Below are 72,089 nucleotides of genomic sequence, written 5' to 3'. Positions count from 1 at the left end.
GTACAGTAAATTAAACATTTTTACTGCACATATATGTATGTCTCAACCTGTTATTCAGTGCTCTGCATCACTAGGTGAGAAGAGCTCTCATTACAAAGATAAATTAATTTGAATAGAAAATATATATATTAAATTACCTTTATTCAAAATTGTCCATATGTGGTAATTTATTATGAGTCTTTCCACCACTGGAAGTAGAAAGAAAGAACAGGTCAAGAAATGTATTCCGATTACTCTAAAAAGATCAGTGGAAGATTTGTGGAAGCAGTATCTTATTAATGGTGATAAATTAGCAGAGCTGCCAGACTTTTATTGAAAACAGTATTTTACGCTGATAACCATAATGTTGAATTCAATGAGCTAATGTATTTTGACCAAAACTGATCATTTATACATATAGGAGGGTGAGATTCACCAATATAAATGAGAGTAATGGGTCTAGTAAGGCGGGGGGGGGGGGGCTTTAGCTGGTGCCTGCTCTGTGGTGGGTCTGGGGTTCGAGCCCTGCTTGGCTGCTTGGGGTACCCTGTGATAGACTGGCGTCCCGTCCTGGGTGTGGCCCCGCACCCTGCGCTGCCGGGCAGGCCGCAGCTCACCATGACCCCACTCGGGATAAGTGGTTGCTGACATTGGTTGGTTGCTTCCAGTAATGCTACAAAAGTGATATATGCTACTCATAATTTTTGATGTTTTATATTTGTCTGGAAGGGGTGCGGTGGCGCAATGGGTTGGACCGCAGTCCTGCTCTCAAGCAGGACTCGAACCCCAGACCCACCGGAGAGCAGGACCCGGTCTAACCCACCGCACCCCTATTTGTCTCATATTTTTCTCCAAAGCAACTTACAATCTTAAAGTTATTACAAGCTTACAATTATTCACCCATTTATGTAACTGGGTAATTTTACTGGAGGAATTTAGGGCAAGTACCTTACTCAAGGGCACCACAACCAGAGGTGGTGATCAAACCTGCAACCTTTGGATCCAACAGCAATAGCTCAAATCACTACTCTACCAGCTGTCCTGGCTTTTGTTGGAAAGCATCTAAAGATAATTCATATGTACAACAATGCTATCCTGTTTTGTTGTTTTCTCTGTGTTATTTGGTATATTAGCAGGTAGGCCTCCAGTCACCCACATTTTGCACACATAATAATAGACAGGTAATTTTGGACGATAAACAGAGGAGCTATCTCTGATGACTGGGACCCCCTTCTCATTCTCAGTGTATCCCCATGTCGGTTCCTGGAGAAATCTTTATCGTGCAGCGCATGGACATTACTTGCTGAATCCTCAATATCTCAGGTTCAAGTCCCAGGTGGTGAAAAGCAATCAAATTAAGTTTAAATCTACCTCATGTCCCACATCCTTGGTGACCGTTGCAGAAAAAATTCTTTTTGCAAAGTCTCTCTTCTTTCATTTTTATCCCTTCCTTTTTATTATTTTACACAATGTCATTAACTTATTGTGTATTCAGTGTTGGCTAATAATTACTGCAGTTGTAGTTAGATATATGTCCTATAGCAATTATATTCCTACCAAAAATACTATTTTTTTAACATAATTTACTGTATTTACCACTTTACCAAAGCAATACTGCAGTCTGTATTGGTTAAGAGCCTTTAGAGGATCATTCCTAGGATGTAAAACTAATTTCAGTTGATCACAGTTGGATTACCCACCTTTGCTGAGCTTGAGGATATGAATGAAAAATTTATTTTATCAGGAACTACAACAACATATCTGGAACAAAGCATGATTTTATGCAAAATTAAAATGCACAGTTGAATATTGATTAACATTGTTGGACACTAAAAGAAATTCAGCTAATTTCAGAGTGGAAACACACTTGAAACGGATATCAGAGGTTTTGAGCTGTCCAGTAACTGCTTAGGGCAATTCTACTACCATGATGATCATAATAATGCATCAGTCAAGGAAAAAAAAAAAAAGAAAAAAACAATGAGCATATGAAATTTAAAATCATTAGCATATCTGTATCATCTGAACAGCAGAACAATATATGTCATAAATCATAAAGTGTGCTTTAATATTGCCTTCAGCTTTATTCCTTGCCTGAAGAAAGTTGTCTGCCTGTTCTCTGTGGGCAATCTTACACTTGCTGCCCTGAGTCAGAAGGCTCCTTGCCAAGAAAAAGATGAGCAATGCAACAAGAGCTGCTGCATATCCTTCTTACTCTTGCAGGTTGGAAATGTGCAATGTCACACACCATGAAAATGTGATGGTCATCATATCCCTGTAATCCCTAATAATGCAGGTGGCAGCCATGTCGCTGCAATTCATGTGCGTTGTATCCTGTGCCGTCCGCAAAAAATGTTGATTGAAATATGTGAACATAAGTATAAATATACATTCTGAAGCTAGGAGCTGTTGCAAAGGTATGGGGTCAACAAACAATTATAACAGTATGTTAATTAATGTGTATACAGCATGTTAATTCACTTTTTACAAAATCTTGCCAGTATTCTCAACCTGAATGTTTGAATATAAGTCTTTGTTATACTATTCAGCTGTGTGCTCGTTATATGTCATCAGATGTTAGGGAAATATTTACTATATGATTATTATTGTGGGGGCACGGTGGCACAGTGGATTGGGCTGGCTCCTGCTCTCTGGTGGGTCTGGGGTTCAAGTCCTGCATGGGGTGCCTTGCAATGGACTGGTGTCCTGTCCTGGGTGTGTCCCCTCCCCCTCCAGCCCTGTGCCCTGAGTTGCTGGGTTAGGCTCTGGTTCCCTGCGACCCTGTGTGGGACAAGCGGTTCAGAAGGTGTGTGTGTGTGTGTGTGTGTGTGTGATTATTATTGTTCTTATTATCATTAGTAGTAGTAATATTTTGTGCAAAATTGCTTCTTCAATAATGATCACTGGTGGGATCTATATGTTCAAATCTGTGGTTCCTTACAAAAACTTTTGGGGTTAAATTATGTACATTAGCAGTAACAACTTAAAAATTTTATTAATGATTGCAAATGCACCCCACAGTTATAGCATAATAAAGTGTTCCATTGTGAAGTTCTCGAAAAAGTGTTTAGTAAGCACCACATGCTGTGTGGCAGTACACATTGTGCCCAATGCAGTTGTGAAATGCAGTGTGAAACCTGAGAATCTCAACAACAGTAGGTGCACGGAAAAATACGGAAATAAACATGGGACCTGCGAGGCGTCAATACATGCTGAGATGTGTTTCTGTCTGAAAGCACAGGGTGTAAAGTGGATATCTGTGATGGACACTGTGGGGAGCATATGATCTAGGTAAGTCTGGGTCACTAATGGTGTAGAGCGAGAGTTGTTCTCAACCTTTTGTGGTGAGCTTTGCTCCCAGCACCCCCCAGCTTCTCCTGCAATGGCGATGTGGTTTTTACCCATAATTGGGCTAACCGAGATCTGAACAAGGATGTGATTTCTCGTGTAGCTGCACACCACACAAATTGGGGCCGCTAACCCCCCTCCTGCAGGGCTGCGGGGACCTGCTGCTGTTGGCTCAGCCTCGACTTTTAATTATGCCGTTTAAGTAATCATTTGTGCAGTAAGTGAACTCACCTGATGTTTCAAGTGTAAATTAAATGCTAATTAAAATGTAACGTAAACCTGGAGGGACTTTGGCCCTTGAGGACTTCAAGTGGGCACATTAAACAATAAAAAATAAAGAAAAAAAAATAGATAGATAGATAGATAGATAGATAGGAGGTAAGTTGTGATATCCATTCAGGGTCATGCGGGCCTGAGGCATATCCCAGAAGCAGAGGTTGTATAGGATACACCCGGCATGGGGCACCAGCCTATCACAAGGCCCTCATAGACCATTTATCAGAGTTACCAATTTCCCATCAATGCATGTCTGGATGAAACCAGAGCACTCGGACAACAACCTGAGTCACATTCAGATCCATACCAAAAAACACTGTAAGGCACCGGTGCTAAAACTTCAGAACCGCTTGTCCCATACGGGGTCACGGGGAACCGGAGCCTAACCCAGCAACTCAGGGCGTAAGGGACACACCCAGGACGGGACGCCAGTCCGCCGCAAGGCACCCCAAGCGGGACTCGAACCGCAGAGCAGGACTGCGGTCCAACCCACTGCGCCACCGCACCCCCTTGCTAAAACTACACCATAATACAAAATTTTCCACAGAAAATTTACAAACTCACAGACCTCACAAGACAAGGTGAGATGCCTGCTCTTTTGGACCTTTGCTCAAGGCTGCTTTTAAATATGTCGCATAACTTTTCGCTCAGCCCTTCTATTTTTTGCAGTGAGTCCCCGTACTGACATCTCTATTACAGATCTTAACACAGGCAGTGGCTGCGTTAAGTCAATTATCATTTGTGCAAAGCCTTTCTGAGAGATTTGTTAAAGGGACTCAATGAAGCCCTATCTAGCTGGGAAATTTGAAATGCTGGTCCTGTCTCACATGGATACTAGGGAACCTGCTCTTGGAGAAGAGATCACTTTCTTGTATGTTATTATTTATTCAGTTAGCTGAGATTTTTCAGCAAAAGTGACTGAGAGTGGGAGTTTGGTTGAGATGATGATAAAATATGGTTCACACACACACACACACACACACACACACAGAGTCCTATCCAAAAGCAAATTCACTTGCTTTCACACCGAAATCCCCTACACCGTGATTCTTTGTCCCCTTAAATCCCTTATCTAACCCTTAACCCTCTCATGAAATTACATGACTGTCATTTTGTTGAATCCTGTTCAACAAACTGTTCAGTTTTCCATGTGTTCATGAAAAATTCAGGCCTTGGAGAACCTACCTTTATGCATTACATTTCGGAGCAGTCCATCATTATTATTTAACAAGCGCTAAGGTAGGATTAGATTTCAGAAAGGGCGTTCAGGGCCGAGTTAGAGCTCCCAGAAGCCCCTGGCCAAGACCCCCTTCCATCATGGGCCCATAAGGGATTCTCTTCTGTGGTGTCAACAAGGTTCCTAGCTCATTCTCCTGCTGGAGCTCAGAATGCCCCGACCCTCGTTTTTCTTGGGTCGGCTTCAGATTTCAGTTTATACATTAGCTTTCCCCTCCATGCTTGCTCACTGGAGGCAGTGGCCACGGAATCTAGATGAATGTGATCCTTCCCGGTCACAGTGCAAGCAGATGCAATTTTCAGGAATTTTGCAACACCTCACAAGTACCCCTTTACTTGTCATAGGTCCTGAATAGTAGGAATATTTCTTACTCTCTTTTAGTGTTCCTCATCTTTGAATTAATTTCCCTCACACTTCATGTGTGATTTCTCTGCATTCTTTGTCTCGACAGAATGTGATGTAACACTTTGAATACCTTAATCCTTATTTGCTGAGCAAACTTGTTACTGACATGCATGTGAATCCAAATGTGTGTTCACTGCTAGGGGCTCAGTCATTCTTTAGGCACATATCCATAAACTTTAATCTCTGCTAAACTCTTGTTTTCCCCTCATGTTGAACAGGTGCGGGCGGTAGTTTGTAACTCTTAGTGATACATTATTTATTATGGCTGGTTCCTCATGCTGCATAGATGTCCCCTGAAGCCACCATGTAGCCATGTTACAGACTCATATTTTTTACACAGGTTCTTCATTACAATGGACATAATTGATATATACACACCTTAACAAAAGAGCACATAAAACAAAAAGCTAAGCTTTATCTAAGTTTATTTAGCAAAAAAAATCTTCGGGTGTTTTAAGAAAACCTGAGTAGGCGATGCAGCAGTTGTCCGAACGACTGCAGAAACATTTACACAACCTGCAATAGTCTCTTGGGTACATACAAAGAGGTCTTAGTCTGGGATTAAAATCAAGACCCGTAACAGCATCAGACAGACCTGCTAAATAAATCTGCTCACTTCTAAGTGTCAGTGGACATCAGTAGTGTCACATCACCTCTTTAGTGAGGTATTGCTCTTCAGTGGTCCTTGAAAAGGATCCCTGTACTAGAGTTTAGCCTGAACAATAAGGTCAGACTTGGATTAATAGACATGCTATGGAGCCTGTATGTCGGCCTTGACATGTGTTGAACTCTCTGAAATACAACATATTGGCTTGCAGGCCCCAGTAGTGTACACATGTCTGAAGTCACTTCTGTACAACGGTGCGGGGTCCTCATTATCCACTTCACTGTTCAGTCTGTACCAGATGTCATGTGCTTGAGGTGCATGTGGTTGAGTGGTTCAGTCACAACTGAGGACTTGATGTATAAATGATCCACTGATATATGGATGAGTGACCCATTGTAAGTAGTGTATCTAGTAGTGTAAGTCACCTTGGTGAATAAGGTGTGTGGGCTGATAACACTACATAGCCTTCACTGGAAGTCGCTTTGGAGAAAAGCGTATGTTAAATGAATACTGTAAATGTAAATGTATAAATGAACATGGTATGAAAAGCTGAATAAATCCAGTAAAACAGTTATGTAGCTATTACATTAAAAAAAAAAAAAAACAGCTAAAACACATTTCTCTACACCTGATATTATAGTACCAGAATGTGTACAGATGTGACTCGTGGTTTGAACTGAACACAATCAGCACAGCCTGCTGATGTTATAGAAACCCTGTTGGTTCCTGTTACAGTAGTTGTTCATGTGCTGCAGATCCAGAGGGCCTCTCTGTGTGTGTGTGTGTGTGTGTGTGTGTGTGTGTGTGTGTGTGTGTGTGTGTGTGTGTGTGTGTGTGTGTGTGTGTGTGTGTGTGTGTGTGAATGAAAGCAGATGAAAGTCCTGCTTTCTTGTGTGCCACAGGGACTGAGAGCCTGACTGAACAGAGATCTCAAAGGCCTCCGTTGCGCCAGGTGCCGCAGGGGGTCTCTGCTGGGGAGCAGCAAACTGGGTGTTGGGGGGTGGGAAATCCCATAATCCTGAAGGATTCATTGCCAGCCTCGGTCCTCTGATCAGGCCATGGCCCTTGCCTGGCGGTATCGTGTTTCTGAGCTGTGATGTTCTCAGTCATGTTCGGACAGTTGCAGGCGGTCACAGCCAGTCGATCCATATGGTGAGGGGATGGTGGGTACCACTCCCATGGGTGTTCTTGCTGCTTAAGCAGATATACCCACACAACTTACCTGGCTTTAATCAAATTGTTCTCATGTGGTTAGAGCAAAGACTTGCACGCTAAGACCTTGGGAACAGACTCTCTCTTTTAATCTAACCAAATACATCGCATACATACGTATTCTAAATATTTCCCTCACATCAGAGCTTTTCCCTTTGACATTTTAGAATTATTTACTAAAGGAACTTTAATGTAGCCGTATTTTAATTTTACTTGAAGCTTCGAGGGGGGCTAGAATCATTATTTGACAAATGCCCATCATGAGGAGGGTGTGGAAGACAGTTTTCTTGAAGGCAGTTTAATGAGTTCATTGCAAGCATTTTTATTGCTTTTAAACCAGGAAATAATTGCCAGTCTACATAAGGAGTAAGTGAATGTTTTGAAATATTAATGATATCTCCCGGGAAACTTATGGTGGGATTTCCTGCAATTTACATGATGTGATGCAGTACAGGAAGCTAAGATGTGGAACTGGATCAGTTATTCTATACTCCAGGGATTGTGTCCTTCTCTGAGGCTCTTCCCTGTTCAACTTCCAGCTAAAAGGCACACTGTTTATGTGTAATCTGGGATATGGTATGCTTGTTGCCTGATTTGTTGCGGATTTTTTACCACAGCAAAGTCAAAAGCAGTAGTACATGGACACCACAGAGGTTGTGCAGACATTCTCCAAGAAGCTATGGTCCTCTTCTTGGTCAGACAAAAGATATTCAGGTGTGTCAATTCCCTCAGCAGCCATCTGAATTAGCAAAATAAAATCCTTATGATTGTTCCCAATATGTAAACTGATTTTGCCTCCAAATATTTAAAGCAAAATAAAGAACAGGGAAAAAAAAGAAAGCCATATAAATTTGCCTAGTTTGGTTAAAAATATGAAATTCCACAAATAATAGGTGCAAAATGCATCTATTCACAAAATGTACTTCACCTATGGAGTACTGTTCTTTGGACAAAAGACAAACAATGAATGTATTTGCCATGAATATGACAAATATGTAGGTCTCAAGTGACCTCAGTGAAAATTAAAAATGAATGAATGAGCAAATGAAGGACCTAATCAGGGAAAGAAGGAATGGACAAACATACAGATGTATGTATCTATGTATGAATTAATTAAATATTATATTATATTATATTATATTATATTATATTATATTATATTATATTATCCATCAATCCATTTTCTTTCCCGCTTGTCCTACTAGGGTCACGGTAGCAACAGGGAGAGCAGAGAGGCCCAGCCGCCCCAGCCCCCTGCAACTTCCTCCAGCTCAGCCCGGGGGATCCCCAGCTGTTCCCTGGCTAACTGTGAGATATAATCCCTCTAGTGGGTCCTGGGCTGACCTCGGGGCCTCATCCCAGTTGGCCGTGCCTGGTATACCTCCAAAGGGAGGCGCCAGGGGGCATCCTTATCAGATCCCCAAACCACCTCAACTGGCTCGTCTCAATGTGGAGGAGTGAGCTCCTCCCGGATGTCCGAACTCCTCACCCTGTCATGGAGAGTGAGTCCCAACACCCTGCGGAAAAACCTCATTTCATCTGCTTGTATCTGCGATCTTATTCTTTCAGTCATTACCCAGAGATCATGACCATAGGTGAGGGTAGGGATGTAGATCGACCTGTAAATGGAGAGCTTTGCCTTATAGCTCAGCTCCCCCTTTGCCACTACAGTCTGGTACAGCGACCGCATTACTGCTGTCTCTGCTCCCAGTCTGCAGTCGATCTCACTCTCCCTTCTCCCCTCGCTCGTGAAAAAGACCCCAAGATACTTAAACGTCTCCAACTGGGGAAAATTCTCTTCCCTTACCTGGAGGGGGCATGCCATCTTTTTCCTTGAGAGAACAATGGACTCAGACTTTGAGGTGCTGATCCTCATCCCAACTGCTTCACACTCAGCTGCAAACCATTCCAGTGTGTGCTGGAGGCAACTATGTGACAGTGCCAAAAGGACAACATCATCCGCAAAAAGCAGACATCACCTTCTGACTCCAACATAGAATGCCAACCTGACCTTGACTGCCCCTTGATATCCTGTCCATGAAAACCACAAACAGGAGTGGAGACACAGCACAGTCTTGGCGGGGTCTAACACCTACATTGAATGGGCTTGACTTAATGCCGAGTATGCGGACACAGCTCTCGCTCCATGTGTACATAGACTGAGTGGCCCGCAGTAGAAGCCTTGGCACCCCATACTCCTGAAGTACCTCCCACAAAATATCTTAGGGAATACAGTCATCGGCCTTCTCCAAGTCCACAAATCTCATGTAGACTGGATTAGCGAACTCCCATACCCCCTCAAATATCTGTGAGGGAGTAAAAAGCGGGTCTACTGCTCCACGGCCAGGACAAAATCCAAATTGTTCCTCTTCAATGTGAGGCTCAACTATTGGCCGGAGCCTCCTTTTCAGCACCCTGGCATAGACTTTCCCAGGGAGGCTGAGAAGTGTGATACAACAATAGTTGGCACACACTCTCCAGTCCTCTTTCTTAAATATATGGACCACCACCCCAGTTTGCAAATCCAAAGGAATTGTCTCCAAGGTCCATGCAACATTGCAGAGGCGTGTCAGCCATGACAGCCCTACAGCACTCAGGTCCTTAAGCAGTTCCGGGCAAATCTCACCCACCCCTGGTGCTTTGCCACCGTGGAGCTTACCAACTGCCTCAGTGACTTCCACCAGTGAAATGGACTCTGACAGCCTGGAAGCCTCTGGCCCTGACTCCCGTAAGGAAGGCATATCTCTTGGGTTTAAGAGGTCCTCAAAGTGCTCCTTCCACCTCCCGACAATGTCCTCATTAGAGGTCAGAGTTTCTCCATTCCTGCTGAGCACAGCTTGAGCGAGGCTCCTCTTACCCCTCCTGAGCTGCTGGATGGTTCTCCAGAACCTCTTTGAAGCCGACCGATAGTCATTTTCCATAACCTCTCCAAACTCCTCCCATGCTGTGAATTTTGCTTCTGCAACTGCAGCCACTGCTGCCTTTTTTGCCTGCTGGTACCTGTCTGCTGAGTCAGGAGTCCCCAGAGCCAGCCAGGCCCTAAAGGCCTCCTTCTTCATCTTGACGGCTTCCCTCACCACCACTGTCCACCAGCGGGTTCCTGGGTTGCAGCCATGACTGGCACCAACAAGCTTTTGGCCACAACTCTGCCTAGCTGCTTCCACAATGGAGGTTTTGAACAGGGTCCATTCAGACTTCATGTCCCCTACCTCCTCCAGGACATGGGAGAAGCTCTCATGGAGGTGTGAGTTAAAATCATTCCGGAGAGGGTCCTCCAACAGTCATTCGCAGCACACCATCACTAAACACGTTGATCTACTGGATTGTCCATCAGTTTTCCCTGCTATCTGATCCAGCTCAGCACCTCTCTTCATCCGAATGTCCAGAACATGTTGCCTCAAGTCAGATGAAACGACTACGAAGTCGATCATTGACATTTAGCCCAAGGAACTCTGGTACCAAGTACACTTATGAGCATCCTTGTGTTCGAACATGGTGTTTGTCATGGACAAACCATGACTAGCACAGAAGTCCAATAACAGTTCACCATTCAGGTTCAGATCGGGCAAGCCATTCTTCCCAATAACCCCCAGCCAGATTACCCAGTCATTACCAACATAAGTGTTGAAGACCCCCAGCAGGACTATGGAGGCAGTAGATGGGGCCCTGTCCAGCACCCCACCCACCCTCTCCAAGAAGGTCGAATACTCTGAGCTGCTGTTTAGTGCATAAGCACACACAACAAAGTTTTCCTCTCTGCAATCTTAAGTCACATTGAGGCAACCCTCTCGTCCACTGGGATAAACTCCAACTGTATGGCAGCAAGCTGGGGACTTGTGAGTATATCCACACCCGCCTGGTGCCTCTCACCTCGTGCAACTCCTGAGTAGGAAAAAGACCACCCCCTCTCGAGGAGTTTTGTTCCACAGCCAACACTGTGAGTGAAGGTGACCCCAACTATATCTAGTTGGTATCTCTCAACCTCCCACACCAGTTCCGGCTCCTTCCCCCCAGTGAGTTTACTTTCCATATGCCAAGATCCAGCTTCTGTTGCGAGGGGCCGTGACGCCACGGGCCACCCCGCCCGCTCCTGCCGCCTGATAAACATAGCACCCAACCCCCATGTTGGAGCTTGCAGGTGGTGGGCCCACATGGCCCCCTGACGTTGCCTTTTCAGGCTGGGCCTGGCCGGGTTACGTGGGTTGCCTGGCCACCAGACGCTCGCCTAGGAACACTACCCCCAGGCCTGGCTCCACGAGTAGGTCCTGGTGACCCTATTCTGGGCAGGGTAAACATTCTCATGTTTACTTTTTTTCATGGAGGCCTTTGTATTATATTATATTACATTATATTATATTATATTATACTCAGCAGATCTGGGGTTCAAGTCCTGCTTGGGGTGCCTTGCCGCAGACTGGCGTCCTGTCCGGAGTGTGTCCCCTCCCCCTCCAGCTTTGCACCCTGTGTTGCCGGGTTAGGCTCTGGCTCGCCACGACCTCGCTCTGGATAAGCGGTTGTAGACATTGTGTGTGTATACATTATAAATGGCTTGTGCTGTGTCAGACCACTGAAGGATCTGTTCCACTGGAGGGAATGAGCAGCTGTCATGTGGAATGTCTGCAGTGTAGTCAGTTTGCTGCTGTTTCTACTCTCACCTAAATAATGGACCATTATACCTTTTATCACTTGATCATGACTCAGTTATTGATCCATTTCTAATTCATATATTGAGCTGAGCATTTTTGTCTTCATCCTTTTAATTAACTTCATCTCACTATAATTATTTCACTATAGTAATTTAAACATGGCAGATAATGTATGATCACACCAGTTAATTATGCATCCCTCTGCCATGCAGGATATATTTTACTTGTCTGAATGTGTTTTACATACAGGGAAATTACATTTCTGAGGCCTGCAAGTACTTGGCTGCTATTTTACCCCTAATATCTTTTTCTTTTCTCCCGCCAGCTCATTTTTCACTTATGGTTATGTAAAATTCCTATGTTTATGGTAACTGAAGAGCACTTGAAGAACACTTCTTTATAAACTTTGCAGGAAGAATGTATTTTCCTATATTATGAATTCAGTGAAAATAACTATTTCCTGTTACAAATCATGGTTTCCCGAAGTTATCATTCCAAAATATTCCTTCAGCGCATGACAGTTGACAAGATTTAACTGAATGCCAAAACATTATGGGTTATGTCAGACATTGATAGATCATGATAAATATTTTCCAGCTTGGCCCATTTTTCTGTGTATGGTTTTCCATACAAATGTTCTGGTTCACTTCGTGAAGGTTTATATTATATTCATACAAGATGTTTATATTTATATTTATATGAAATATTGGCATTGTTTCAAAATTCATTCAGAATTAATGATAATACTGTACAGGATATATTAAAACTAAACTGTGTTATATCTAACAAAGAACAAGAAGTAAATAACTAATGTAATGTAATGTAATGCCTTATTTGATCCAAAAGACACATTTCCAGAAAGTTTATTATTTGCGTGGTTTTCAAACTTTTGAAAACAGACTCCAGCATATTTTTAGGATTCTGTTTTATATCATAAATGCTTTAATTTCACTTTAGAAACAGTATAAAAGAAATATTGCACATATTAAATCAATTGCACTTCCTTATGTTTACAGATACACATCTATGTCTCTCTTTTTGCTACAGTAGAAGTATGTCAGATTAAGAACCCTTCATGTACAATTGTATCGTGAAAAAAGCCATGAATATTGGAGGTTTGTGTGACAGGATCTATTCCGATCCATTCCGCTTGGTCGATGTTTTTGGGGAATTACAAAGCAGTGTGTTAGTGTGTTTGTTGGAACACAATAACTGGGATACCTTTAAAACACTTTGGCACAGACACGTCTGTAGGGCAGTTTTCTGGCATTGATGGTTCCTTGAACAGCAGGATCTACAAGCAAAGTTTTGATTTACAACACAAGGTATCTTTGAAAAAAAATATGTATAGCCCTGTAAGGTTTTCCATAACACTATGAATGCCTTATTGGAAGCACTCGTCAGAATATACATAATTTGTATTGGGTGGGTGTTCAACTTAACTGTTTAACTGTCTTTATATTATCAACCATACCCTAAAAACTAGGTTTCAGATTATATCAACAACACTCATTCATTTGAAGCCTAGAATAGTGATTGAACCACATGTTACCAAATGTCAAATTAAAACTAAAATGATCCCTACCTCTTCACATGTCAAAGCAAGACTAAATTATGCAGTTTTTTCACATAATCCTGCTGAGATCTTCCAGGACTGACGTGCTTCGGTGACACAACCGCAGTCGACTCCCTGTTGAGTGGTTATTTTGAGGTGTCCGAAGAGTGAGAGCGCACAAAACATAAGCTCCCAGAGGGGGCTCGTCCTCCACTTCCGAAACGAGACTGTGACAAGGTGACCAAAGCCGTGGGCTTTTTTTCCCTGTTCTCCCACAGTGCATTTTCTTCTTAGAGGTAAGTGGGTCAGCTCTTCATTAACCTGCCTGTGAGTGAGAGGCTCATAAATCACTTTAAAAACTAACCTTTTCAATAAGTATAATAACAAAGCTTAATTATTTGTTTTCAACTCTGCAGATTTCAGGCTGATTTAAAAGGTCTGGACCTTAATAAAATACAGTTCACAAACAACAAACCATTGTTTTAAACAGCAGCCTAATAAACCAGTAAACAGAACTGAAAATTTTGTTACGTGTATACATATTCATACTTTTCGGAAAATATGCACTGAGGTGCTCAGCAAGGTATTGTATAAAAATAGTTGCAATCTGATATTCTTTCAGTTATGTTACACTGCAGACTCAAGAGTACTTGAGGCTGCTTTCAGGCAACAGATTCGAATTTTGGTCTGCATCTCCTTCTTCCTTTTTGTTCTTCATGAAACCATCGAAAACAAGTTTATTTTCAGACATAGGCGGAGAAGTTTCCCGTTTAGCATCTTTTCATGGGATTCAAAATGTTATGATAATATGTGCTGTCCTTACATCTTTCTCTTCTTGCACTAGCAGATAAATATTTGTGTTCTTGCTTGTCTGTGTTTGAGTGTGTGTATGTTTCAGTGCGAATACATGCACTTCTTTCCTCTTCTTATTTTTAGAAAAAAGTATCTTGTGCTTTACTTTGATGCTGATGTTCTATTATGTTATTAAGGTGGTTTGGGGAGGGGAAAAAAAGCAGATATTATACCAGCAAGTCTCCCAACTATAAAAAGGCCTAAAGTGTCAGCGGGCACAAAAATAAATGCAAAAAACTGTGAACTTGCAAATAAAACATGACACTTTGCTAAGACAGACAGATAGATAGATAGATAGATAGATAGATAGATAGATAGATAGATAGATAGATAATTTTGAGTCCCGAGGTTTCATGTTTAAAAAAAAAATAAATAGAATAAATCCAATTTGCTTCTCACCTTGCTGATCTGCAAATAAGTTGGCACAGCGCAATTTCACACCGTGCTTCTGGAAATTAGTCATAAATGTGAATCCCTTTTTTGGCAAACGTGACAAAAATAGAATGATCTGCAGGTTTTTAACTTGTCTTCAAGTGAAGATTGCTGACTTTTTTATACTGAACTTCAGCATGGTTTTCGGTGTCATTATCCAGGAGAGATGATGACTGGTATCCATCCTCTGGAGCAGAAAACTGCTGATTGGATTCAAAATCCCTTTGAAGGAAGCAAGAAATCAAAAACTAAGGAAAGTGGGGTTTCAGAGGAACCACAGTTTCCAGCGGGCGTGCTTCTTAGTCTCTGATTTGGACTTGCGTTTGGGAGTGGAGGTGAAGGCTTCCTGGGGGTAAGGCAGAGATGGGAGGGGAGGGTCCTCCTGGGGGCACAACTTCTTCATCAGGGGTTGAAGCTTGTCCTCCTGCTGCTTGAAGTCCAGCTCCACGCTGAAACAAATGACCACATGCTCAATTGCACCTGCAGGCTGGCAGTACAACAATGAAACAGCAATGATCCATGTAGGACGGCAGTGCAATTATGATACAAGAATGATCCATGCAGAAAAGCCAGTGCAGTAATGATCCAGCAATGATCCATGTAGGACGGCAATGCAATAAAGACACAACAGTGACCTATGTAGGATGATGGTACAGCAAAGATACAATGATCAGTGCAAGAAAACCAGTACAACAGTAATACTGTAGTCATTCATATAGGTAAAAGCAGAGCAATGATGATATTACAATAATCCTTGTACAATGCACACACACACACACACACACACACACACACACACACACACACACACACACACACACACACACACACGCATTGTCTGAAACTGCTTGCCAGAGCCTAGCCCAGCAGCACAGGGTGTGAGGCTGGAGGGGGAGGGGACACAGCCAGGATGGGACGCCACTCTGTCACAAGGCACCCCAAGCGGGACTCAAACCCCAGACCCACCAAAGAGCAGGACCCGGTCAAGCCCACTGCACCACTGTGCCCCCTCCTCCCCCGTACAATGGTAAGTACAATAATGACGTAAAAATTGTGCAAGTATGATGATGATAGTAATGTTACATGTTGGACAGAAGTAGAGCTAGACCCATGACTCAAGCTGAATTACAATCTAACAGATCTAGCTGCATAGAATGAGTTATCATGGCAGAAGTATATATACAATGGCATAAGGACATGAATGCAATAGTAGAGTAATACAGCAAACACAGTAACAGCTACATAAAGTAAGGAATATACACCAATTGCTATCAATGTATGAACTGTACATCAATTATGCAGTAAAATAATAAAACGGAAATAATTTTTTTACAAAGTGAAATCAAGCCTTTTTTGATCTTTTGCAGTTCACAGATTGTGTTTTGAGCTTGTATACAGTGTTCACAGGGGAAGTAAATTTAACAGTGAATTAATGTTTACACCGAGTTATGATTTTCAAAATATGAATATGTGCTCAGGATTCAAGCAAAAAAGCTTTCCTTTTATTATATGTGGCATCTGGCATGCTTATGTAGAAAGAACATTTTCCGCAGTACAGCCTTCTCCCACCTTACAAAAGTAATGTGTTCCTGAAAAATCCTTCACAATGTGAATTCTCATTGCTTGAAGATGTCGTTGCCATTAGTTTCAAATATCATCAAATTCCATTAAAATGTACACAAGAACTTCAGCACTTATAATTACTTACAATAACACAATATATGCAACAATGCAGTTCCTTGTCATTAATTTCTCAATAATTCTGTGTGGCTGCTTACCTGTGCTTGTTTAGCTCTTTTTTACAGTCAAAATAAATCAAAATAAATCAATAAAAACAATGCAAATGAATTCAGACTCCGTGAACAAGCTGACATTTTAGAATTTTGTGTTTGTGTGTATGTACTGTATACATGAAGATGGAAGAATGGTAGTACAGTAGGTTCTTTAATGTAGTGTATCTAACACTAAATCAGCTTGAATGAAGGTGTCAGATCAATACTAGTTAATAATCATTTTAAGTTGCTTTGAAAAGTTTCTGTCTCACACTGCTCTGTTGTCAAGAGGTGAGCAAAATCCAACTGTGATTCTCATAAACACTTCCTATGCTGAGAAAGGTGAAATTTTCCTCATTAAGTGAAAATCTCATAACTTGAATATAATATATAATAACTACAATAATAAAATAGGTGTTTTCTGCTTGTTTCCACAACCATATCCACTGAAATTCTCTGCTTCGCAATTACATTTGGAAGTATTTCATAAATTATCTGCTTGGAAACGCTGTGATTTCATCAAATTTGCAGCTGCTGGCTTTGGGTGTTTTCAATCAGAAATGATTTGATTCCATCCTTGCACTAGAACATCAAATGAATGCACCTAATCCAACAATATTATTAATTCAGTGAGCCTCTAGTGTTGAACTTCTTTAAATTTGGGGACATGCCAGAGGAATGCCTGCCAAATCGCCTACATTTAATTTGGCCAGTGCTGGAAATCCTGTGGTCGTTGACTGATGACTCCAAAGAGAGCCATCCGTAGAGACAGATTAAAGAGTGAAGCACATCACTCCTTCTTCATGGTTCCCGCTGCAGTGGTTCTTTCCAAGTATTCCTATAAACTCTTACACTAAACACATTTGGGATTAATGTGTCATGACTGATAGATGTCAGTCTCTGAACATTCAAAATGAGGTTTCGGAGTGCAAGCTGTGCATCACATCAGATCACCAACATGCAGCAAAACTATTCATTCATTCATTCATTCCTGACTGCTTCAGCCGGCCTGTGCTAAGAGACAAAGAACCTGCGTTCTGACACTTCCTGACCTTGCCAGACAACATCTCATCGAGATCTGTGTGTGGGCGTTAGAGACAGCCCATGGAATCATCTCTCTGAGCCATCCTCTATTATCGCCAGTAATCCTTTGGCCACAGACCATGTGATTCTCCCTTCCTAGCCCAAAGTTAAACACAGAGATTAAAGCGCCCAACGCTCTCAAGTGCACACAAATTAATCTTAACATCAGTCGTTTCTCTTCCCTTTGAGACAAGGGAGTCAAGGAACATAGTTGAAAAACAGTAATTTAAACAGAAAACAGGTGTATGAAAATTTGCCATTAAAGCCTTAAGTTCGATTCTGGCTTCTCCATAGCTTTACAATTGAAAACAGAAGAAAAAAAAATCTCTGGTTATAAATGGATCAGTCTTTCTTGCCTCTAGGGGAGTGCGGTGGTGCAGTGGGTTGGACCAGGTCCTGCTCTCCGGTGGGTCTGGGATTCGAGTCCTGCTTGGGGTGCCTTGCGATGGACTGGCATCCCGTCCTGGGTGTGTCCCCTCCACCTCCAGCCTTACGCTCTGTGTTGCCGGGTTAGGCTCCGGCTCCCTGCGACCCACGACCCCATATTGGGACAAGCGGTTCAGACAGTGTGTGTGTGCGCGCGTGTGTGTGTGTGTGTGTGTGTGTGTGTGTGTGTGTGTGTTTCTTGCCTCTTCCTTACAAATATATTTGTGACTTACAACATTACTATGGCCTTTGTAAAGTCAATTAACTTCACCTTGGAACTAACATCCCAAACAAATGCAATGAAATTGGACAGGTATTATTTTGATATGCAGAGCCAGTAGTGAGGCTATTACTCAGACGTGAACAATAAACTGCATAACTGTCTTATTCCACACTTGAAATGCCACGTGATGTGTGACCTGTCTGGAAATAAGGAATATAAAACTGTGTTCAAAAAGAGTGTACCTGCTGCATACTGGCATCATACAGATGTAAATACCTTATTTTAATTATAAACTATTCCATCAAGGGAATTAATTAAAGATGAGTTTATGTTATTTGAGGGGAGAGTGTGAGGAAAAAAAAAAAAAAAACTGCTTTGTTAGGTGGACAAAACAGCATCTGTTTAACATTCACCATCTGCATCTGCTTTCTTTCCTTTAGGAAGTATGCCAGAATCATGAAACTATTTATATTTTGACATCTCACATATTTTATCATGGTGGTTTAAGAGTGGAAATAGATATTGCAAGTAAGCATTGTGCACCTTTGCTTTGAGATGCACTGTGGGAGTGTGAGTTGAGTCGAGTATGGGGGGTGATACTGACTAATAATATAATTTCAAGTTTTAAGAAAAATATATCTAAGTGAATTAATTTAGCTGGTGGCTTTATCCAAGCTGACCTGCAATATTATGTGTAAATGTAAATGTAAATATAGGTTTATACATTAAGCTACTTACAATAATTTACCCTTTCAAACACCAAGATAATTTTTAAGGGAATGCTTCAAGGTACTCGATAATGATTCAAGGTATATCGACAAGATCTCATCACTAGCTACTCTTCAGCCAGACTGCTATCCTCAAGAGGTCCAGTGGTCAAAAGCACAAAGTTTTTTGGTTCTGGCTTCAGTGTGGTGGAATGACCTCCTCCACTTACTCTGAACTCCTGAAACTTGTACTACATTTAAGAAAAGTCTCAAGAATCACCTCTTTCAGACTCACACACACACACACACACACACATCATCTCCCCTTATCTCATAAGAGCTCAATAAAGGCGTGTTTATCTTTAATAATTTTCAATAACAATTTGTTTAATGATGTTAGCGCCTTTATTAGGCTACTAGTGTAATTTACGTATACTAGTTTATACTGTGGTATGGGATAAATTGACTGTACTCAACAATCGTATGTCTGCATCAAAATCTCACCTTCTGTTGATGTAATGCACTCTTTCTATTGTTATGTAAGATGTACATCACTCTGGAGAAAAATATCAGCTAAATTAATAAATGCGATGTAAGTGTAGGTAGTACCTTGATCGAGGGAACTGCAGCAAGAGTAGAGATTTGTACCAAGGTGTTCTGACTTAAAGGTAACAGACCTGCTTCACCACCTGCTTCCAAACCAGCCTTCCTGATTTCTTTACTCAGTTTGATGGCATCCCTTGTAGAAATCCCTTTGCCCCAGGATACAACTGCACAGAAGACAGCACCTGCTACAGCAGACTGGTTGAAGATCTGAAACAGTGACCTGGGTTCTCCAAAAGAGCTGAACTTCCTCAGACAGTCAATGGCCTTTCTTGTACATGATCTCAGTATTGCTTGACCACTCCCTCCTTTTCTCTAAGTGAACCCCTGGTACCTGTTGTGTCCCCACCACTTCCATGTTCACTCCACCAGTGGACACTGGACACAGTGTACTTTTGTAAAATCTTTCCAATGTTGAGCTGCAGTTGGAGCTCAAAAAAGTCCTTCAACAATCCTCCTTCCCAGTGAAAAAGATTATCGCTTTCAGCTCGGCTATAATTTTTTCTTCTTATTTTTATTTTCAACTGAACGCACATTTCTGCTTTTAGAGTTGAGCTCAGCATAGCAAGCAGGTATTTATTACTGCCTTAATCATACAGGCTGCAGCATACAATTATACCATAATCAATGCAGCATTCTTGAGGAAATGTCTGTGTGCATTAACATTAATGGACAAGACTGAACAAAGGGGGTAAATTAAAATGTTCATGCACAAAATTTGCATAGGTTCTATGAGATATGAACTTTTTTCTATATATCAACAGGTCTTAAACAGCATGAATCAGCCGTCTTGATGGTTCTCAATTAGTTAGTTTAAGCAAAAAATTACTCAGAAGAATATATTTATTTTAGAAAGGTAAACGTAATGAGCTTCCTGACGTCACAATGAAATATAAACAACGGACATCTTTCACATGGTCTATTTACATACAACCATCATTCAAATGAGTTTACAATAATGTAACCCACAAATTAAAAAAAGTCAAGCAGCAAGCCTCTAGAGCTATTTTTGCCCAGACATTTCCATGCTAGGGCAGCACAGTAGTGCAGCAGGAAGTGCTGGTGCCTAAAAGCACCCAGGTGATTTGGGCTTAGGTTTAAATACAGCTCAGTCTGAGAGTAGTTTTCATATTCTACTTGTTTTTTTAAGGTGGGATTTCTTGCACAGTTCAGATGTATGTCTATGAGGTGAACTGGTGATTCTAATTGCTCGTAATCCCTGAATGTATGAGTAAATGAATGTGTGTGATTGCCCTGTGATGGACTGACATTTCATCCGGGGTATAAGCTGCCTCGCCTAGCACCCTGTTTTTCTGAGACAGGTTCCAGACCACAACTTGACCACAACAATTTCGACAAGCAATGTATGACAGTGAGTATTTTTGTGCTCTATTCACTTGGGTGTCAACTGCAAATGAAATAATGCTTATTGTTTATGTTTAAAATGCAGTTTTATGTTTGTTGTGATTTCTGGTTTGTTGGTTAGGAGAAAAATCCCAGACACCTGGGTATTTTGTCCAGCCGTCTCTCTGCACCAGCTCCTAATCTCTCACAGCCATTGCTCACTGAATGCAGATCAACTCAAACATACAAGCTCTGCAGCCTCTTCATATTCCTGCCAGCACTTTACACACTGCCAATGAACACATGGACATTTTCCATTCAAGAGCAAGTATTAAAAATGCAGTCCATTTTAAATTAATGTAATCAATACATCACAATAAAAGTATGCTTAATTCATGCTTATGTATTTATGGTCTTCATGATTGATGGTAGGAAACAGCACTATAAATTTCCACAGCATTTTCTTCCATCATTGTATCATATATAATTTGGTCCAGGTTTAACTCAATGATGTGCTTGTCTGGTTTGCTGTGTAATAATAATAATAATAATAATAATAATAATAATAATAATAAGAAGAAGAAGAAGAAGAAGAAGAAGAAGAAGAAGAAGAAGAAGGTCTTTTTATAGTGGCAGCTAATGCCACTGTAGGATATGGCATCAATGTAAGTTGAAAAACCAAAACATAAAACAAAATACTACAGTGTAAAATACACACACACACACACACACACACACACACACACACACACACACACACACACACACATTTTCTGAACCACTTGTCCCATTTGGGGTCACGGGGAGCCAGAGCCTAACCTGGCAACACAGGACAGAAGGCTGGAGGGGACACACCCAGGATGGGACGCCAGTCCATTGCAAGGCACCCCAAGCAGGACTCGAACCCCAGACCCACTGGAGAGCAGGACCTGGTCCAACCCACCACACCACTGCGCCACCACACCCCCCCCAGTGTAAAATATCTTGGTAAAATAGCAAAAATAATTTTAATGTCAGTCAGGAACACAGCTGCAAAATGTAATAGAAAGAGTCACCCAATAGTTTTCAGTCAGATTTTATTGCAAGTACTTAAATCTTACTTTTAACTGGTACAATAAGCTTTTCGGAGTAATAAAACATAATAATTATTTTTCTGTGTATAGATGCTCCTCTACTTACGATGGTTTGACTTATGATTTTTCGATGGTGAGCTGGTGATGGTAGAAACCATACTTCCAGTTTTGAATTTTGATTGTTTCCCGGGCAAGTGATATGCGGTGCAATACTCTCTCACGATGCTGGGCAGTGGCAGCAAGGCCGTAATGGCAATCACACGCATGCTAGGCTATGATGTTCAGTAGGTTAGGTGTATTAAATGCATTTTTCACTTATGATGGGTTTCACGGAACATAACCTCATTGTAAGTTGGGGACCACTTGTAAATTGAAATTTATCTGGCCCACACCCTGAATATGTATCTTTGACATGCACACAGTACATACTGGCTCCATGACTGCCCTGTACAGTATTTCTGAAGTCAACAGTGCATTTTGGCCGCTTTGCTACATATAATGTTAATTTTAAACATCGATATACAGTACTGTACAAACCCCGACTTGCATTTCTATTCCAATCGCATAAAAAACGTGGCTTAAGTAGAAAAATGGAGCAAAAGGGTACTTCTTTCATACCAAGAATGACAATAAATTTCTAACCCTTGAGTCATGTATTTAACCCGCATTACGCCAATACTTTTACGTTTCAGGGAGGAATTTTCGCCATGAGTAAGGTCAGAAGCAGGTCAGATACACTTGTGTAAATAATGAAACAACGCTGTAATGGAAACTACCCGGACTAAACAGCGTAAATTCAGGCCTCTATAATAAATATACTGTTGAAGTTAGCTGTCAGGGCAGTCCCCCTCAAGGACTGCAGCCAGCTGTCAATGTTGGTCTTTGCAGAGCTGACTGCAATCAACACCAGTGATCAGTCATCTTTTCCATCCTCACTGTTAATTAGACCACTCATTCCCAATCATCTTAACTACTGCCATAGCCCCCCTACTCAGCTGCCCCTCCCTTTAATACGCTGTACTGCTTTCAATATGTCAGATGTATTAATCTGAGAGCAATACAAACAAATCTTCAGACTGAATACAGATGGTTGGTTGCCCGCTGTATTTTTTCCTTCCAATGATGCTTTTTCGTATCAGTGATTAATAACGAGTTTGTTCTGTATATAGTGGTGAATAAGATGTTTACATTAACCGCTTGAAGGACCCAGACCACGGAAAGCCAGGGAACAATACTGGTAAACTCCACTGTAAGATAACTGCACTACTAATGCACCATATATAATCACTATTTCTTATTTATTTGGTTTCACAGGGGCTAATGTTGCAGCCTTGGAGTCAAATGACCTGAGTTTCAATCCAAGCTGCTGCTGTAGAACCTTTAAGAAGTTACCCTGAATTTGTACAATAAGAATTACTCAGCTGTGTAAATGGAAAAATCATTGTAAGGACCTGTGTAAGCAATTTGAATAATTCTCTTAAAAAAAGAAAAAAAAAAAACTTAGATGAATTTGATTACTTCATTGTTATCATGCCCTGTCAGGATTTTTATTTTCCTTAACTAATGCATATCCTATCTAACATTATCTCCTGAAGGAAAAAAAAAAAAAAACATTCAGCAATCTTAAAATTAAATTATTTTACATTTATTCACATAGCAGATGCTTTTCTCCAAAGCGACTTACAATGGATACTATGTAGTGTTACTAGCCCACACACCTTATTCACCAAGGTGACTTACACTGCTAGATACACTACTTATAATGGGTCACTCATCCATACATCAGTGGAACACACTCTCTCTGTGTCACTCATACACACTATGGGAATATAAATATATGGAACCTGAACAGCATGTCTTTGGACTGTGGGAGGAAACCAGAGCACCCAGAGAAAACCCACGCAGACATGGGGAGAACATGCAAACTCCACACAGATTGAGCGGGGATCGAACCCACGTTCCCTCGCACCACCCAGGCCCTATGAGACATTTACAGTTATTTATTTAGCAGACACTTTTCTCCAAAGCAATTTCCAATGAACTCTATGTAGTGTTATCAGCCCACACACCTTATTCACCATGGTGACCTACACTGCTAGATGCACTACTTACAATGGGTCACTCATCCATACATCAGTGGAACAGTCTCGCTGTCACTCATGCACTACAGGTGGACCTGAACAGCATGTCTGGGGTTTTAATCATTTTAAATGATTTTGCCTAAAACAATGATTTAACAAAATGTAAAAAATCTATCAACATAAAATAACTAAGGAAAAAAATGTGATTTCCAGGCACTTGACTTTTTTGTCTTCTTTTAATATTTTAATATCTTCTTTTAGGGGGGGGGGGCGCGGGGGCGCGGTGGCGCAGTGGGTTGGACCGCAGTCCTGCTCTCCAGTAGGTCTGGGGTTCGAGTCCCGCTTGGGGTGCCTTGCGATGGACTGGCGTCCCGTCCTGGGTGTGTCCCCTCCCCCTCCGGCCTTACGCCCTGTGTTGCCGGGTAGGCTCCGGTTCCCCGTGACCCCGTAAGGGACAAGTGGTTCTGAAAATGTGTGTGTGTGTATCTTCTTTTAATATTTTAATATGCACAACTTTAAGGTGTGGCATTTTTCAAGTGCCGAACAACAGCAAATAAGGAGGCTTGTGTGTTTTTTCAGCAGATCTGCTGCCCTCTCCATTTAATTTTTGCTTGGCATTTTCTATACAGTCCAGGAATGAAATGATGTAAAGAGGGAAATGGTTGATGGCCTTGGATTACTCTGTGCGTTCTTTATTCCTTGTAGCTCGTTTTAATGCCAATTTGTTTTTTTGCAAGTTGTTCTAATAAAACCTTTGCATGAAACAATAACTGGGGGCGGGGGGGATGGAAAACCCTGAAGGGCAGTGGCAAAATAATCATGGGCGACGTGAGGGAATAGTGTGATATAACCACTGCGTGAGTCAGGCCCAGGTTAAAGGAAAAAGGTTCGGATGAGGATAAGGAAAACTGGTGGAAACACAAGACCTCAAACAAAAATGCTTTTCTATTGTGGAAACGAGTAATTCCTTCATGTCTGACTTTTAGAAATGCAGTTCTTGGAGTGCGCATATCACAAAAAGGAAAATGATTTTGTTGCTGGAAATATCCAAATATTTAGCAAATATTTGTGAAAATAAGCATCACACTTTTTTTAACCAGTGCGAACAGATGTACAATGTTTTATCAGTGAATTTTTGAAGTTGTCCTTCCTTTCAACATCTAAACATGAATCTGAGGAATTGGACAAAAATATTTGCAAGGAAACCTTGAAGCAATTATAACTTTGAGATGCTGGTCAATTTTGAAAACATATAATACTTTCAGTAAGAGAGATCAGCTTTTTTAAAAAATTTTTTCTGTACCTAACCTTTAATAATTATTTTTTTAAATCTAGTTTTAGGAATTCTAACTTGGTATAATTGTATAATAATAATAATAATAATAATAATAATAATAATAATAATAATAATAATATTTTCCTTGCCCTGAATTTTTTTTTTCTAAATTCTATTCCTGAAAAAATGTCACTGTCTTCCTTTCAAAATACTACTGCATTTTGTTCAAGTGAACTGAAAACAGACATGAAAGTTTTTGACGTGCAAATACACACCTGTAATGTACACAGACAGCTTAATCGGTTTCCAGCACTGCCTCATTAGAAATCATGGACACCCTAAAAAGGTTATCATCTTCTTTTTGAAAACACTGCCAAAACATATGAATATGCCATGATGGACCACGTCTTTGTTTCTTGGTTCTGAAGTTCGCCTGTTTGACAGGCGAATATGATGCGTGCCCTAGGTTGTATGTTGTGAGTCCATGTTTTCTTGCACTGTGACCCCTTAAGCCTTGTTCTTCATTAAAACCTCTGCTTTCCTGTATGAGCTTTGTAGGGGGGGTGGGCCAATGGCACCCTCTCCAATCCGCTCCCTGCTAATCTGTAGGCAGAGAAGAGGTCTGGGTCCCTTGCCATGTCTTTCACTGTCCCTGTAAGTGCCATGTCCGTATCTATGACAACCAGGCGGCTGCACTAGAAAGAGACGCTATCTCTTGCCAAGGCAGCAGACAAAAAGGTGGCCTGTACAGTCAGAACGCAGACTCTACACATGGTGGAGCATTATAATTTTGGACAAACCTTCCCAACAGCCTCTTTGCCACTTTTGTATGAAATGGACTTGAAGCAATAGAGCACAGTGGCTCTGTGGGTGATGCTGATGCCTCGAGGATGTTGGATTGAATTCACTCAATGTTCTCCCTGCACACAGACTGTCTGTCCTTGGAATGTTTAAAATAAATAAACAGTACATAGATGCAATTGGCCAGCAGTGAATTGGTGTGTCCGGCTTCCTGCCCTAAAGTTCTCTCTATTATGTCTCTATCACAGTGGTGCTCATTGCATAAATGTTAATAGACTAGACAAAATACGAATCTACAAGATATAATTTTAACTGGCAACTGCTATACTCTGAACTGAAACGCAACATGTTTGTTCTTGCAGAATAGTCTTGTTGACATTCTCCCAAAATTGTTATTTTAGTGCAGCTAATTCACTTCCTCCCAACAACTGGCAGTGCAGAGCTTTACAAACTCAAATTTTACACCTAATTGCAGTCTTTTCAAACTCAAATTATGGAAGATGGTGAAAAAAATGGTGGGAGAAGAGTACTTTCTCAAGGTTTGACTTCATGAGTTGGTCATGCAGCACTGTGTAAGAGCATTACTAATTAAAGCTTATGGTCATCACAAGAGCCTCCACAAAAACATAATGGAAAAAGAAACGTACACAATATCACCAAGAGCTATATTCTAATGTCAAATCATTTTGATGTATCTTCAACTTTCATCAGCATATTAAGCAACATCACCATAGTGTAAGATAATTAGATTATTGGATTTCTTGACGAACAAAGAAACAATGAGCATTGTGGCTTAAAGCACTAGTCTTAAAATAAATTGAATCCATTTAAATCCTCTGTCATGCTAAGATGGTCTTTAATTAGACTGTGGCAAATGTGCTGTATCACATTAGTATTCCCAGATTATAGATCATAGTGAGAAGGAAAATGTGATTACATTAATCATTTCTGCATGCCAGTTGTTTTTGTACACGACATATTGACAGCGTTGGGTGCATCCAGTTGCCATAAGAACAATAAAATCAGAAATAACTAAAACCGATGTAAGCAACAGGTCTTGTTATGCAAAAGGATGCTGATCAGGTCAAATATATATAATGTGGTGCATCCATCCATCCATCCACCCATTTTCATTAAACAATTGTCCTGATGAGGGTTACAGAGTACTGTAGCATATGCTTCATAGTATACAATGTATTATATATGTATTATACAGCACATCTTAATACAGGACATACAGTATATATAATGACCATTCCTGTAGGGTTTAAGCAGCACTATAAATTAAACAAGTAACCATATATGTCACAGTCCTTTTTATTACAAAGACAATGATTAGAATTGTTTATGAAGAACCATCGACATCTACTGTACACTCTTTTTTGGAAGTTAAAACATCAGTTCATAAGCTGCTTTGATATTGTTTCAACCCCGTTTGCATTGGCCTTGCCCATACCTCGCTTTGTCACAGTGAAAACACCCGGTAGGCAGTGGGTAAATCCAGCTGTGTACACATAGAGGCTAAAAAAAAAGAAAATCGCCCATTCCTTTCTCCCATTTCACAGAAGTATCATTTTCTACATGAAATATCCCAAACACTTTGCTCAGTGACAGTTTTGCAGTATCTTCAGAAAACCCAATAAAACATTTGGCAAATATGGGCTTTCATTCATAAAGGTTTGTAATATAAATGATGGCTTTCTCTCTCAGTCTAATGGAATCACGAATCAAACCCGGTTTAGTCCAAGGAATACTGAAAGCTTTAGACCATTGTGATATAAAGCCTTCACTATTCTTGTGTCAATACATCAAGGCCTCACACTGGAAGTGAATTTGTTTCCCATATGGAGGACCGATATTTTGCAAAACTGAGATCCAGGGTTGCATAAGGAAGCTGAGCATCCATCGAATGGCCTTTGTCTAGTTTTCCTGATTTCTCCATTTCCATGATGTTGACAAAGTCAGCTTCTGGCAGGGAAGCTCTCAGTGATCAGTTGATTAATATTTCTTGGTCCCTTGGGGTCTACCTTGCAATCTGCATTATTTACATTGCACTCTACTGCTAAATCCAATGATAAAGCTCTGCTGCCCTGCATTTCTTACTAGAGTGAATGCGAGTTTTAGGAACATGAACCATAAATGTTTTGTTGGAGAGATGAAAACAGTAATGCAAAAAAAGACTTTTGTCACTTTTCAGCTGTATATAGCTGTAGGAAAAGCTGACTTTGCTGTGGAAAGCATGGGTAAAATCTATCAGTTAAACATAAGTATAATGTAAATATAATATAATTTATTAGTTAAATATTATATTATATAACCATAACAGTGGATTGCTGGTAGCATAGTGTTTAGGGTTTCTGCCTTTGGATCCAAAGGTTGCAGGTTTGATCCCTACCTCCAACTGTAGTAAGGTACTTCCCCTAAACTGTGCCACTAAAATTATTCAGTTAAATGGGTAAATAATTGTGACCTTAACATTGTAAGCTGCTTTAGAAAACAAAAAACTGTCAGGTAAATATAGTATATTTACAAGTATTAATTTAGCAGATGCTTTTCTCCAAGGTGATGTACACCTCAGAAAAATACAAAGAGTGCATTGGATCAACAGAAGGGGAGATTTGGATGCAGACACGTGATTCTACAGCTAATTTGTCACACTACACCACATGAGCAAGTATACATCACACAAGTAGCTGCAAAAAAACTATTGTGCTGTTACAATGAAGTTATTGGTAAATTAGTTATGATTACCTGAGTTTGAAGTCTGAGTAAATATGAAGCATGTTGAACGGTATATTGTTTTTCATGTTTGTAATAGGAAAAATGTGTGTTGGTGCCATATACTGCCCATTACTGAGACTTTTGCGTTTTCTCTCTGACAGGAAGTAGTTCTGTTGTTATAGTCAGTGCACATGGTGAACTCCTCTTCTAATCTGTCCAAATCTTTTCCCTACTCAGTCCTGCAATAGCATCGCCTGTATGTTTCCATTCAGTTTCACTTTATTAATGTTATAGTCTCTATTTTGTCATGAGACATTATAATTTGGGTAGTTATGTTACTAACTTATTGATGGTCTTACCTTCTGGAAATACTGTATAGAAATTCCTTGAGAATGTTTTCTAAATCAAAGCAAATCTTGAAGGATTAATTAAAGTTATGCATATGTACTTTGTATATTAGAACAATTGTGATGCTTTATGGTTTGTATATTTATTTGGATATGTGCTATTGATATATTGTATGTTCGTTTCTTTGTCTATAGTTTCACCACTTGCCTAAAACTATTAAACGTGTGGGTGAAAAACTAAGGTCAGTTGGAATACGTTAACATATAAGTTGAATTTCTAACAGGGGTTTCCCCTTTCAACGATGAAACCCCACAGTTAGTCTTCCAAGAGCATTCTCAACTATGACATTCCTTGGCCAGATGGTGAAGAAGCGCTATCGGCTAACTGAAGGAATGCCATTGAGATTCTTCTTACTATGGACATGACTAAGAGGGCTGGCCTTAAAGACCTGAAGCAGCACACACTCTTTAAGGGTCTGGACTGGAACAACCTCCAGAAGCAGGCCATGCTGTTCATCCCCCAGCCCGACAATGAATTGGACACTTCGTACTTTGAGGCACAGAACAACTCTCAGCACCTTGTTGTTTCTGGTTTCAGTTTGTAGAGGAATCCATACTTCTTTCAGTTTGTTTTGTTTTAATTTCATATTTTCTTTCAAAGCTCCAAGGAAGTAAGACTGGCGAGGTCCTTTGAATTACATTGGCCAGTGATATAACATGTTTGAAAACTTTTATCTGTTTGAAGCTTCAAATCTGTTTATATGAAATTACATCTTTTTCTAAGTGTATATGTTTGTAATTTACATTATATATTAACTGGACTTGTTTTATTTGGTATACTCTGCCCAGCACAGCTTTTCAGTCATATTGTTGTTGACTCCACATGTTATCTCAGTAATAATATAAGTAATAAATAATAATAAATTTGTTAGTCTTTTTCTTTGGTGGAATGAGGACCATATTTTCCATCTCTAAAACAAAAGAAAACAAAACTTTTCCTTGTTAATTTCGCACTGTATTTCCAGAGTTAAAATGTAAAGTAATGGCTTGTAGAAATAGTTAGGGCTATACCATCTTGGGGCAATAGTCTTTTCTGGATGCCTACATTCTCAGGCACTGTCACTCTAGGTCTATTGCATCATTTTTTCTTCTCTGCTTGCGAGTCACGCGTGGCTGCTGTCTCCCTTCAAATTCTGATAGGGCTCCATCCATTTACTGTCATCTAATGGCACCTGTCCATGTGCATTATATATACATTCACTTGCTGGGTAGCCTTGTCATCTTTATATATATACGCATGTGAATGCGTTTGCATATATTCCCCTTAAGCTATTACTACTCCAACACGTAAAGTGGACCTTTCCCGACCTTCTATCTGGTGCCATTCCTTGTACTGTCTTGAAACCAAGAAGAATGAAACAAAGCATACTGGAAAGAGTATAAACAATTTTGGGCAGTGGATGTACCAGCAGTTGGAAAAGCTTTTCATGTATTATTATTTTTTTCTGTGTTAATTATACACGTGTATAGAAATTAAATTACAGTTTTACCCATATCTACAGCTCAATATATAATTTACTGAAGCTATTCAGGATAGGTACTTAACTCAAGGGTACTACAGCAGGACTCCTTATGCGACTCATAAAGGCAACCTTCAGAATAGCGTGCAAGTCCGTGTACTTAACTACAGTGCCACCTGTTTCCTGAAAGGTCATGTTCAAGGAGGTACTCTGCCATAATGTTCCCATGAGAACGGCACACTATCCATATTGGCATTATTTTTTTTTTTTTTTTTTTTTTTTGAGAGAAAAAAAAAAAAAGGAAAGGAGGAAACCACAAAGGGAGCTGCAAACCCACCTGTAAATAATGCAGGCGCTGTTTCGACACGTGTCGCAGTTGGCCGTGTCCTGTCCGGTCCGATAGGAGAGGCTGTGGAGATAAGAGTGTGAGTGAGTAATTACAAGGCTTACTTGGCTCATTCTGTACCTATTTTCTCAATGTCCATCCTTCTGCATCATCCCTCATTATCTTTCAGAGTAAACATGGCCTGTATATACTGTAAGCTATAGTCTTGCCAAAATTAAAGAATACCATTGTAAAATCATGTTCTCCTCTCCAGGAGCCCTGAATTCCTAACATCTATAAGTGACTTCTGGTTAACCATGTTAGTCTGCATTTATTATTATTTAGACAGGAGAAATGTGATATTTTTATAGCATTGACAAAATTTTCACACTTTACTGTTTACCATACTACCTCACAGAAGCCAATGTACAATTAACAGTCCATATCAATATCATGTTTAAGATGTTTAACACGTACAGTTTTAGTTATAAATTTATTTATTTTACTTTTATTTGTGTTGCTCATTTAATGAAGGTGAAACTCTTTTTTTCCTTCTTTTTTCCTCAAGCTTGTCTCCCTCAATTATCCTTGAAATTTGGTTTCAGTTTAGAAACATGAAAACGAGAAGAAAATCTGAAACAAAGTTTTTCTTTTTTTTTTTTTTCTGAGTTTTGAATTCAAATATATTGGAAGAGTCCTATCATGAAGGCAGAATTTGTAATATTTGTGGTGGTAAATTGTTAAAAGGCACTAAAACTTTGATGCTGAATATTGTATGTAATTGTTATACCATCTTTTTAAGGTATGACTTAAAAGCTCACCTTGAAGCCCATTACTTATTACATGAAATTACATGGGTGACAAATACTTTACTACAGACTTCAGCTAGCTGCTTTTAAATATGACTTTTATAACCAATTCAATCAGTTAAAAAGTTTTACGGTCATAAGAAATTGCAGGGAGTAAAGAATTAAAATATTCCATGCATCATGTTTAAAGTTTGCATTTGTAGCTACTTTAACCTGAATCAAGAAAAGTACTTTCAAACATTTTGTGATGTAATGTATTAATACAACTGAAAAACATTCCTGTTTTGTTCACATTTTAGAATGAGAATACACTAAATATCACTCTTCATGCAATTTAATACATACTGTACATATTAAAAGCAGCAGTTTTGTTCATAAATAAGCACATTTAATAATATGTATTAAAAATAAGATAGACTGCATGATTATTAGTGACAAGGAGCTTGGGAGGATTGGGTTTCAACAGACAGATTCCATTACAATATTAAAAAAGGGGTGGCAGGATGGGGGATAAGGACATGCAGAAAATGAAAATGGAAAAAGGACAACGGCATTGGTGCAAATCTTTGTTCTCAGGTAGTAATACACCCTGAAATTACAAATGACTTGAGCTACCATCACATGGTGTGTATGTGTGTGTGTCTATGTGTGTGTCTGTATCTGTGTGTCTGTGTGTTTTACAGCATAAGGCTGGAATGTGAGGAGAAATTGAACCACTAATCACCCCGCAGCTGTAAGTCTGTCACGTGCGGAGGTAACGCTGACAAGGATGCATGTTGCTGTAAGTCCAAATGCAGACGAAAAGGGTGATGTTCTCAAATCCAGAGTGTTCTCATGAGGAAAACTGAATTAGTAGAGAGAAACATAATTTAGACCAGGCTGAGACATGGGACCAGGACAAAAGCACAGAGGATGGAAGCAGACAGGACAGAGTTTTGGATTAGTACACAAGCACATTGTGAATAGGACCTTGAAAGCAGGTGAGTTATCACAGAAGGAGAATCGCTGTTAGATCACCAGGAAATGCAGTGAAGAGCTGACCAAGAACCTGCACTATATGTTTCTACTTCACTCCCTTTTTAGTGCTAGAGATCTGGTGTTCATTGCATTTAGGTGTGTTGGTGCAGCTCAGTGGCTCTGGGGGCGACGCCCCCTACATTCACCCTGAGTCTGATTCTCAGGGATAATGAAATATGTATTTGAATAAATGTGAAAAATAATTAGGAAAACTCACAAGCAAATTCATGAAGTAAGAAATATTCTACATATGTATTACTGGGCGGCACGGTGGCACAGCGAAAACACCTGGGTGGTGCAAGAGGACGTGGGGTCGATCCACACTCAGCCTGTGTGGAGTTTGCATGTTCTACCTATGCCTGGGTAGGTTTCCTCCCACAGTCTAAAGACATGCTGTTCAGGTTCACCCATAGTCACAGAGAAAGTGTGTTCCACTGATGTATGGATGAGTGTATCTAGCGGTGTGTAAATCACCTTGGTGAATAAAATGTGTGGGCTGATAACACTACATAGAGTTCATTGGAAGTTGCTTTGGATAAAAGCGTCCGCTAAATAAATAGATGTAATACTAAATAAGATATATTTCAAAGATTTGCATTTGAACATCTTGAACTACGTCTCTGCCTAAACCCTTCAAGGGTGTTAATTTGTACTATTTATGGTCTGTATTATAGTCTGACTGGCACTGTACATCCTCTGGCAAGAATGCCAGGAAGCTTGAGCAGGCTTCAATATGTCCTCATTGAAGTGAAAATTCGCAGTGTAAATCTTGCCCCAGATGTTATTGTCAGTCTCACTTAATGTTAATATCGGTGTACAAAATGTTATCTTCACCGTATGGTGCTCATGGTGTCCCTACTGTGGGGGATGCTTAGGCTCGTAAAACCCAACATGCTCAGGCATTTCTGCTTGTCCACAGTAATTACTGCCCGTTGTCACCGGCCCACTGATGGACCACCCTGCGATAGTGCTGAACCCTTATTTTGCCCGATCAGATGGAGTGACCTCCACCGAGCATATCGCAGCATATCGATCGATACCAGTGATGGGGTGTTTCAGGTCACTGCCGGCAGCAGGGTTTCATTCACCCCAAAGACACAAACTCTCCTCAAGAGGGGACAATTTAATGACTTGCACAGACTGACAGCGCGTTTTTGCCTCAAAAACGAAAAAAGCTCCACGGGATTGTGAGCCAAGCATAGACACATTTGGTACATTTTATTTTCGGCAAAATAAATGTCCTCCAATGTGACCTCTCAAAAAATTTCAGTTATGGACTGTTCACTCTCATCCAGAGGGATATATATGGACCCAAAGGCACAAAAATGTGTTCAGTGCACTAAAGTTGATCCAGGCAAAACCACATCATCGCCATTTAAATCAACGTCAAAAAGATTATGTAAGTATTTTTACACACTATATATAAAGAACCAGCAAAAGTATTGAGTGAAACATCATATTTTTGTGCGTTAAGGCTGAAAAATAAGGCTGTTCTACATGATCGACAAAAAAGCAGTCAATCAAAATGACAAAGGTGTAAATTAGGGTAACATACTGTCACTGTAGCAGCTACTTTGACAAATTTAGATTTCCTCTAGTGAAAGGGGAGCTGCTTGTTTGTTATGCACTTGGTCTTGTGGGACAGCGGGTACCATAGTGGTTTGAGCTGTTGCCTTCGAAGGTTAGATCCCCACCACCGGCTGTAGTACCCCTGAGCAAGGTACTTACCCTAAAATAGCTTCAATAAAGTTATCCAGCTGTATAAATGGGTAAATATTTGTAGGTAGACTAACACTGTAAGTTGCTCTGGAGAAAAGCATCAGCTAAATGAATAAATGTAAATGTCTAACCTAAACTGAAGTCTTGGGTTTCTAGTGTCTTGGAATTGGGGATCTCGGACTCTGTTTGGCGTTGGCTCCTTGACAGTGTACAACCATCATCCTGAAAGTCAATCCACATTCTCCATGCCTTACTACCTGGCAGGTTGCAGAAGGCTGAGATTGCATTTTCAATCTGTAAACGATGGGAAGGCACAAGCGGCTTCTCATTATATTGGGGAGTCAACAGTGAAGGTGATCTCCTCAATCTGTGTTAGAGTGTCCACAGATTCTCTTCAAGTCCTGCAGCTCCAAAGGGGACTAGAAAGAGGAAAATAATTTACAGCAGTCTAGCCTGTGGGGATGCTGCTTATGTGTGATCATAATTATATTCTTGGGTGGCTGACAGTTCTTCAGCCACAGGGAACTTGTAGCTCTGAACATCCTATTGAGACAAATAACCCACAATAAAGTCTCCGGTCAAACAGGCTTCTCCAACCCCACCCAGAAAAACTGTTACGTACGCAATATAACAATATATAAATACATAGAGTACATTTGTTCTAAAAGTTTTTTAGAATTTTTTTTTTTTTTTTAAAGCCCACATCCTGCCATCCTGCCATTGTGACCACTTTCACAACACAAAGGGCTTTAGAATCAGCAGAATCAATAATAACAGTAATGAAAATTACAGCAACAACAACAACAACAACAACGACAACAATAATAATAATAATAATAATAATAATAATAATTAGAAGAAGAAGAAGAAGAAGAAGAAGAAGAAGAAGCTAAAGACAGCAAGTAAAATATTAGGTATAATTTTACCAGAAGAGAAGAAGCAGAAATTAGGACAAAAAATCCCACAACCCAAAGCACACACAAAAAATCTTGGGATGGGAGGTGACCTCACAAAGTTTTTAGCAACAAGTGCATACTACCACATCTAACCCTTCTGCCCACCAGCATCCTCAAGTCGTCACAATATATTCTAACATACTTCACAACAGCTGCCTTATAGTCCTCTCCATCAGTGTCTTTACAACAGCAGGCAGCTATTCCTCATTCCTCAGAACAAATGTAATGGAGCAGGCTGTGAAACTTGAGCATCAGCTTCAGACATCCCTGATACTGGGATTCTACCTCCCACACACTCAGAATTATGTAGTTTTTTCCCCAAAACTACTTACAGTAGCTGACCCTTTTATACAGCTCTGAGTTTTACTAGAGATAAAATGGAACAGTACCTTGATCAAGTGCACTGGGAAGGGAGTCTGGAGTGGGGCTTGAACTAGCAATGAATCCATGTGCTTACCAATTATGTTCCACGTTGCTTAATTCAGTGTATGATTGAGTATTTAACTGTTTTGGATGTATGCACACCAAAAATGTTTTATATATACAGTATATGTGGGATTGGTGCATGAGGAGGTTAGAATATTAGTATATCTAAAATGGACTGATGATAATAGTGCTTAGAAAGAAGGAATGAGGGGTGAAAAGTATGCAAGTTGCCTAGAAAGAGGGAAAAAATACTAAGGATGTAATACTAAGTCATTTATTATTGATGCAATACTGAGTTATAAATTATTTACCAGAAATGCTGGAAAAGTAAACTTTGGACACTGAAAATCAATAATTTGTGACCAAGAACAAAACATATGCTGATATTTCTAAAATCAACCTGAAAAACATATCAACACTGGCCACCAGAAGGGACCACCACTGAAGCAATGTACACAGGTTTTAAAATGCTGAAAATTGCACTTTATTTTTCTGCTAGGAAGACCTTAATTTATATGGTATTATAATACAAATATTAATTTGTTTGTTCATTTGTTGGTTTGTTTATTTGTTTGCTCATTCGTTCGTTCTCTCACAGTTTTATTTTGGGATTTTGTGGAGGATAAAACAGGGTGTGTGATGTAGAGAGATAATACAGTATGTAACTTACTTTTAGATAAGGTAATCCTCCACCCTCCAACCTACCTGGAACATGATCAATTGATTGATGGAAGGAATGGATAGATGGATGTGTGGATGGATGGATGGATCAAACAATCAATCAAATGATAAATCAAAAAAAAAAAAAGAGTTCCATAAATTGTCCAGCTTTTTCCATTTGCAGAGGAAAAAAGAAGATAGAGAAGAGTAAAGATCACCAGTGTGTAGAGTTTCTGGTGTAGTATTTCTGAGCAGCGTACTTAACATACTTGCCAAAAAACTGGCCCAAAAAGTGTCTTTAAGCAAACCAATTATGCAAACAAGAAGCATTTACATTTATTCAGCTTTTCATTTTTTTTTCATTGCAATAAACATTTAACAGTTATATATGTTGGCTGAATAAATAGAATGAAAATGAAAGGTTTGGTCACAGAGAAAATAAAGAAATAAAAAGAATCTTATTTGTTTCACTGATGTGGAAATTAGTCCCATATAATATTTACTGTATTTGGTTACTGCAATACATTTACTTTTTTTCAGATTTAATTCATACATGATGGCACCACAGAGGAACAAATGCAGCACTAATAGAAGGAAGCAAATGTATCTTTTCACTTTTGTGGAAAACCCAGCACGGAAGAGTAACAGCGTAAAATAAACAGTGTAAAATGTACCATTTGCCAGTTATTTGCAGTTTTTTCTTATATAAAATAAAATATCTCTCTTATAATCTCAAAACACAAAAATATTTAAACAAATGTATTATTTTATTATGAAGAAGAAGAAGAAGAAGAAGAAGAAGAAGAAGAAGTATTGCCTGGGGGCACTGGAAGACATCTGTAAAGTTGGACGCTGCAAGATGTCCCTCGAGTTTTTTTGCCTTTTTTGTCCTCTTTAGAAAAGGTCTCTGTCTTCTGGCAAAGCCTTGCCAGTGGCCCCAAATTCGCCCCTTTTTTGCGGGTACTTGAATGCAATTTCCTTCCGTTTCATCTGGCCAGATTGGGAACTCTTGACTAGTGAATAGGAGCCACTTTGATATAGATCAAGGGAGTGGCTGACAAGGACAAGGACTGTCTGCTCGTTCCATACTTCCAAGTCCCCTCTGCTCTAGCATTAAGTTTGAATCAATGCGCGTTCTAAAGGTCATTTACTCATGCTTTTCAAATGTGCTATTCATGACAATGACAGTGTAGACATGATTTTTTTCACTTCTTTCTTTTTCTTGCATGTTTTTATTTTCTCTTCTTTTTTTATTACCTTGACACATAAGTGTCCACTGAAGAAACATTCAAATAAATTGCGCTGGTTCTATATCCAAGGTAGCAGTGTGTGGATTGAGAGTCAATTTTAACTGAAATAAAGTATCAGAAACTGTGATTCTCTTCGAAGCATTATTGTAAACATGCCGTCTGTCACAACTAATAGGACAGTATGATACAGAATGCATCAAAAATATACAGGGGAACTGGGATGGCTTTAATGTTAGTGGTTATGTACTGGAAACACCAGGGGTTGTCTATCTTTTATAAATTTCCACCCCATAATCCAATGCTTTTCCATCTGTCTTCACTGACATTGAATAACTCTGAGAAGTATCTCAGCATTTCCACAGATATATGAGAACTCTTTCAATTTAATTCAGAAAGCGGAGATTTATTTTTTGCAGGAAAAGTGCAAAATGACCACTGTCAACTCTTATTTACACCCAGATTCATTTAAAATGAGATAAACCGAGTGTGCAAGACCGGCATTTGTGATGATCTAAGTGCATTTGAAGAATACATTCTGTTTCTTTTTTTTTTTTTTTTCCAGGCAACCTGATGTGTCACAGTATCCTTGTACATTCAATGGTTGCCATTTTCAGTCTCATTTGCATTTCCAAATTGCTATTCATTGACTATCCAAGGCCTGACTTATTGCGGTGGCAGACAGAGTTGCAAATGCTTAAATATGACCTCGGTGACTTCAGCTTTAAAAGGAATAATGAATGTCTCGATTTGGGCACTCAGGTCAGTTGGCAGTGGCAAAGTGTAAAAGAAAAATTTCCAGTATCAAGTATGGGAAGAACAATGCAGTTAACATGAAGAGCTCTTGCACAGTGGAAATTCAGCGTGGACTGCAGTAGTTTTTAACCGCACTGTGAAAGCAACTGGAGACATTCCAGATATGTGAGACAGATATACAGTGTAACCTGGAGGTTGTACATTCAGAATTCAGACCTAGGAGGAGACCTGCTGCTCTACCATTGTGGAAACTGCTTAACCTCCAGTAAAATCGTCATCTGTATGAATTTGTGCTTCTTCTTTGTCTTCTTCTTCTTATTATTATTATTATTATTATTATTATTAGCAGCAAGTAACGCTGTGGTTATTAGCCGTATTGCTGTGGAAAGGCCACATTTTTAACATCGCATGTCGTCTTGGACAAAGTTAATTAATGGTTAACTGTATTACTGCAGGGGGGTGCGGTGGCGCAGTGGTGCAGTGGGTTAGACCGGGTCCTGCTTTCCAGTGGGTCTGGGGTTCGAGTCCCGCTTTGGGTGCCTTGCGATGGACTGGCGTCCTGTCCTGGATGTGTCCCCTCCCCTTCCGGCCTTACGCCCTGTGTTGCCAGGTAGGCTCCGGTTCCCCGCAACCCCGTATGGGACGAGCAGTTCAGAAAATGTGTGTGTATGTATTACTGTATAATTATGAGACATTTTCTTGCACTACCTGTAAACAGGTACTGGATGTTAACTATGTTAACATGACAATATTAGCTATGCTCATCTTACCAGCTGCATTTATAATATATGAGCTGAGTGAAAAACTTACAAATATTCTTTCTTCAAATATAGCATAAATTGTGAGTTCATAGTGAGCTTGTGTTGCAGTTTTACCAATTGTAACAAAGGCAAACCTTTAAGATGGAAGCCAGAGTACCGTTGGGACAAACTGGATGACCTTATGTACATAACTGTAAGAGAATCATGAACAGATTATGGACGAGGGTTTCTTACCCTTCTCTGTGTGCCTCTCCCTTCTCCAGTTCCTGGATGACTCCCAGAAGGACTTTGATGGTCTCCTGACTTGAGCTGATCAAGTTTTCCATCACCTGGAGCTGAGCCTTGAGGTCCCCATCCTGAGCCACAGGCACAATCTGCTGGCAAGGAGCAGCCATGGAAGTGCTGTCCGTAGAGCAAACCGGTGTGGGTTCAGCAAAGGAAGTCGCATGGCAGCGTGCCGGAGCAGCAGGGCAGCCAGAGTGGGACAGTGTTTGTGCCCGTGTCTCTGCCCCAACTTGGAGTCCATTGAGCTGTGCGCCTTTCTTGCGCTTGCTCCGGGCTGACGGACTCTCCAGGCATTCCACCTGCGTTAGGGAGTTCCAGGCAATTGGCCCTGTGACCCTCGGTCCTGAGTCCCGTGGGGGCCCAGCAGGTGCCTCTTCAAAGCTCGACAGCTGCCTCTTGGCAGATGGGCGGGCCTCACCTACCCCCTCCCTCGGTTGTAATCCTTTCTGTGGCGCGTCCTCAGTGCCACCGATCCGGTCCCCCAGTGAGCCCTGTGTGTCTTTAGAGCAGCTGAGCAGTGGGTCGGCACATACCGGTCCATCAGAGCAGTCAACCCCAGGAAGGGGCTCCAAGGCAGCTGTGCAGTCATTCGTATGAAGCAGCACACGTGTCCGATAAGTCCCGTTCCCCAAAGGTCGAATGGCCTCGTCATCCAGACCACCCACCTCTCTCGGCCTCCTGGTGTTGGCCTCGATCCCATTGCCTTGGCCTTTCACGCTGTCTGCTGCTGCTGCATGTTTGAGCGAGTGCCCCTTCTTGCGCTCAAAGGGAAAAGTCTGGTAGCGCTTTCGCAGGTCCGGTGAAGTTTGCACACCCGTGCTCCTGGTGACATTAGGAATGGAGCGCCTTGCTGGAACCGTCATATACTTCCGGTAGACCACCTTCGAGGGGGCAGGCCGGCCACCCTTCCCAGCTGCCTGGCGAGCCGCCTCTCGCTGCTCATTCTGGGCCTCACAGATGTCCTTGAAGCGCACCTGCAAGGCCTTATTCCTCTTCCTCACCTGGCGCCCATGGTCCAGGGAGTATTTCATCTCCAGGGCCAGAGATGGCGCCGCCTCTGAGTCCGACTCGGAGTTTGTGACTACGCATTTACTGGCCTCCCTGCTCACCATTTTTTTTTTCCTGAAAATGGAGAAAGAGAATTTTTTTTTGGTGTTCAGGTGACATGCATATACAGATATGTGTTTAAGCAGTCATGGTGTAGTTTATAAAATGACTCTTAACCGGACAACAAGAAAACTCAGGCATAATATCAAAGACACATTTCATCTCCCATAAGGTTCAGCAGCCATGCACTCTTACTTAGGGTGGATAATTTTATGTTTTATTAGATTTAACCACTTATCAATGAGATCAGGAGAACATCTAATTCCGGGAATTAGACAGAAAAACTCTAAATTTTTAAATCATTAATTTTTGAAACTCTAGCTTTTTTAATCAACTGACTAATGTATTCCCTTTTTCGTTCACTGTTAAATTATAAACAATAATTGAACTAAGGAGAGAATCTAAGGACAGCTCATTTGTTTATTTTTGCTAATGGAGTTAATGCTGCTCATTTAATGAATCATTTATTGTTATTCAGTGGCAAAATTCTACAGCAATCCATTACTGGCGTGGTATGTCATCTCACCCTGAAGAGTGCAAAAAATTAATTTCCGCATGCATTTCTCATTTAGCACAACAAACAGGTGAATTATTTAGTCAGTATCACTATGGTAATAACCTTTCTTGGAAGGTATGATCTACTGAAACACAGTGGCAATTTTGGTAATGGTGAAAAACCGGAGACCAATCAATCGAATGCTTTATATGCTGCTAAAGGAATTGCATGCCTAGCCAACCCTGGAATCCCCAGCGTGCTTTGCTGTCTAATGAATTACAAGTGTTTCATGCTACATTTAACATTAATGCTCCAGAACTCTTTCCCTCAAACAGGGCTGTCATTTTTTGCTTGGGGAAAAATGTGACTGAATTGTAAAGGAAATCAGACCAACTGTTTCATCTGAAGGATTTCTGAAGTTTTTTTTTTTAAATTCAATTTTTCAACAGGTTGTCCATGTGTTTCTGGAAAAAAAAAGATTCTACTAAATTAAATAAATGTGTCACTTGTAGTATAAAGTGGTTATACTATAGTAGAGGTCCTTCAGAAACAATTTTGGGAAATATAGGAATATAAGTGTTTCTACAAAACCTTGCCTGTGATCTCTATGAAGAAACTATTTCAGTTGTGTCTCCAGATTCAATCAGTTACCACCTTAGACAGCATTTAGGACAGAGACAGTTTACCCCCTCTGCTTCTCCCAAAGCCCTGCTTTTCATGCAGTTCCAGAAACCACGGGATTTTTTCCCCCATGCCTGTGTTTTTACAACATTCCTGGTGTACTCTTTATGTCTCATCACTCACTGATTGTGAAGCTGAACCTGCTGCCCACAGCCCAGTGCAATGCCTACGACACAGTACAGATCAGAGCAAACAGAGCAGAGGAAAGGATTAGCCAGTGTGACCGAGGACTGCAGCACCTCCGTCACTGAAATCATCAATTTTGGACCGATGTATCCTCAAATTCCTTGATCAATACAGCATTTGTTATACAAAAACAACGGGTGACATGGTGGCACAGTAAGTAGTGCTGCTGTCCTGCAACTCTGCGATGGTGTGAAAGGATGTGGGTTCAATTCCTATTAAGTCTGTGTGGAGTTTGCATGTTCTGCTTACATCTGTGTATGTTTCTTCCCACAGTCCAAAGACATGCTGTTCAGGTTCACCCATAGCGTGTGAGTGACAGAGAGAGTGTGTTCCACTGATGTATGGATGAGTGGCCCATTGTAAGTAGTATATCTAGCACTGTAAGTCAATGTGGTGAATAAGGTGTGTGGGCTGATAACATGACATGGAGTTAATTGGAAGTTACTTTGGAGAAAAGTGTCTGCTAAATAAATAAATGTAATGTAAAACCACAGTATTGGGGGTGCGGTGGTGCAGTGGGTTGGACCACAGTCCTGCTCTCCAGTGGGTCTGGGGTTCGAGCCCCACTTGGGGTGCTTTGCGACAGACTGGCGTCCTGTCCTGGTGTGTCCCCTCCCCCTCTGGCCTTACGCCCTGTGTTACTGGGTAGGCTCTGGTTCCCCGTGACCCTGTATGGGACAAGCGGTTCTGAAAATGTGTGTGTTTAAAACCATGGTATCAGTCAGTGGTGATGTCACTTGTGTCTTACCTTGCTTCTGTTTGTCCTATACATATACTGCCCAGGTTGTACTCAAACTTTTGACATGTACTGAAAGGGTGGGTTGTGTGTGATGACCAAAATGGAAAACAAAAGGCAACATGTAGTCTGAAACTCATCTGAAATATTAGCCATGTGTGAATAGTCTTAGTTTCACAAGCTTCAACAGATGAACGAAAAGCAATTAAAACCTTTTGTCATAAGTGGTAAACAGGCTCATTCTGAATATTTTTTGAGTGGCATTTAAAATGTACTGCTATTATAGGACCTTTTTTTTTTTCCTTTTGTGGAACATATTCATGTGAAACAGCTTTTGGACTCTGTAACAATCCACTACACCAATAGAACATTGGATAAATAATGACAGAAAGACGCAAGTATGAACCTGAAATGAACTGTCGCTAGTTTTGACTGACATGCTGGTTTTAATTTCTTCCTTTCCTTGTTGCTTGTGCAGCTCTACAACCGACTCAGTGTGTCTGACTGGGATTATATTGTCTGTGAGTTTTAATGCAAATCTTTTAAAGCTTTAAAGAATGTTGAACTGTCAGATATACCTTGTTTGATGTGGTCTTCAGAAAGCTAAGCCATTTATGAGTGTTCTTGTTAACAAAGACCTTTGTTCCAGATGCAGTTTCTACATATGTATTTACATTTATTAATTTAGCTGACACTTTTCTCCAAAGCAACTTAAAGTGTTAATCTACTTACAGTTATTTACCTATTTATACAGCTGGAGAATTTTACTGGAGCAATTAAGGGTAAGTATCTTGTTCAAGGGTACTACAGCTGGAGGTGGGGATCAGTCCTGCAATCTTTGGATCCTAAGGCAGTAGCTGTAACCACTATGTTACCAGCTGTCCCCATTTATCAATTGCTATAGCACATTTAATTCAAAATTTTTGGTGTTAATAACAATATACTCAGAAAAAAAATCTTATATTGTTCATATAACACAAAAGGAGCTACGATAGGAGGATGACATATATATTCCACACATTTAACCAGATCCCTGGTGCTTTACTCCTCCTTGGGCAGATATGCTTTTATGAGGGACATATCGCCTTTTAGCCACTTTAAGTGACAGGTACCACTCTTTCTTCCATCAGATTACGTGTGTTATATCTGCTTATCTCACCCCTGGAATCATGGTGCAAACTGCACTGAATGTATTCAGACTTCAGGCTGTCTCAATCAGATCAATCTAATCTGTGGGGGGTTATTAGCGACTTGCTGAGCCCTGGAAACTGTGCTCTTGCAGAGCAGGATCTCAGTGTGAGATGTGATTCTCCCTAGCTTAGCCGAACCTCGGGGCATTGCATCAGCCCAATCAGCCTGCAAAAATTGTGCTTCTCATCAGCTATTACCTCATGGACCTGCTGGAACTAGCTGTGAGATCACATGCAGAAAACAAGGAATTCATCTATTATCAGCAACCTCTTCTTCAGGACAGGGGTAAGGTGGTTTGGTGCCTATCCTGGAAGCACAAGGCAGTCTGGCAGGGTACACCCTGGTTGGAACAGTAGTCTGTTTCTCTCTTTCTCTCTCACAAGCACACACACACACACACACACACACACACACACAGTAAAAACAAAGAAAAAAAAATGGTCAAAGGTCATACATTTCCTTTAGTTTAGGGGGCCTAGGTGACCAACCTAGGACACCATTGACACTTGTGGGATCCAGGCAAAGTCTCATTATCAGTACCTGGAATGCAAGAATGCTTTAGACTTGAGGCCACCATAATGATAGGGGACATGCGTATACGTGTACATATAGCGTTCCACGTTTCTCATTGATGCATGCGTATTTGTGGTAAGGGAACGGCACAGGGCATATGATCATTAAACTGATTTGTGACTGAGATCAATGAAAACACAGTGTAAGTAATGCCTAGATCGCTCTCCCACTAACACCTTGCTTAAACAAGTTTGAGCAAGCTCATTTCTAAACTAAACATTTACATTAACACCCATTAATTTAGCCGACACCTTTCTTCAAAGTGGCTTACAATGATTTACCTATTATACAGCTGTGTATTTTTTTTAGTGGAGCCACAAATTAGACTCTGTGAAATGATATGCCTGAGCAGTGCAGTTAAAATAACCAAATTACAATCTGTTGACTCCAATAACTAACTTTAAACTCAGAATGTGATTATAGTCTTATAGTCCATAGTTTTATTATAGTAACCCTAACCCTAATCACTGAAATAATACCACACACATCAAATATGTATTCAAATGCATTTTAATTTAACTACAGCAACTTCTACAACTTCTCCAATTTTGAAGTTAAATGTTACAACAAGCTTATTTTTTTGTTGTTTTTAAACAGCTTCATCCAGACAAGAACCTCTAAAGTCACCCACCTATACATTGCTGTTGTTGTATGGGTCTGTGTGGGCTTGATCCACAGGTCATGTAAGCCAGTACCTCTCTTCATCATCACACAAATCATGTTTAATGGGGAGCAGGCATGTTTTCAGCTGAACTTATGGGACACAATACTTTAAAGGGACAATTCCAAAAATGAGTAATTTGACAAGTGCACTCTACAATTAACTTTCTAGCTGGGACCCTGTTCATTACATGTGTGAAGCGCTTAAGATGACTGCCCATGAGGAATTATGGCAGAAGAAGAAGAAGATGAAGAAGAAGAAGAAGAAGAAGAAGAAGAAGAAGAAGAATATTTAATTTATCTGGGTTGTACATGTGCAGAGGCATGTCTGAGCTTTGTACAGTTTCATTCATACCAGTATTACTTCTAAATGTAGCTATCACATTTAATATTAATAACAGTAATTATTACGTGCCTTCAGCAAGTACAGTCTTCCACTTATAATAATAATAATAATAATAATAATAATAATAATGCATTCAGTATGGTATTCAAGGAATTAGAATCCCAGAGAGGAACAAAAAAGTCCCTATGCATTTACTCTATGACCAGACAGTTAGAAAGCATCTAATGACTTATAAAATGAATGAGTAAGGGAGAGATTGACATGATATTAAGCCAACTTGGGCAGCAGACTCTTTGGCTTTATCAATTAGAGCTGCTGAATTCCCTATGCACCATATGCACAATGACAAATTTGTAGATATAACCCAGCAACTTGAAATTGCTTTCTGGCAGTGGTTAAACAAGCAAAGAAAAATAAATTGTAAATACAGTGCCTCTGTCGCGTAAGTATAAAGGGTAATCTTTGGATAATATGATGCTCATGGAATGGATCATGGAATCATGAGTAAAATACCACAAGATCATTTTAACAAGTCATGCATATATGTTTCTGTCACTGTGGCATTGCATCTTTTGGAGTCTGATTTTGCACATTTTTTTCACTTAGTGTATATGGAGCAGTGTACTCTATGCATTTCATTTCACAGAAAATACGCTCATATGCCAGGTTTTTGGGACCCTAAAAAACTTGCACCTCTTGTATGTATAAAATTTCTGTGTGAATAGTTTGAAATTGACTCTGTATTTCTGGATTGCAACTATTGCACTTCACAACATCTACATTTATTCACTTTGCAGACACTTTTCTCCAAAGCAACTTACACTGGATATTATGTAGTGTTACTAGCTCACACACCTTATTCACCAAGGTGACTTAGACTGCTAGATACACTCCTTACAAGGGGCTACTCACCATGCATCAGTGGAACACACTCTCTCTGTGTCACTCACACACTATGGGGAACCTGAACAGCATGTTTTCGGACTGTGGGAGGAAACCCACACAGACATGGGGAGAACATGCAAACTCCACACAGACTGAGCAGGGATCAAACCCATGTTCTCTTGCATCACCGAGGCACTGTGAGACAGCAGCACTACTCACTGTGCCACCATGCCAAGCATCTGCAAACTTGAAAGTTTAATCTGAACCCTAGCACTAAATTCAACCTATTTCATATACAAATTTAAATGAATGAATGAATACATTTTAAAAAACACATTTCCTACATTAGGGCAACCCGGTCACACATCCAGTAGTGCTGCTGCCTCACAGCACCTGGGGTGTTTGGGTACAGGTTTGAATCAGGTTCACTTTGCCTGGAGTGGGGTTTCATCTCGGGTGCTCAGGTTTTCTCCCACAGTCCAAAGAAATGCAACTGATGACACTAAATTACCTGTACAGTCTGTCCGTGTGAATATGTGTGAGCCTACCTTGTGATGGACTGATGTCCCGTGCAGGGTGGACCCCCCTCAGCCTTGCTCCCAGTGGTTCTGGGATAGGCTATGGTTTCTTGCCACCCTGAACGGGACAGTTGGTCATTGAAAACGGATGGATTTCTGACATAGTTTTAAATACTTGTATCAGATTTGGCATACACACACATTATACATATATACAGTATAATGTGTATATGTGTACGTCAGGATAAAAGAGAAACCTGTCTCTGAACCATTTTGAAAAATGCAATTTAAGTGCACTTCTCTTTACAGATGAGAGGGTAGCATTTTGCTGATATAAGTCAAACAGAAAGGCTATTAAGTAAACTCTTCTACAGGTTTGTTTATACAGGACAAAGAGATTTTTTGCCAATTACTTTCATAATACATGCAAATCACCACACTTACTAAGGAACTAAATGATAAATTGGCACCATGTGGCACCAAGTTTTAAAATGTGACACACAAGACAGATAATACATGAAGGTCTCTTGGGTATACTTTTCTGCTATTGTGGCATATGCATACACACACAGACACAACACACTGCACAAACATACACCTGGTAACCTATCCTACATCACATTTATTTATTTAGCAGATGCTTTCCTCCAAAGCAATTTACAATTATTGGCCCATTTCTACAGCTGGATACTTTCACCGGAGGAATTTAAGGTACCTAAGTACCTAACTCAACAATACTACAGCTCAAGGTAAGATTTGACCCTCCAGCCCTTGGGTCCAAAGGTAGTAGTTCTAAACACCCTGATTACAACTGATAAACACTAACCTACTATGACTACCGTATTTCAGCCCCATCTCCTTACACTAAGATGACTTGTAGACCCTATCTACAATTATGATCCCCTGTGGAAATACCTTTGCCTCAGAATACAACCACAATGAAGACCACATGTGTTATAACATACTGGTAGAACATCTGTAACAGTGATGTTTGTACTCCAGAAGATCTGAATCTCCTCAGAAAGTAAATGTAATTCTGGCCTTTCTTGTAAAGAGTCTCAGTGTTGCATGCCCACTCCAGCCCAATATCTGTACATCCCACCATCTCCATTTCCACTCCATTAATGGTCACTGAATACAATGGATACATGGACCTCCTGAAGTTCAACACCATCCTTTTAGTCTTCTCAGCACTGAGCTGCAGTTGAATCCACTGACACAAGCCAACAAAGTCCCTTCACTAAGCTTCTGTACTCATCCTCCTGCACATCCATGATGTTCCAGCTATTGCTGTATCACTTGGGAATTTCTGAAGATGATATGACAAGTCATTCTCAAGAATAAGCTCTACGAACAAAAAGGTCTGATGTTTTTTTTTTTTTTTTTAGAATTGAATGCAGAAAATTTCAATTTTTGTCAGACAGCTTCCAATACAATTAGGGTCAAAGGTTGACCCAAGCTATGTAATTGTGGAAAAAAAAAAAAATCCAATTTCTTTCTGACCACATGATACAGTTCTTGAATCAGTTTGAAATGCATTGATACAGGAAAAAAAATAATTCAATTTGCTGGCTTTTCCCATTTCCCATAGCTTAGTCCGTTTTCCCTTTCCAGTAGCTTATTCCACTTATTTATTTATTTATTCATTCATTCTCAGAATAATGTAATTGAATTTGTTGCAGATGTGACTTTTTAAGGTGAAAATATATCACTTCTTTTGTTATTTTTATCCTTTTGCTCATATGCAGGTGATTTAACTATTGATTATTAAAAAGTGTTTACAGTGCTTTATTGGAAACATGAGCAGAGTAGTTTCTACTCTGCGCACAATTGTTTGGGGCCAGATGTAAAATAGTTTTTGCAAAAAAAAAAAAAAAATGCAAATCCATGTGTAATATGGAAATAAATGTGTTTATTCTGGACAAGTGAAAAGATTTGTGGGAGACTGAATGCAAGTCAGATTGTGATAGAAGCTAGATCTTTGTTTCTATCTTTTGTCTAATGGAAATGGAAAATTGAAACATTAGAAAAACAGATCAATGTGATTTTGAAATCTGGAGGATTTTTGTCCTTTATATGATACTGATGGTCCATATTAATGAGGGGGATAATTCTGAAAAATAAAATGATGAAAGTTCATTGAGTTCAATTTTCATCTTTACTAATTACCATGTTTCAGAACACATGGGACAGTAGGTGCGGAACAACCACATAACCTGTGGGTCACCAGATCAAGTCTCACTTCCAACCCACACTTACATTTATTTATTCACTTTGCAGACACTTTTCTCCAAAATGACATCCAATGAACTCTATGTAGTGATAATTGCCCACACACTGTATTCACTAAGATGACTTACAGTGCTAGATACACTACTTACAATGGGGCACTCATCCATACATCAGTGGAACACACTCTCTCTGTGTCACTCACACACTATAGGTGAAGCAGAACAGCATGTCTTTGGACTGTGGGAGGAAACCAGAGAACCTGGAGGAAACCCACACAGACACGGGGAGAACATGCAAACTCCACACAGACTGAGCAGGGGGTGAACCCACATCCTCTTGCACCACCCAGGCACTGTGGGACAGCAGCACTACTCTCTGTGCCACCATGCCGCCCCAAGCAAGTATAACATTTCCTTTTTGGACAAAACAATATTTTACAGAGCAAAACAAATGAAAGTTAAAAGTTCAAGTTATATATTAAAATTAACTGGGAAGGGGTTTATATGTTTAAAGTTTTATGGGGAAAGTGAGATAATATTATAGGAAAACATGCAACATAAAATACGATAAAAACAAAAAAATGTGTCTTAAGCTATTTTATGTCTCATTAATTATGGTTGTTATCTCTGACCACAGTTAAAAAACACCTAGCATACTTCTTCTGAAACCCTCTTACTACAACTACACCCCCTTTTATTTTCTTTTCTTTGACAATTGTTCCCCAGTGATCCAAAGGATTATACATAATGCATTCTCTCAAAAATTGCAAACATAATCCCTATAAATCTCCTTATGTACTTTAACAGGGAATTTTGCCTATTCATAAATCTCAACATTGCAGCATTTAGGCTCTTGTTACCTATGCTTCTGAGAAGTCATTAACTTCTTTTCGTCTCAGATTTTCTTAGATTTTTTTGCTTGCTTTCTTGCTCTAGTAGTAGTGCAGGTTCTTTTCTATAATACAGCCAAACAAATTAAACATTCTTGTTTGTATTTTGAAAATGCCTAACGGACTTTGATTTGGATGTATTAGTTCCACATTTTGTGTGTTTTTGGGTTTCTGGGTATCCTGAAAATGACAAATAATATTCACTAACCATACATCTTAGGAGAGTTTTCCGATCAGCCTTTTAAATCACAGCAAAAAAAAAAAAAAAGAATAATTTAAGGAAGACTAATTGTTACTCTCACAAAATCTACTTAATATACAGTTCACGTATATCTATATCACTATAAAGTTAAATTAAGGTATTACATATTTATATGTGGTACAGTAAATAAGTTTTAAAACTGGTGGTTATATGATGCTGCTGTGGTTGCCAGTAACTGATATAAGAGCTCAGCAACATCACATGGTAGCCAGTATTGAAACATTTGTCTGTACCGTGTATTACTGTACTGTAATATGGACATATGATTTATCAGTAAAGAGAAAAAAGTTTGATCCCAAATTGATTTATTTTTTATGATTTTTGACAGCAGTCTTTTTCCTATCAATACAATGCATTTGTAAGAAATGCTATTACATTTTATAATTAATATAATATAATTTAGACAGCTGCCAGTGACTTCCATGACACCATGTCTGTAAGTACCTATAAGCTGATAGAAATAATTAATTTGGTAAATGTGTTAATGATTGTTCATGTGCCAAACTGTTTGCACAAAACACATAAAGGATTTTTTTTCCTCATCTAAAGGACCTCTGCTCATACGACTGAATCCCTCACTACTTCACTGTATTTTTATAACATAGTTACTACTTAGTTTAAATCAACTGTTAGATCAAAACATGAATTTCTACAGCTCAAGATCTTTTAATGACTGCTTTTCAGTTTGAGTGCAGTAATCTCGCATTTCCTTTCCACTGAAATAGTCATTTAGCTGGATTACTTTGCTTATTTCTGATCTAGTTCTTTAGCCAAAGAATTTTAATTACTAAGGATAATAACTGTTAGTTCTCAGTTTCTTTTCAAACTCCCTTACAATGTACACATATTTGACAAAGATAATTATGAGCCACTGTTGCAAGAAAATATCTGTTCTTAATGTATACTGTACACTGTAGCCTTGTTTTTTAATGTAACATAGAGAACTGTAAGACATAAATGGAACATTAGAACTATGTGCTTAACAAATAAAATGTTAATTAAACTTTTTCCCATCCAATCAGTGTTGCAATGTTTATAACTTTTGCTCTCTGATTTCATGTTTAGATCAATATTTTTTCACATATTTTTTCTGTACTGTAAGTCTAAAGACATCACAGTAAGCCTTCCTTATGCTATATATAAGTTAATAAAAATGTTCAGAATGAAAGGACTTACAGCTGTGTTTTAACAGACAAGTAAATGTGTGAAATAAGACTTTCTGGGGGAATATGTACAAGGGGAGCTACACGGAATTGGCTCCACATCTAAGGAACGTGTCGAGCCAAAACAGCGGAGTGGATGGATGTGTAATAACTAATTAATGAAAAAACTGGTCCATGTTTCCCTTGCTAAAAGAAGATCATTTCTTGTATCTTACTGTGACCTTTCCCCAAACTGACCACTGAAATGCTTTTTTACCTTTGTTAAAATGGATTACTCACTATAAAAGGGAACATAACATTGGCAATGCAGTCTAGACAAAAAACTAGAATGACATTAAAAAAAGCTTTGCCTCATACTGTTCCCAAGCCGTCTTTTCCAAGGCTCCTGACCTTTCTCTTAAGTGCACATTGTTCTAGCTGGAAGTCTAATAGACTGTAATTCTACTAGTGGCAATGATACATCACTTTTTTTTTTTTGCATGTAACGCAAAGCTAAGATGCATAATAAATCATACTCTGCAACGTGCACAGGGAGTTCAAAATTAAAGCTAATTTGAATGGATTCCTGTGTAATGGAGGAATGACATATGTTAAAGTACTATACCACCTGTCATTTTAAATTACAGGAAACTATTCATATTATAAATGATCTGGAGTAATTAAAATGATCTTTAATTAACATAATGTGACTTTTTATAGTTTGCAACTCTTGCTGCAGGTCTTTACGTGTTACACATGTACCAGCAATTGGAAGAGCACTGGATGCAATACAACGTTTGAATGATTAAGGTGATGAAGGTGATTTACCTTTGTCAGCATGACAGGAAAGATGTTTTGAGTGGTTCTTATGTGTTACATGTGGGGTCGGCCAATTAGCGTGTTAGCAGTTACCGAGTAGATAATGTTCATTTAGGTCTGACTCTCTAAAACTCTGCATAATAAACAGAAGGTGGATATTAACTTTGAATAAAAAAAGACCATATGAACATCTGGCAGCAAAACTGTACAAGGTCACATAAAAGACCTGTGATTTCTGAATAAGAACAAACACTGATCCACATCTTATCTGTGTGATTTACTTTTCAAAAGAGTGGAAATTGCCCTGCAGTTATTTTGCTTTTATTTTTAAACTTGAGAAGTCAAATTAATCAAATTTGACAGTACAATATTTAATTTTGGCATAAATATTCTTGTCTTTTTTACCACATGGCTTTGTGCAGCATTTAAGAAAAGGACCACAGCAGGAAAGTCATATTTCCCTTTAGGGAAAAGTGCAATGACCCACAGTACACTAAATTTAAAAGATTATTTCTGAATAATTTTGTAGCTGAAACACCAGAAGGGAGGAATATTTACTATTACTATATCTAAAAAAAACTTGTACAATTGCAGCATCTGCTCAAGGTCCAGAAAAGCTGAGTTATGGCCTGTCACAGGAGGTTATACTACATTAATACTGTTTGATTGAATTGTGTTCCTTGACTTCCTACTGAGACCCCTTTATTATAAAAAAATAAATAAAGAAAAAAAATAAATAAATCCAGAATACCATTTTCAATTAGGCCTTACTTACAGTAAATTAACAGATTAGCATATATTGATTTAAGAACATTATGGCTTTCTCGGATAATGATAAATCAATGCATCACTCTTTTAACGAGACACACTTTTTATTTCAGCCATAGCTTCAAAGTGCATTATAAAAAATCCAATTCGAACATCATCAGCCTTCAAGATTTGTCATTTCTTTGAATTAAGGTTTTACTAAGGTGTTTGCTGCTTTGACTGGGTATTGTAAATGAAAACTATTTTGGTTGAGAATTTTTTAGTTATATCCTACCTTAGGCTATATTGTGCTTGTACATGTAACTGGCATGTGGGTCTCAGAATGAATTTTACTGTTAAAACTGACTTATAAACAAGGAGATTATTTTATCAATAAACAAATTAAGTAAATGTGATTTAATCTTTCTCTTTTATCTGCAAAGATTTATGGTCAGCCAAATTATTGGATTTTTATTTTTAAAAAAATGTTGAAGGTCTCAGTTTTGGATTCACAGGAAATGCTGTGTACCGGAGCAAGACGATTGTTCCCGACTCTGGTTGCTGTCCTTTTATGAAAGGTTGCAGATCTTTATCTCACTTTCAACAGTATAAATTATTTCCAGAATGGTTAAGTCATCCATGGAAGACTAAACTGATAATGTCACTGAAGGTTGAGTCTACAAGCCACAAACTGGGAGATGACTGACACACTCCTCGTCTGCCTTTAATTTATCCTCAGCTTACTGCGGTACCATCTTTTCTGCTCATCTCCTATCTCACCATCTGCCCATTCCAGTTGCTTGACCCCCCTCAACAAATGCACACACACACAAACACACACACACACACATACACATTCACTCACACTCTCACACTCTTCAGTTTTTCTAACACGGATGAATTTCTTTTTTTAAAACGAGTGAGGTGTCCTGTGATTGAGTGGCATTACACCCTATGTTTCTAGGGTAGGCTCTAGACTACTGTGACCCTGCATTGGACAAGTGGTTGATGAAAATGCACAAAGAAAAATGTTTGAGATGCACAGGTTGTGCACTAATGCTTAAGACCACTGCTCCACTAGAACCTTCTCTGCAAATACTAAAGCCCAAGGAACGTAAAAATCAAATCCTCCTCCAGCCGCATGTGCTGGAACCTACAGGTAGCAATTAGCATAAGTTAGAGCTGCTGGTGTCGGAGCTCCCAGGTTTGAATCCCACCCCCTGCCGTAGTACCCTTGAACAAGATCTTCACTCTAAAATGCTTCAGTAAAAACTGCCCAGCTGTACACATGAGTAAATCAGTGTAAGTTGCATTGAATAAAAACATCAGCCGAATGAATAAATGTAATCTTAAGCACGCAGATGTTTCATGAGCAGAATGTGTTCCCCTAACAGAGATTCCCACTGATGGGATTCTAGATGATACAAACCATGTCTTCAGGAGTCCTCATTACAAAAACAGGGGTGTGCTCACATTGCCAGGCCCTCCTCTGTTCAGAAATCATTTTCCCCCACAGGTCTCCCCCTCTTCCTCCCAAGTGTGTGTGTGTGTGTGTGTGTGTGTGTGTGTGTGTGTGTGTGTTTTTGTTTACCAAAACAAGCTGATTTGCATCCTCTGCCTTGCACTGGCCGCCTGTTTAAGATCGAATGTGACACTCACAGTACCGGATGCCGTTTGAAGCGAAGTGCTTCCATTCTGCTCTCGGAGGGCGAGCCCTTAAGCAGCACTGTTACATAACGCTGGCGGCCACCCACCCCGCAATCGACACAGCCCTCAAATCTGTAAGTAACACCCTAGTCTGTAGGCTAGTGCTGTGCTAAGCCTTGCACTCCTGGGACCAATGGCCAGGCCCGGGAGTCCGGCTCTTAATAAATAATCCCATTACCACATGAAAGGTAACATTCGACCGCGGCACAAATGCAGTCAGGCTTTTATAGGCTTTTTATATTATTATTATACAGTAGTACAGGATAAGTGCTCGGGCCATACACATGCAGAGTAAAGGCTTTGTCAGATGGAGAGCCCAGCGGTTCTGGTTGCTTGTGCACAACAGGATTTCACAGTTGCCCACAAAACGTGTTTATCTTCTGCCAGCGCCGTGCCTCCTTCCCTGACGTACTGCATCAGCGGGTGAGCCTGGTATGCGCTGCTTAAGACTCGGGTTTGCTTCCCGCGAGCGGATCTCTCTGTGGAGTTCTGGGAGCCCCGGGGCGTGTGGTGGTGGGGGTGGGGCAGTGAGTGGGCGGGTGAAGGAGGGGTAAAGGTGCGTGATGATGGTGTTGACGTTTGGTGAAATCACGGGCAGGCAACCCCAAGTTATCGGGGTGAAGGTTGGTGGGGGCAGTGTGGTAGGAGCAGAGGGGGCTGGTAACCGAAGGGGGTGGGGGTAAAAGGGATTTCCCATTTCTCTTCCCATGATTAAAAATAAAGAATGGATCAAAAAAAAAACATAATCTTTTTTTTTTTTTTTTTTTTTACACTCCTGAACTAAGTTAAGGCAGCGTCGCTTTCATGACTTTGATGCGACTCTATGGCAAAAAAAAAAAAAAAAAAAAAAGAAAAAAGAAAAAAACCCAGTGAGTGGGTTGGATGGGGTGGGGGGACAAAGACAGCAAGCAGCTCCCTCTGCGCTTATCTCCCAGCTCTGGATCACACGTGTCATCACTCACGATCGCTCCCCGGTTAAGGCCACGCGACACAGCAGAAGCCGTGACGTCCATCCACAACTGTGAATCGTGGTCAGGTGACACATTGTCCTCACGATTCTCCTGCCCTCTGGTTCCTGACCCCAAAGCGGAATCGTAAACGAACTGCATCCACGTTTTCAAAGGTTCACATAATTTGGGAGCTCCTCTAGGACGTGTCCTCGCACCCTCAGGTGTGTGGGCTTTGATATGCTCAGGATAATTCCAGGTCAGAGAAGAGAGCTGTCAGTCTGACAGCGAAGTATAAGACAAGTACATGATCGACCTGCATTACTAAATTTCGTCTCCAGATTTATTAATTTATTTATTTTATCTATGCAGTTTTTTAAAACATTTACATGACATTGCTTCTACGGTAATTTTCCCTAAGGGATGCCCGCCTCCAGTCGCAGTGGCCGCCGTCACACCTGAGCGGGGATTTAAAGACCCGGAGCCCCGCGCTGGGGGGCGCCTGCCGCTGCGTCCTCTCCAAGTGGACTGAAAAGGAGCCAAAAGTCCCCGGACCACCCCCACCTCACCACCACCACCACCTCCTCCCCCCCCCCCCCCCAAACCCCTACTCCCCCACCCACCCCCACGCCCCCTGCACCTTCACGCGGGGCCGAAGTGGAATGTCACGGACTTACCTTGAGAAGCGGATCAGTGACGGGAAGGACGAGGCAGCGGCGCGCCCCGGGTCCGCCGGTACATGTTCCTGTGCGCAGCGGAGCCGCGGAGCCGGACGAGCCGGGAGCGGCTGCACGGCTCTACGGCTATGGACGGAGTACGGAGGAGAGACGCGCTCCCGCACCGATCGCGGCGCCCCGCAGTTGCTACAGTTGTTGCGCGCGCCGGCCGCGTCGGCGGGAGACGGACGACTCGAGGCTCGCTCGGGTTGCGCGATTCTGACTCGCCACCCCAACCCCCCCCTTCACTCCCCCCCTTCACCCCCCCCCTCCCTAACACCACTCCTCCCCTGGTCTCCACAGAAGCCAGCGAGACACGCGCGCCCCCGCGCGCACGCACATAGGCGCACGCGGACACACGCGCACACACACACAGACGCGCGCACACACACACACACACACACACACACACACACACAAGCGCGTTCTCGCTCCGAATGATGCTTCAGAAGTCACCGGCGGCGGACGTGCGCACGGAAGATCTCCATCTCTCTGCTGCAGTCTCTCTCTCTCTCCCTCTCTCTCATTCTGTGTGTGTGTGTGTGTGTGTGTGTGTGTGTGTGTGTGTGTGAGAGAGAGAGTGATTTAGAGAGAGAGAGACAAATTACGCTTAATTTTCATTAAGAGGTATTTGCTGGTTACATTTATTATTATTATTATTATTATTATTATTATTATTGTTGTTGTTGTTGTTGTTGATGTTGTTGTTGTTGTAGAACACTCAATAATAAATAATATTATACATTTGCCCGTTATTTATTATCATTCACCTTTTTTTTAGCAGTACCAGTGTATTACATTTGTCAATATCAATAAAGCATACAAAAATTAAAACTAAGAAACTGTCTGTGTGTCAGAGAGAGAGAGACAGAGACAGAGAGAGTGTTCAGGCTACTGGGGACAATCTGATGCTGCTTCACGAGACGAAATCATTCCTCAGCAGTAAAGAGCTCCTTGCTCCATCAGCTGGACTGACACCCCCTGTGACTCCAGTGGCCTGTTATTTAAGGAGAGGTGCAGAAGTACTTCAAAGGAACAGGGTAAAAAGTGGTGCAAGGTGCTTCTAAAACAGTTGACACTGTTTCAGTTGCTGGCTCTATGTGTATCACCATGCGATCTTGAGAGCTAGAAGCCACAGTGTTACCATTATTACAATAGAATATGTCATGTGACTGTAATTCCCCCCCTGCCACCCTGCTACACCTCCCCCTGTTGTATTTTTGAACCCGGGGCTGCTTTCTCCATGATCATTGTTACATCCCTGTCCATGGCTCTGTGTGTGTGTGTGTGTGTGTGTGTGTGTGTGTTTCTTGTTCCTTCTCTCTCCCTTTCGCTCTCTGTGCAGGTACCCCATTTATCACCGGTACACTTTGCCATCATTCTTCATTGGTGATGTCATCACTCACCAATCAGACCCCCCCACCCTCACTAAAAATTTAAAACAGCAGAAGTTGCTATGGAAGAAGTTTGAGTATACTAGGTAGAGCCTTAGCTAGAGGACTTTAGGACCTTTGACATTGTTTACATTTATCTTTATTAATTTGTGTTGTGTTTAGGTTAGTTAGCTCAGATCTTACTGTATTAGCTAGATTTCCTTTGGTTTTGGCATTTCCTTTTCCTTAACACAGCTTATATCCCTTTTCCTCATGTGATCTTGTGTAAATGCTACAAATTCTGTAATTTGTCTCATGTACCACTCTTTCACTTTATAAATCACACACTTGTGCTGATATTTTCTTGTTTCCTGATTCTTTTTTGCCATTCCAAATCAGTTCAGTGTCCCAGCAGTTTTAACATTACACCCCTCAATCTCCACAAGACCTTATGTCATAACATTCATGTCCATGTCACCATTGTAAGTCCGAATGTGGTATTAATGCAGTAATTAATGTAGGCCTCTACTTTTCTATGCACTTGAAAGCTGCATTGGTCGGACCAGACAGCGAAGAACTGAACCAAACGCAAAAAAATACATCTATTAATAAAAAAATTTAACGCCATGTTTATTTTATTATATGCTGACTCCTCAAATTATGAATACAATGGGGCCCAGAACTTTGTAACCATATTTGTTTCGAAATCAGAAGTAATTTTTCCCTTGAAGTCACAATAAATAAATCACATAATGGAGACATTCTTCCGTTTATTCACATATTAGTTTATTTGAAATCCTAACAAATTTAAGGCTATAACAGCATAATAATAAACCAAATACTATAATAAATATGCACAATGTGTAATACTTCCACCACATTTATCTGTCAGTTTCAACAAAGCATCTCACAGTGTTAAGCTACTTACAAATATTTATCCATTTATGCAGCTGGGAAATTTAATGGAGCAATATACAGTAAATGCCTTGCTAAAGCAGTCGGTGAGATTCAAAGAGGCAAATGCTGGATCCAAAGGCAGCAGCTCTTACCAGGATATCCCTTGAATGTCAGCGGATGCTTGTCCTTTGCAGTAAGTATAACTGTTTTCCATTGACTTAAAACTACATGAACATTAAAACCTATTTTATATATGCCATCTCCATAGACATGTGTTTGATCCTGACTGCTGACCTATTCATCACATAACCATATTTGGTGTTTATGAGCTTCTGACCACTTTCGATTTTCTGTATTATCTCCACACTCAACAAAATCTTACTAATACTGATATGCCTACTTTTATTTATGGCATAAGTTCTGTAAAATCTTGGACATACCTACAATTTAAAAAAAAAACGAAAAACCTTGTAAGACATCATTTTAGCTTTGACGTGTGTCAAGCAACATTAAAATTAACAAAGTTTCTAACTTAAATGACTGAATATATGAATATGGTGTCTATGAATTGCCATTCAAATCTGATTTTGACTGATTCACCTCTTAAACGTGGAATTTTTTTCATATTGTTTTTGATCACCAACTCTTCGTAACACCAAATATGAGCTGTGAACACTGTTAAATATTGTTAATTTAAGGTGCTTTCCTATTTCTGTACTATTTGGATGCATATTATTGGCAAAATAAGAGCTGGGCTTGGGAATAATGCCCCCTCCCCCCCCCCCCCCCCAATATAGGCAAAAATTTTGGAACATTGATAGGTGAAGTAGATACAACTAAAAACAAATGTTTGTATCTTTGAGAGTTAATATGTATGAAAAAACACAACTTGCAGTCATAAAAACATAAACTGTAGTACATTGTAACCTTTTCTAAGCAGGTCATATTGGCAAGGAGCTTCTTACATTTTTTTAAAAGGTTTTCTTTAATGAGAAATTCATACAGGCACTATGATTATATGATGAATGTTTAAAACATAATATTGCACCCTTTAGTTACTCATTTTATCCAAATAACCTGATATGATTTACAGTATGTAGGCCAATTTATACAGGCTGTTCTAAACTGAAGAAATTGAGGTTAAGCACCCCGCTCAAAAGTACATCCACAATCCCTACAGTAGGACAAGTGCCTGCAACCTTTTGATAACAAAACGAAAAAAAAAAAACTACACTAACTGCTCCACAGTTCAGGAAGGCAATTAAGTCAGGGAATAGTATTTAACACGCAGCCCATAATATGAGAGGAGCTCTATTATGAAAATCAGAGAGAGACTCCACTGGGAGGTCTTTAGCAGTGTGCTAGCTAAGGGCTTTTATAGCAGCTCTCAATGTCTTAATGATGCATTTTAATATAAACGATTCAATGTATTATGTTCTTAAGTCATTACATATCAAAGTACGACAATGAAGATGTTATCCATAACGCATGTGTGAGGTAAAGTGATGTTTCTTGAACCCATGTCCACCTGGAGCCTACTTGATACAATATTGTGTGTATATATTACATTTAAAGTTACCAGCAGCTACACCACTGTACCCAGTAAATTAAACTGTTTTTTTTTTTTTTCTTGCTAAATAAAAAACCTTGATTTTTGTGAACACCTTATTTTTCTGACAGGTTATATGGTTTCGTTTTGATGCAAGTCACATTATGATATTCTTAAAGCCTGCCACGGGTAACATTCCTGTGTAAATATGTGCCCTATGTGACCAAATAAGTAAAAATATAGTGGAGTAAAAGGTGAGGAGGGCTGTTCAGATGCTTTTACTTGCTGCCTAGCTTCCTGCTTGCAGTTCTATGCATTCATTTTCAAAGGCCTTCAGACAGATCTGCTGCAAGTCCTCCCTAGAGTCAACTTCAGGAGCTGAAACTACCAGTATTTGAAATACCAATTGCTCCTTTTCTAAGAAACTGTGCTCTTCTAATTCCTGCTTTTTGAAATAATTAATGTTATATTAATAGTAGTGTATATCTGAGGAAAATACAGTGTGAAAGTATGTCCTCAAGCATATCCAAAGTCAAGATGAGCACGCTGATGTCTCATTTCACGGATTACCATTCTGGATGTGTTTATTCCCCGGGAGTAAATGTATAAAATAATAAATGTGTACCATTTGCTGCAGAAAGATAAATGCAGAGGAGATGGATTGATAGGCAGAGAGATAACACAGCTGTACCAGTAACATCACCATTGTGGGAGTGCATGAATAAATAATATACAAACAAAAATTTTAAAAGTGTAATAATAATAATAATAATAATCATAATAATACAGCGTGGTCTCTTTCGTTCTATCTCTCCATCTCTTTCTCCCAGTCTGTGTCTCTCATGGATACGGTGGAGACAAAATTCAGGTCTGTTTTGTACATTTATTTGCAGGCTTGTCTACTTTCACTAAGCGATGGCAAGCAGCCCAATCCTCAAGCCTGTGAGTCACAAGCTGAGTGCGTGCAGAAGTACAGTATCAGGTTGCGAAGTATGGATCAAAAACTGGGTGAGTCGAACCCGTTGTGGTGGTACTGCCCCCCCCCCCCCCCCCCCTTCCCCCACACCCCCTTTTGCCCTGTCAATTTCCATTCAGTTCAAGAGGCCGCATTGGCACAGCAAACTGTTTGCATTGCCAGGGAACATCGGGTGTTAAAGCAAAACAGGGGCATAATACACATAATGAATTAAAAATAAAAGTAAATAATACATAGTCGCTCCTGTGTCCCTCAGGCTGTGGCATTTGTTGAGAAGCTGGGTTATCTTCCCCCTCCCTGTCTCTCGTACTCTGACTCTGTGATTTATCCTACAGATAACAGGGAGATCATGGGCTGTTAGACACAGATGGTGGCTGCTCCATAGACCGCTGCGCTTTAATTGTTTTTTTTTTTTTTCCCTCATCTCTGTCTCACCCCTCCTTGTTATTCCAGGAAATGGGCTCAGGTGCCAGTTTTGTAATGGAAAATGCCATTGTTTACAGTTTCAATATTATTCTTGCCAAAGATTTTCTTACGTTTATTATTATAATCGTTGCTGTAATTATTATTGTTATTATTTACGTTGCCAGCGTCGTTCCTTTGAAAAGTAATCACAGATTATGTGACAAATGAAAGATTGATTTAAAATTGGAGGGTAGGCTTTTTTTTTTTTTTTTCTTGTTTTGCAGTTTCAATGAAGGTTCGCACATGGTAATGCTGGCAACTCCTGCATGACAGCTGCTTTCTGCCCCAGTGTACGTCGTTATTGCAGTCCACTGAAAATGCTTTTTAATTATTGCCCCCCCCCCCCCCCGACTCTGAGTCTCATCAAAAAGAGATCTTTTAAGGTCAGGGGCATGATCATGGATTGCTTTTCAGCAATGCAACCTTTGGTCAAGGGAGCCAAAGGGCGCCACCTTGGATGGTGACTAAAGCATGGCATCTCCTAGTTAAGAGTGCCATTCGAGGAAAACCTACATCTGATTGCAAGGCATTCAGAAGGGACGGGCTTCAGAAGCAAGGGGGATCCACTTTCCTGTTTCTTGTGTCGTGTGCCTACTTTGAAGCCCAGTCCCTGTTCACTCCTCTGCTTTGAATCGGCACCGGGTGCAAAGTATAATTGGATGTTTGCAAGGCCATTATGATGCGGTGGCACCAGGCAGGCCTCGTGAGCCAAGGTTCCTCTCGCTATCTAAAGCTAGTAAAAATTGGACACCGTTACATCATTACCATGTTTCCTTTAGCCCCCCCCCACCTCCCGCATTCTTTTATTTCTGATGATTTCATGACCTGTCTCTGAATACATTATGTTCTCCTTTACTGTAATATTTCTTATTCTCCTTTACTGTAGTATTTAAAGAATTTAACCCTTTACCTTAACTTTGACAGAGTAACAATATTATTGTATATTGCAGTTTTTCATTATATAGTGGATAATGTTATGATTGGGGTGCGGTGGCGCAGTGGGTTGGACCGCAGTCCTGCTGTCCAGTGGGTCTGGGGTTTGAGTCCCGCTTGGGGTACCTTGCGACGGACTGGCGTCCTGTCCTGGGTGTGTCCCCTTCCCCCTCAGGCCTTACGCCCTGTGTTGCCGGGTAGGCTCCGGTTCCCCGTGACCCCGTACGGGACATGCGGTTCTGAAAGTGTGTGTGTGTGTGTGTGTGTGTGTGTGTGTGTGTGTGTGTTATGATTTCTGACCTTGTTCCTTTTAGCACATTCATGAGAGTTTTGAAAAAATAAAATAAACATCGGGAAGTATTTCAAACCCCTACCTATGCCCACATGTCAATCATATAACAATTAACCACACACACACACATTTTCTGAACTGCTTTTCCCATTTGGGGTTGTGGGGAACCAGAGCCTAACCTAGCAACACAGGGCATAAGGCTGGAGAGGGAGGGGACACACCCAGGACAGAACGCCAGTCTGTCACAAGGCACCCCAAGCGGGACTCGAACTCCACACCCACCAAAGAGCAGGACCTGGTCCAACCCACTGCGCCACCGCGCCCCCTGCAATAATTAACCAAAAAACTTAAAAACATCTGCTGTTTCCAGCAACCCAGTACAACCCCATCCTCATGTCTCCCCTTTTCTGTGGTTCTCAGATAGAGTGCGCAACAAGCTCGGCAGACGTGCGGCACTCCAATAGACTCCATGTTATGAATTCAGACTTGACCACAGTGTAATCCTTTTAATTCTTGATTTTAATTTTTCAGCGATGCAGTCTTGTCACTATATAGCCTGCCTTTAATTATGCTGAAGGTCTGATATTCCTTTAAAATGTCATATGTAAAAAATACTTGTCAGGCCTCTGCCGCACTCCACACATACAGGCAATTGTTGTAATACTTAATATGACTTGGGTGTGCAGGTGTCTTTATAATTGTGATAAATTTAGTTGAAACTTCAGGTCCTTTTCATATACTGCTTCCAAAATTTGGCCTAAGTATTTTCTTATTCATTATTAGTACTACAGTATGGGATATTTCTGTCTAACTACATGAATGCTATGAATACTAGTGACAGATTCTTTATCTGTGCTTTTGTCCTGTTTCATTGTAAACATCTGTTTTGTTTGCTCAAAGAATGTGGATCCAGGCCAATCTCAGACTAAGTAGCACAGAGTAGCAATGCAACAATCTAAATTCAGTGCATAGGCTGGTTATTGCAAATTCCTACATGGCTTCTTTTAATTTAAGGCTGTAGCACCCCTGGTCATAATTATATTTGCTGATAATTATAGCTGAATAAAGACATAATAGTTATGGTAATTGCATTTTGAATACCTCACAGACTTTAAGTGGATATATAAGTATACAGTATGCACTGGAAATCCTCAGTAAAGCCAATGTAATTATCGGGACTGCAGTGTCATTATTTCGACGTTTAATAACATACTGTTGCTGTTTGCTGGACTCAATGGAAATTGCAGCACTGCCCTTGAAATCCTGTAACTAAAGTTGCAACATTGCAAAGGACCAAGATGAGAGGTACGCCAATGATCAGCGCTATACTGTATTTGCCGTTGAACTGTTTGGGCCAAAATCCATCTTTCCTCTTTGTCTCTTTGAAATGCTTCTGCTGGAGGTCAGGAGAGCTTCCAGTGTTTAGCCGGCCTAATTAAGTCATTGCATGCATAATAAACTCAGATGTCTCGAATAAATTATATATTCTGCTGTGAATTAAACAGATTGCATTTCAGTTGTTTCATTTACATTGAATTGTAACATCTAAGTATCATTGTCGCAAATCAACTGTAATTGACCCAAAAATCATTACGAATAATGTGCAGATCCCATGGAAGCTCACGGATTCTTTAGCAAAAATGCACCCCAAATTAAAACTGCTGTTCTGCATTGTTGGGGCATCGGATGAATGTTACAGGTTGAAAATTGTCTTTCAAAAAATTAGAAAAGTTCTTGTTATGAACAAAACTTGGAGGCGGAGCTGATGATGGACCTGAGTGGCAAATTTAAATGATGACGAGTTAGATCGTAGTCGCGGGGCAAATCAGGTTGGGATCAGAGAAATCTTCATGGATGTGATTGGTGACCAAAGTCAGGCACGACCAGTCGATTCTGTGATGGGGAGACTTGGGATCTGACGAGGTCATGGTCTTAGGACAAACAGGGTTGAGGATTCTCAGGATTTTCAGGGTCCAGTAATCCGTGGTCATGGTTTAACTGGGTCAAAACCAGGACAGAAATTCTTATGGAAACAGTAAAACTGTGGTCGAGGATGAAGCAGGGGTCGGTACCTAAATCTTTGGACTAGAAACAGCACAAAGTGTTGGTAAAGACATGTATTTTCTGATGAGATTCCTCAGCTTGCCGGCAGCGGATCTCTCTTCCTGATACTTCATCTGGACTCTGTTAACGCGTCCTTGTCCCACCTCGGGGAGGTGCTTGTTGTAGGCGTGACAGTTCTTCACTAAAAAGCATATTTTTACCTTTCTTCACTTTATATAGCGAAGAGAAACAATGATTTTGAATTGGGAGCCAGACATAATAAAAAATAAATTCAAGGTGACAGACAATATTACATACAGTGCACTGAAGTCCCTACAATCAATCAGTCATGAAGACACCTGAGCACTGCAATCAACAAAAACATACTACTGGCTAACTTAGAGTCACATATGTTTACATTTATTTACTTAGCAGATGTTTTTCCCCAAAGCAACTTCCAGTGAACTTCATACCCATGTCCTTTCATACCACCCAGGCGCTGTGAGACAGCAGTGCTACTCGCTGTGCCACCGTGCTGCCTGCACGTTTATGCATGTGCACACGCTTGACTTATTTTAATATCCAAACAGAATCTTAACCAAGGCAGTTTATCTAGTCCAGCAGTAATGAAAGCAAAGCTGGTCTTTGCAAGCCAAAGGATATCGCAAACAACACGGATAGCGCTGGCAGTGTTGACAGTATAGGCTCGCCAGGGCCACGTCTCCAGTGTCACCGCTTTTCACAGAGGTTGCAAAAAAGTGAGGCGTACCTCGATCTGGTAGCGTTTTACATATGTCATCCTTTTCTGGATGAACATTCTTGCTGTGGAGAGTTGTCTTTCGAAGGACCTAAAATAGAACCTTCTGATGCATTTTTTTTTTACCCATGCTGTTCTAAAGGGCAAACAGAAGTAATGTTTTAAAATACTTCAGGAAACTGACTTATTCATGAAGCTCCTCCCGTTAGATTAGCATGCGTCACAGGTTTTAGATTTGACAGCAAAGGTGAGTGGTACAGGCCTATGAACAGTGATGTGTCAGGTGAAGTGGGTTCGCGTGTCACAGTGTACCCTACATCTTTAAACAAGTGCCAGCTAATATTGATTGATGCAGAAAGTTTTTGCATGGATGAGGAGAAAACTGGCAGTTTCAAGAGAGCTGCAATGTATAAAATTACAGTTTGATAAATCTTTTAAAATTGCTTTCAATATGTGCACTTTCGGAAAGCTCAAAAGTGATTTTTTTTAAACATACAGCATGCATATTTAATATTTGTTTAAAAATTAATGCTTTAATGCTTCTGTGTGTGTTATACTAGCTGATTTTACTTTGCACACATCCAGTGTTGCTGTACCTTGCATATGACTTATTTAAAAAAATGAGCATGTAAAGTTTGTTCTAGAAATAATAATATAGATCTTTGGTAGATATAGAATGGCACAGCTGAGGTCTAGGATATTTTTCAGTGCATCTAATGGACATGGATGTGCACCTGGACTTTCAACCACATGGGTGCTTGCTCACAGCCCAGAAGCAGCCTTCTGTTCTAATGTTGTAATACAAACGTTTACAAATGTGCCTGTAAGTAACTTTGAATCATGAATGATGTGGTTTCTGTAAAACTCTGTTTATCCTGCAAGAATGAAAACACAATTCTGACTTCTGTTTTCAGATCCGATCTTTTGCCAGACTCTTCATACATTTGCATGCCGTCCTGTTTGTGAATTTACATGAGCAAATTCTCGGAAATGACAGGCGTGTTGAAACGAATGACAGCTTAGCAATACCACATCATGCGTAGCTTGACATTGCAATCTGTGTGAACAAATGTGTTAAAATGGAAACAAATACAGCCTTTGAAAGTTATGACACTGACACTGAAATCACAGTGAAAGTGACGTTTTTTTAAGTCAGATTTTAACACAAAAGCTATAAACACAGATGATTTGATAGCTAGCAAAACAAAAAGCTTTTAAAACCAGTTTTATAGTATTGAATCAGAAAGACACTCTTTAAAAGTTACTCAATGGTCCATATATTTCTGAGCAGCTGGCAAGGGACTGAATAATGGTTCATAAATATTTTTTTGTAATTCTTCTGGTGCAAGAATTTTTCTAATATATGTTTTGGTTTATTTTACTGTCTTAAGTTGTGTTTTTTTTTTATTTTGTTTGGGGTTACATAATTAAATATTAATGTAAATTATCAAAGATATGGAAGTACAGTAAAATTTTTTTTTAAGTATAACATACAATTCTATAACTACATAGAGTTCATTGGAAGTCGCTTTGGAGAAAAGTGTCAGCTGAATAAATATATGCAAATGTAAATAAAAATTCCAGGCAGTTCAGATTAATTTTGTGAAGGAGATATAATAGTTGCCCCTATGCCCGGTCTCTATGGCAACTCCACTGCATCACACCATCGCAACAACCATCATTTTCTTTTGCATGGGTCTTTGTACAAAACTACATAGAGACTGAAGGCAGGAGACAGCTTCTCAGAGCTCAGAGTGACGCAAGCTTTTTATTTCTATCCCTATGACCTTGTCTGCAGGAAACAGAAATATTAAGATATCAGAATCAGTCATTACAACCAGGGATCACAGTGGTGCAATGGGCTTGGCTGGTCTCGTTCTGTGGTGGATCTGGGATTTGAGCCTTGCTTGGGGTGCCTTGTGATGGACTGGTGTCCCGTCCTGGGTGTGTCCTCTCCCCCCTCAACCTGTGCCCTGTGTTGCTGGGTTGGGCTCCTGTTTGCCATGACCCCGCTCAGGACAAGCGGTTTCAGACAGTGTGTGTGAGTTATTATGACATATTTAAAATAATACTGACTAATGATTCTGTCATTTACAACAATGTATTTATATTATAATTGAAACTGTTTCAAATATAGGATCTAAGAAAACATCTGGAATTACACCACAGAAGGGGGTGGATCAGACACCCTGAGAATTCTTTTGGCATGTCATCAAACCTGTTGTGTGGAAACCTTTCACTGACAATGGCCTACAGTCAGGGAAGGACAATACCATGGGGACACACTGTTTACACTGGAGCAATAAATGGCTAAATGATCGCAAAAGAATGTCCCTGTGACAGGTGCTGTTGTCCAAGAGACAGTAGTCTACCCCTTTCTCTCTCAGTCCTGCACACACACATGCACATGCATACACACACGGACACAAAAAAAAAAAAAAAACAGTGGATGAGCAACATATATATATATATATATTAATATATAATTTATTCATGAGCTAAGCAAAATGGAACTTGTTCATGTATCACACCTGAATATCGACTAAGGATATATTCGTATTCTGTTAGCACAATTTTATGTATTAAATAACCCACAATGTATTTCTTTCGATCTCATGTCTCTTTGTCATGTACAGTCTCAAATTACTCACATAAATGAAACAAAACTCCTTGAGACAATTGAAACTCCATCGAATGTTAGGTAAGAATTTTAAGAAACATAATTCAGGCCTTTGACTAAATTCCTAGTGAACACCAGTGGATACCAGTTAAAACTTGAGATTGTTGGGGGGGTCCAGTCTATTTCCGTGCTGATAAAGAATTTCTATAAACCCTTCCCATAACATATATAGAGAAGCTCGAAACCCTTGATTCCATTTGGTTTTAGCCGGTCACTTCATGGTGGCTAAAGCTAAAAGCTAAGCACCAGTCACATTATGCCCATTTGGATGAACAGTCCATCAGGTGACACCACCACCAGATTCTGCAGGTTGGAGAAACAGGATCAAATGAAAATCACATATCCAACTCTTCATGCTGACAATGACACATGGTGCACTTTATGGGAGGACTGATGTTCAGCAGACATTTAGAAGCATGCATTCCCTGCCTCCATGGTGCATTTTTTCTGCTGATCTTGGAGAGTAATTATGAGCACTAACTTTCATTTCACACCTTTGGCACTAGGTTGCCTGCATTTTTGTTGTATTTACACATTTTGAATTTAAATATTTGTAATTTCAGGCATGCAGAGGCATGGCCACACCCATCTCCCGGACTCTTGCTCACACCACAACCAGTGATAGAGGACAAGTATAGCCATAGTATTTAAACAGACTGCCAGAGGACAGGAGTTCTTTGCATTGCAAACTCAGATTGGTTTGACTGCAGATAGTCTATAGAGGTCCTTTTTTTTTTTTTTTTTTTTTTGCTTTGGTGTACTATTTGTTTTATATTTTTAATAAGAAACACTTTAGATGTCAACCCTGTAATGCCTCTTGCCTGGATAATCATGAACCTGGCCTGCCTGGAGTGCCACATATTTATTGATAACAAACCTAAGATGCTTTGCATTTTTTTTCCATTAACAAACCAGGTCTCTCCAATTCAAACCAATACCACAATGGTGGTATCGAAGGAAAGACAGCAGGTTTTCGGCTCAAACGAAAATTAAGATGTGGCCCCTTTAAGTCAGAACCTACAGCACTGAACTGGAATGAATGCAAAAGGAAGCATATCAAGAACTTAAAACTAAACAAAGAACCACACAATTCTTTACAGGGAGGCCTTCTTGCTCCTCAGCTCTCCCCAAGTATCTCTAAAGTCATCAGACCAGCTGCCTAAAATTCTCAGTGTTTAAAGACCCTCAAGTAGCAGCAGCTGGTTGTCATTTATATGGCTTGCCAGGGCTAGTTAGTGCAGAGCTCTCAATCACGCCGCGTCCCTTCCCTTGCCATGGAATCACCACCCACGAGCTCACAAATGTTTATTTCTTTCTACGCGTTGGACCTTCAACAGAGTGGCCTACACTGTACATCAATGATAAGACGAGTATAAATGTACAAAGGGCAAACTATGATCTCTGTGAGTCAGGAAGACACAGTCAATGGATAACCGATGAATCTATAGCCCCAAACATAGCGTAGAAGTGATGTTTAATCGAGAAAGAAGTGATCTACATCTTCATCTACAATGTTATCATTAGTTGCATATTGACTTAAAAGTCTTGTTTAAGGGGGGCGCGGTGGAACAATGGGCTTGGCCGGGTCCCACTCCCTAGCAGGTCTGGGGTTTAAGCCCTGCTCGGGGTGCCTTGCAACAGACACATTTCTGAAAATAAATTGAACAGAATTTTGTCATGTTATATTTAATGAAAGCATACATGTTGATAAGTATCATGTTCGACTTCAAACTGGGACTACATGGATTTTTAAAAGTAGTTGATTTAACCTTCACTCTGCCTCTACTGGCCTTTCCTATGTACCTCCTCTTCCTTTGCACACAAAAAAAGATTGAGATCTATTCTTGGTTTCAAGCTACAAACTGAGCTTCGACTCAGTGTGAAGTTTGCTAAGAGTGTTCTGACCTTCCACCAGCTTCAGAAGGCTTGTGTTCTGGGAAGTGTCTAAGCATGCCTTTTCTTGCTTATGATCTTGATAATAAGACTGACTTGCCATTCAGGTCTGTTGTAATAACAAAGAAACATACAAATAAATAATTATGTACAATGACAGTGGGAAAGATGTGAAGTTCTAGTATCTTTAAGACTGTCACTGCAGCAACTGGTATCCTCAACCAGTCAGCAAAGTTTTTTCTTCCTTTTGTCAGATGTTTGTATTTTGTTCTGCATCAGTATGAGTGTCTAGTAATTGCATTCTTGAGATATGAGGAGGTAATATGAAATTAAATCAAACAGAGCCACCATCTGCATGTTGTTTTCTAATCTCACCCTTCATAACTGAAATACATTTTGTTGGTGTTGACAATGGCCAAGGGTAACTTTTTTCACCTCTCCCAAAAACTCACTGTTTCCTCATTGCTTACAGGAGGCAGGGGTCCACTAGTTCACTTGAACATAAACACATATAACAAAATCAGAGAAATGATACAGCATATTTGGTGAATGCAACCAAGTTTGGCCTTCAAGCTTATCTATGTCATCTCTATTTAGCATAATATTTGTTCATGTTTTGAAGGTTTTTAAACCTTGGTATGGTCACAGTATCCTAGCTGTATGTGTTCTTCAAATGGAAATGGAATAGTCAACGTAATTGTCCTCAAACTCACTCCAATTATGCTACATGACCTCGAGTGAGAACGATATTTTGTGCAATGTTCTTGCTTTATGACTCCTTCATTGCCTCTGCACCGTAATAATTTTACAAGCCTCGTAAAGCACGTAACAGTTTTAGAGCATATTAAATCTGCTTTGCAGCTAATTAATATAGACTGAGAGCACGGAAGAAACAAAAGGTTATTGTTTGCAGCGCCTATTTTTCACAGTATATAAAATAAACTAATTATATGTGGGTAAAATACATAGAGATGAACTCCGTTCTTTCAGCTTCCTCTTTTTTCTACTGTATATTGTTTTCTTAAAATTTTTGTATTTACCATGTTTTAATTTTTAATTAATCGAATAAGCTCCAGTTCCACATGTTTTTGGTACTGTAAACCCAAGGAAGTCCATTATATTTTAATATCTCTATCATGTATTCTATTTGTTTAATAAATATCCATTATAATTTTGGTAAATATTGCAATTGACATGTATATTTACTTTTATTCATTTAGCAGGTGATTTCTCCAAAGTGGCATACATCTCAGAGAAAAATACAATGACTGCATTACATCAACAGAGATTTGGATGCAGAAAACGTGACTCTAGAGCACAGTCAATTTGTCATATTCCACCATATGAACCAGACTGATATGTCGTTCACACTTGTTTCCTGAATTATTATCCTTGTTTTGCAGATTTACCCTGTAGCATGAAATTGTGACACTTTTAAAACGCAAAATGTATTCATTTTTTTCTATTTATTGTGCATCATCAAAGACATCATCATATTCTAATAGTTACTTTTAGAACAAATATTAATTAAATAGTAGTTTGTACCAACTGCACTTACTCTTAGTCTGACCTTTCAACCAATTTCAATCAATTTAGTTAATAAAAGATATATATTTACATATTATAGCAATAGTTATATTTGCATATGTTATGTTTTTGTTCTTTTTAGTGTCCTTAATTGATATCATAACCGTATCCATATCTGCCAGGCACACACATACTATTCATGAAATCCAGCACCTCTACCACATAAGCATTTTCTTAAACAGAATAAAATGCAGCTTTGCAGTCACAGCAGTATCAGTGCGCTTGAGAATGTGGTGTATTGTGGCTGTCCCCGTCACTGTTATTACTGGAGCAGTAGACCACAAAGCTTAATTACATTGCTTGTTGAAGTTAATATA

General features: G+C 40.1%; 1 protein-coding gene across 1 annotated transcript; it reads right to left on the bottom strand.

The window, feature by feature from the left end:
- Positions 1–14,465: 14,465 nt before the first annotated feature.
- Positions 14,466–56,550, bottom strand: LOC108932814 (inhibitory synaptic factor 2A-like). Its single transcript, XM_029251412.1, has 4 exons — positions 56,289–56,550; positions 39,437–40,609; positions 30,864–30,935; positions 14,466–14,998 (listed from the first exon to the last, which is right to left on the bottom strand). The coding sequence occupies exons 2-4, from the start codon at positions 40,597–40,599 to the stop codon at positions 14,815–14,817; spliced, it is 1,419 nt and encodes a 472-aa protein (XP_029107245.1). The 5' UTR covers positions 40,600–40,609; positions 56,289–56,550; the 3' UTR covers positions 14,466–14,814.
- Positions 56,551–72,089: the final 15,539 nt, after the last annotated feature.

This window comes from Scleropages formosus, chromosome 4, assembly GCF_900964775.1.
Source record: "Scleropages formosus chromosome 4, fSclFor1.1, whole genome shotgun sequence".
Lineage (NCBI taxonomy): Eukaryota > Metazoa > Chordata > Actinopteri > Osteoglossiformes > Osteoglossidae > Scleropages > Scleropages formosus.
The sequence above is the reverse complement of the archived record's forward strand: the minus strand, read 5'-3'. Positions and strand labels throughout refer to the sequence as shown.

Bases quoted from the DNA above. Each gene is read 5' to 3' on its own strand.
- LOC108932814 (XM_029251412.1), bottom strand. From the start codon at position 40,599: ATGGTGAGCAGGGAGGCCAGTAAATGCGTAGTCACAAACTCCGAGTCG. The intron at 30,936-39,436 runs GTAAGAAACCCT...TTATCTCCACAG, and splicing joins GGAGAGGCACACAGAGAAGG to CCTCTCCTATCGGACCGGAC. The intron at 14,999-30,863 runs GTGGGTTTGCAG...CATTTGTTTCAG, and splicing joins AGCGCCTGCATTATTTACAG to CGTGGAGCTGGACTTCAAGC.